The sequence below is a fragment of the Hyla sarda genome, chromosome 8, assembly GCF_029499605.1.
Source record: "Hyla sarda isolate aHylSar1 chromosome 8, aHylSar1.hap1, whole genome shotgun sequence".
NCBI classification, from domain to species: Eukaryota; Metazoa; Chordata; class Amphibia; order Anura; family Hylidae; genus Hyla; species Hyla sarda.
Genome location: NC_079196.1, coordinates 54,663,119 through 54,735,207, shown reverse-complemented (window position 1 = coordinate 54,735,207; position 72,089 = coordinate 54,663,119). Strand labels below are relative to the sequence as shown.

Genomic DNA, 72,089 nt, shown 5'->3' with positions numbered 1-72,089 from the left:
AAGGCTTCTGGGAATTCCATGTGTTGTCCATGTAAATTCTCATTGCTCAGGGAACAGCAAGATTTTTTTTTTTAGGCACAATGTCTAGTCCACAGCGGCCTGATGTGTGTTTTTTATGTGACCAGGTTCTGATGAAGAGTATTTTAGGGTACTTTCAGCTTGCAGCTGAAATTCCAATTGGCGCAATTTCCACTACGGAACTCTGCCGCAGAAAATACGCTAGGGGATTGTGTTGCTAGCTTTCGACTTCAATGGGTAGCAACATAATCCGTTTGCAGATCTTCCACTATGGAAATGTCACAGCAGATTTGTTACGTGTGAACTGTTGTATTCCATTTATTTTTGTATTTATTTATCTATTTTATGTATTTGTTTTATTTATGTATTTACGTATTTATTTATTTAATGTTATGTATTTATTTAATTTAATTTAGTTAATTTATTTAATGTATTTATTTAATTCATTTTAATATAAATAGATCAAACATTCCGAAGTGGTTGTAGCTCCATTCTTCTGATACAGGATACAGAGCTCAGAAACTTCTGATTTCCTCATCAGACTCAGTTTCCGCTCAGATTTCATTCTGTCGGCAGCAGATTCTGTGCAGTTTTGCAGCTTCCGTGTGGACTTTGTGCTGAATTAATGCAGAATTTCTTGCACTCGACACATAGATCCCGGACGGAATTCAGAGTCCCATTGACTTCTCTGGGACTCTGCCGCAGAATTCCACAAAAAGAATTGATATGTTTATTCTTTTTTTTGCGGAATCTGGAATGCAGAATTTCTGCAACGGCAAATCTGCCATGTGAATAGGAGGCAGAAATTCCATACACCACATCGGTAACTTCATGTAGCAGAATTTCCTAACTGAATTTTTCTTTTCTTTTTTTTTTGCTGCATTCCACTAGGACATTCTACTGTGTGAACATAGCCTTAAAGGGGTACTCTGCCCCTAGACATCTTATCCCCTATCCAAAGGATAGGAGATAAGATGTCAGATCGCCGGGGTCCCGCTGCTGGGGACCCCGGGGATCGCTGCTGCAGCACCCCTCTATCATTACTGTACAGAGCGAGATCGCTCTGCACGTAATGACGGGCAATACAGGGGCCGGAGCATCGTTACGTCACGGCTCCGCCCCTCGTGATGTCACGACCCGCCCCCGTCAATACAAGTCTGGGAGGGGGCGTGGCGGCCACCCCCTGCCATAGACTTGCATTAAGGGGGTTAGGGCGTGACGTCATGAGGGGGCGGGGCTATGACATCACAAGCTTCCAGCTCCAGCGTTCAGAACCGTTTTTCTTCCAAACGCTGAGCAGCGGAGTACCCCTTTAAGCCAAGCACCAATGTTTTCATTTGACCAGGAAGCAGCTGTATTTTACAGCAATACAATGCAGTCTGGCCCTTAATAACTCCCTAGTTTACCACAGCTCACTTCTCCTGTCTCTCTCCACTGACCTGCATAGAAAGTAGTCCTTTTTTTTTTCTTATTTTGTCCTGACATAGTGCCACTCCTCATACATGGTCTTTCTCAGGTACTGCAGCTCAGTCCCAGCGCCGTACATTCTTTTCAAGAAACTGTAGCCGTTTTATCAAGCCATGTATAGAGGTGTTCCAGATACTTCATATTATTCATGGTTTCTTTTACTTTTAAAGGCACTGGGTGTCTCGAGCCAGACAGACCGAGCCACGATCAAGAAGAAAATCAAGGAAATTAAAAAAGCACAAGAGAAACTGGAAAAACAAAAGGAAAAAGGTTCAAAGAAAGAAGGTCAGAGGAGGAGTGGTGGCAGCGGCGGCAGCGGCGGTAAAGTGGTCGCCACTGTAGAATCAAGCTGCTAAGATACTACAACGCAATTCTTTTTCAATCCACATGTTGTATATGTATATATCTGTACAATTAGCAGATCTTTAACATAAGTAGATCATCTAACTGCTCATAGGGTCGTCTTCTGGCGCGTCACCCGAGGATCGTGATTTTTATCTAGCATTTTTATTTAAAAAAAAGAAGAAAAAAAAAGAATAGATACTATATTTGTACTGATTTCTCGAACTTGTAATTTTTAAGTGTCTGAGGATGTGGATATTTTAGAGATAATCTTTATTTTCTCCTTTCCCTGAAACAACCACTTTAATTAATATATATATATATATATATATATATATATATATATATATATATATATATATATACACCTTGTATGTCAACCGGGACACAGACTTGTCTGCATTGCTGTCCATAATACATGTTCTTATATCTCCTGTGGTTACAAGACTGACTGGAATGTCTGTAGTTGGCGCCATGAATGTCATTGGAGTGTTCTTCAGCCATTGATGTTCAGTGATATGAGCCTTATTGTAATATACGTGACCAGGAAAGGCCTCAGTTAGCTGCAGGGGAGAGGGGGGCGGATCTGCTATATAGATGATGAGAGAATCTGAGGCGTACGACCACTGATAACCATGTAAACAAGGATCTCTTGTAAAATAATTTTTTGCTTCCTTTATAACCACTTGTGTATATTCTTCCTGGAATTTCTTAGAAATGATTTCCTTTTCTTCTTATCCTTTACGCACAAATTCTTCATATTTCCAATTATTCCCAAAAATGTCCCCTTCACGTTGGCCACTTTTTCCTTATTGGATGCCCAGCCTCGACCACCATTTTTTTTTCTTTTTTTTTCTTTTTTTTCTTTTCTTTATCTAAATAGATCTGGCACAGGAGACATTACAGCATGTTGGTTATACAGTGGTCCCTCAACATACGATGGTAATCCGTTCCAAACGGAGCATCATTTGTTGAAACCATTGTATGTTGAGGGATCTGTGCAATGTAAAGTATAGGACAGTGGTCTCCAACCTGCAGACCTCCAGATGTTGCAAAACTACAACATCCAGCATGCCCGGACAGCCAACGGCTGTCCGGGCATGCTGGGAGTTGTAGTTTTGCAACATCTTGAGGTCCGCAGGTTGAAGACCACTGGTATTGGAAGTTATACTCACCTGTCCCCGCCGCTCCGGACCGTCACCGCTGCCCTGGATGTCGCTGTCCATCGCTGTCCCCGAGGTGTCCCCCACGCTCCAGCAAGGCCTCTGCTCCCCCGGCATCCTCGCTCTCCGTCGCCGCCATCACGTTGCTACGCAAGCCGCTCCTATTGGATGACGGGACGGCGTGCGCAGCGACGTGATGACGACGATGGAGAGCGCCGACGATGCAGGGGATCACGAAGAGGATGTGCCGGAGCCCCGAGGACAGGTAAGTGATCGTCAGCGGACCACACAGGGCACCGTAAATTGCTATCCGATGGCAGCTGAAGCAGTCTGCGCTGCCCGATAGCCGTTTATGCGACGGCCCCGACATACAAAAGCATCGTATGTTGATGCTGCCTTCAACATGCGATGGTCTCTGAGAGGCCATCATATGTTGAAATGATCGTATGTCGGGGCCATCGTAGGTCGGAGGGGGGGGGTTACTGTACTTAAATTTTAGGGATAGAACAGTGTACAGTAAGCCCAACCCACCAGATAAAGGTAGGTAGAAGATAGTCAGAGCAGCTGACTGATACAATCCCATAGACTTACATTGTAAGTTCGTCTCACTTAGCACGCCCTTCTTCCAGCTAGTTCTGGCTATCGGTCGCGGTCTGAACACTCAGACCCTGGCTGATCAAAACTTTTGACATGTCTCTACAACATGTCAAGTTTTTTTTTTTTTTTTTAAAGTGACAGTGACCATTCACGGAGAGGTGAGTGAATTTTACAGTAAGGTCACATCAATCTGAACTTCTCAGATCAGCAATTGATTTGCTTTGTCTGGGGAAAAAAAAAAAAAAAAAGCAGTGCCGCCCTAAAAGTGTTCCGATTACACAGAAAAGTCTGAGATCCGATGGATACAGTCCTAGGAGACCTCAGTGTCCATACTGGACTTTTCCGTGCAATCGGAAGTATGATAACAGTCCTAGGAGACCTCAATGTCATACCGGACTTTACCATGCAAGCGGAACACCTTTTTTTTTTTTTTTTTTTTTTTTTAAATAGACAAAACAAATCCTTTACTGCCCAATGTGAACTTATTGTAAATTTGCTGATCTATAGTCAAGGACACAATGTTGAACCTAAAATGACTTGGTGGACATTCCCATGTTTGAAAGATGGATGCGCTGTATGTTGGGTGGAGAAATTGTGCACCTATCTACCTGAATGACACTTCTACAGATCACCGCTTTGTATTCTGCTGTCTTTGTGGGTCCATAGACAACTAAACACAGTACTTATTACCATCCCCTCCTGAGTGGTAGTTATCCACTATACGGCTCACTATATTGTATCGCATAGTAATTAATTCCTCTCACAGTTGATAGAAGCTCTGGATGTTAAAGGGGTACTCCGGTGGAAAACTTTATTAATTTATTTTTTTAAATCAACTGGTGCCAGAAAGTTAAACAGATTTGTAAATTACTACTATTAAAAAATATTTACACTTCCAATACCTATTAGCGGCTGTATGCTACAGAGGAAATTCAGATATTTTTGAATTTCTTATTCGTCTTGTCCACAGTGCTCTCTGCTGACACCTGATGCCCGTATCAGGAACTGTCCAGAGCAGGAGAAAATCCCCATAGCAAACCTCTCCTGCTCTGGACAGTTCCTGAGACGGACAGAGGTGTCAGCAGAGAGCACTGTGGACAAGACGAAAAAGAAATTTAAAAATAATTTCTTCTGTAGCATACAGCTGCTAATAAGTACTGGAAGGGAAAAGATTTTTTAATATAATTAATTTACAAATCTCTTTACCTTTCTGGCACCAGTTCATTTAAAAAAATAAATAAATAAATAAAGTTTTCCACCGGAGTACCCCTTTAACATCCAGAGCTTCTATCAACTGTGATAGGAATTAATTACTATGCGATACAATATAGTGAGCCGTATAGTGGATAACTACCACTCAGGAGGGGATGGTAATAAGTACTGTGTTTAGTTGTCTATGGACCCACAAAGACAGCAGAATACAAAGCGGTGATCTGTAGAAGTGTCATTCAGGTAGATAGGTGCACAATTTCTCCACCCAACCTACAGCGCATCCATCTTTCCACCGGAGTACCCCTTTAATGGATATGGCTGGCACGCTGTTGATCCAGTCACTACATATCAGTTAACATGTAATACAGCCATCCCAAACCTGTGGCTCTATAGCTGTTGCACAGTTACAATTCCCAGCATGCTGTCATGGCATACTGGGAGTTGTAGTTTTGCAACAACTGGAGAGCCTCAGGTTGGGGAACACTGTTGTAACGCATGATACAAGAGGCCTGTAGGGAATATGGATGCACCTTAACTGATACGGACCAGCACTACTGCTGCAGAATTTCTAAACCCATCCTTTTTCCATTCAGTATTTATCCACTTCTGTAAGTAGGGATTCTAAACGGCCCTAATACCAGGACAGGATCATACAGAGAACAGAATAAAACCTTACTTTACTAAAGTGTTTCCCAACCAGGGTGCCTCCAGCTGTTGCGAAACTATAACTCCCAGCATGCCCGGACAGCCGAAGGCTGTCCGGGCATGCTGGGAGTTGTAGTTTTGCAACAGCTGGAGGCACCCTGGTTGGAAAAACAGTGCTTTACTCATTCCCCATTACACCCAACTAACAGTGTGTCTGCGGCTTGAGAGACTGTATGAGTTCTGTGGTAGCGGTTTTATACTGGAGAACAGGTTTTGTATACTTTAATAAAAGCTTGATACACAAATATATTTTTGTACTGTCTAGTGAGAGTGGTAGTAAAATGCTGTATGTGAGGTTTAACTAATATGCAGTTGTTAGTGTAGGTTAAGAGGGTCTGCCATGTCCGCGGGATGATTCCACATTAAGGTTTATATGGGATGAAGGCCTCATACATACAAGCATATTATGGTACTACAGAATGTAACCTCCAAGTTGGATGGCGCTTTAGTATGGTTCCTGGGGGCCCAGCTGTACCGTCATATGCCTTATTTTCTTTTAGAGTCTGTTTGAATTCAACAGGAAAAAAAAAAATGGCTCCATAGTATGAAGACTCATATAAGCCTTAAAGGGGTTCTCCAGTAATCGAAAAACAGCTTGTTTCTTTCAAAAACCGCTCCCTGTCTGTCTCCAGGTTGGGTGTGCTTCTGCAGCTCAGTTCCATTTGAAGTGAATGGAGCCAAGTTGTAATACACACAACCTGGAGACAGACCGGGAGGGGTTTTTGAAACAAATATGCTATGTATTTCAATTCCTGGATAACACCTTTAAGGTGTAGCGGTCATGATGAGCCGTGGCAGGATATGTTTAAACTCCCCGTGCGATCTCGTAGCCCAAGACCTATACGATCAGGATTTGGAATGTATTGGACTTTCGGCATTTAGACTACTGATCGCGTCAGTCTTTGAGCAATTCTCAGGTTATGAGATTGCACGGGGCGTTTAAACTTGTCGTGCCACTACTTATTTTGGCAGTGCCCATTGAAGGATGTCAAAAAGTATAATAAAGCAACTTACTAATATAATTTTACTATCCATAGTGCAGAGATCTCACCATATCAGCTTTACTTTCCATTGTAGCTGTGACGTTCCAACACACTCTGAAAGCTCTTGTCCCCCCCTCCTCAGGACTAGACCGGTGCTGTGAAGAGGGGAGCTTATATTACTGCTGTTTAGATTTTAAGGCACCAGGAAGCCTGTTCTGAGGGGAACTATTGTGACTGAAAAAGGATTCCTACTTTATTAAAATCTAATTAGCAGTATTATGAGCTCCCCTCTTCACATCAATGTTCAGGTCCTCAAAAGACAGAAAGAGAGCCGGGACAGGATCTGTGCTTTCAGAAAGTGTGACGTTATGTCACAGCTACAAGCCAGATCATGGAAGATCTCCGCAGTATATTAGTAAGTTTCTTTACTATACTTTTTGACAGCCGGCACACAGGTTTTCTTTCATGGGACAACCCCTTTAATTGCAGTTAACCAGCATGGCCACTTAACAATAGACGGAGCGGTCATCTTCAGTCTGGCACTACATTGACAATACCTATTTGACCTTGTTGACTGGCCCATTAATTGCTATGTAGGCCAAAAGGGGGCAGCACAGCACCACTAATACTTGGCAACACAGCACCACTTAAACTGTGCCTCCCATCCCACCCATCAGATTATTTTTCACTGACCCTTTGGAAAATTGAAGCGGCGACCTGATGGTTGTTATGGTTCTTCCTTTTCTGTTTATCTTTGCAATGCTTTCGCTTCATCACTGCTGTTTTTTTTTTTCCTGTTTGTTTTTTAGTTAGCTGGAAACATCGATTTGAGTGTTTCCCAACCAGGGTGCCTCCAGCAGTGGCAAATCTACAACTCCCAGCATGCTCGGACAGCCAACGGCTGTCCGGGCATGCTGGGAGTTGTAGATTTGCAACCGCTGGAGGCACCCTGGTTGGGAAACGCTGGTCTATTTATTTGTCAGACAGACAATGAGTGACACGAACCTTTTTAAAGGGACAGTATGAAAAAAAAAATTTGAATCACTTGTATGTAAATGAATAAATTTTTTTTTTTTTTAGAGAATTTCTGAACTTTCTTCCAGTATAAATGATGTAGGCAGCGATGCATCCCTGTGTTCTCCTCTTCATTTGTTTAGACGATGTCCCTATATATATATTATTGTACAGTAGCTGCATTTTTATAAGTACAAATGGATTTTCCTCACCACTACATGACTGTACTGTTATTTCTGTGCTTTTTACACTTCTCTACTATATGTGGACCAACTTGTGCGCTAAACTTTCCACTAAACGTAGCTCTTTAATGAAAATCATGAGACACTAGAACATTTTTTGTAAAAAGAAAGTGTTTTATATAATAAAACTGCCCATTTTCTGCAATTTCGGGTTTGTGTCTGACTTCTGACGATGCCTTGTGACCTATGAAGTGAACATGTAGGGCCCATGCCACTCAAAATGATTCTAAAAGTAATTTATCTTAAAGGGGTACTCCAGTGGCAAACTTTTTTTATATTTTTTTTTTTAAATCAACTGATGCCAGAAAGTTACAGATTTGTAAATTACTTGTATTAAAAATCTTAATCCTTCCTGTACTTATTAGCGGCTGTATACTACAGAGGAAATTCTTTTCTTTTTGGATTTCTTTTCTGCCACGACCACAGTGCTCTCTGCTGACACCTCTGTTGATGTCAGGAACTATCCAGAGCAGGAGAAAATCCCCATAGAAAACATATGCTGCTCTGGATAGTTCCTGGCATGGACAGAGGTGTCAGCAGAGAGCACTGTGGTCGTGGCAGAAAAGAAATCCAAAAAAATAAAGAACTTCCTCTGTAGTATACAGACGCTAATAAGTACTGGAAGGATTAAGATTTTTTAATAGAAGTAATTTACAAATCTGGCACCAGTTGATTTAAAAAAAATAAGTTTTCCACCGGAGTACCCCATTTAATGGGATTCTGCTGCACAGTGCACACTACAGAAGTAGTGTTCTTTTAGCATAATTCCTCCCGCAACTGCTTTGCAGTCACTGAGATGGGCCTTAAAAGGGTTTATCTATCATAGGTGGCTTTAGTACTTACCTGCCAGACCCAGACAGTAATGGACATGCTTAGGAAGGATCAGTGTCTTGGGGCTAAATATTGTCCACCATAACTCTGTGTTTTTTTTTTTTTTTTTGTGAAATGGCCATTTCCTGTTGGAGTTCCCTCACTTCAACTACAAGTCCCAGAATACATTGTAAGTGTGAGGTCACTTTTCTCCCTCCTACACATCAGTCACTCCACCCATTAAAGCAAAGCTAGGCTCCCTTTTATGCGTGCTGTGCTTGAAACTACAATTCCCTGAAGCCCTGTGGAGAATGATCTTCCTTTCACCAAGCTGTCACTCCACACATTGAAATACAGACAGGCTCCCATTGAACACCTGACTAGTGATTATAATGTCTCGGGCCGCACTGCAACCTGGGAAAGACTTGAGACTACTCATTTTGAATGCTGCTAAAAATAAACCTTTGGGCAAAGAGCACATAGGAATTGTGAGACCACCATGAAACACTGATACAGACACTTTATCAATTCTGACAGTGGATGCTGCACAAAATTCAGTTCTGTATTTTTTTTCAACTGTAACTTATTAAAAAAATGTTCAGATATAAATCCAAATAAAAGAAAAAGAACATACAAATAACATCATAAAGGGTCGAGACCCAATAATAGCATGTTATGGAGAAGAAAATAAACAATAGGGATGATCACTGTAGCCAGATAACACCATATACATGAGAATAAAGGCCTCCGATACTGGGGTGCTAATAGAACAAAAGACCGTAACATTAACCGTAAAGATAAATGAAGAAGCATAAGTTCGTTTATCCACTTATACAAGCGGTGGACTCAGAGAGCCACAGACACTAAGGAGGGAGGGACAGGGGAACAAAAATGGACCACAAGACAAACTACGAGAAGAAGAGAGGAGGGGGGGGAGGGATGGAGGAAAAGAGAAAGAATGAGGCAGAGGCATCAAGGTGGTTGACTATGGGAGAAGCGGTCCCAAGGTTGCCAAACAGAGAGAAAGGAGGGGATAGAATTATTTAAAGAGGCCGTGAGGAATTCCAAGGAGCGGATCTCACTTATACGGGTTAATAGGTCACATTCAGAGGGAGGAAGGGTCCTCTTCCAACACTAAGCAACAAGAGTTTTAGCGGCCAAGGCTATATGCATGAAAAGCTTAAATGGCTTCTTAGAGTAGGAGGAGAGAGGTGGAGAAGGTAAATCAGGGGGTCCAGAGGGACCAAAATACCCAGGGCATCAGATATTAAACGCTGCACTATTTTCCAGTAATCTATTAGGAGAGGACAGGACCAGAAAATATGAAACACTGTACCCAGCCCCACCCCACAACGCCAGCATTGAGGAGGGATGTCAGGGGTCAGTCTATTCAATGACTCCGGAGTTTGATACCAGCCCATAATCAGTTTATACTGGGTTTCCTTATATGCAGTACAAATTGAAGATTTTGAAGCCCTCTCCCATATAACAGGCCACTGAGTTAAGGTAATGGTAGTATTCAGAACATCCTTCATAATGGCCCATATCACTGTGCGACGGAGGGTCGCCGTTAAGGGGTTGGAGAAGTAAGGAATAAATATCGGAGAGAAGGCCCCTCATCTGAGGCCCACCACGGCATAACCTTTCAAAGCCTGTAGGTAGAAAGACCACAGCGGAGCCAGTCGTGGAAGACATATAATGCTGCAATTGCAGATAGTGAAAGCGCTCAGACGAGGGGAGGTCCCAACGAGCTATCAACTGGTCAAAAGACAGGAGGGAACGGGATAAGGGGTCCACTACGTCAGCCCAGCAGAAAAGTCCCGAGATCCCCATTCCCACACTATAGCAGAAGACTGACCAGGGGGGGAAGTCTGACTGATAGAGGAAGGGGAAGCGGGAGGGAATTGAGAGAGGGAGAGAGAGTAGATGCCGGAGAGGACCAAAGAGTATTAGGGTCAATAGGAGCCAGCCAAAGCTTCTCCAGCTCCATCCAGCGGCTGTATGCATGGTACGAGGACCAGGTCGCTAGATGGCGTAGGTGAGCAGCCCAGTAGTATTTTGCTTTGTCAGGAACCGCCCGACTAGCCATCATAACGGACATTGGCAAACTATGTCTCTTATCGTCCCAGATGAAATGAAAAATAGCTGATTGAAAAGAGTGAAGGGCCGATAGTGGTACGGGGGTAGGCAAATTCTCGAAAAAATTGAGTAGTTTCGGAAGAATCGTCATTTTAACCACCGTAATACGACCAAAAAAGGAGATTTATTGTGACCGCCACTTCTCTAAAAGCGCACAAAGTTCCCGGAAAAGGGGAAGATAGTCAGTTCTGTATTTCTGTAGTGTGCATGAGGGGAAAAAAATGTGTGGTTGCAAGCCATTATTTGGCAACATTCCTGCATGAGGCTAATAACACATCTGAAAAATCTGATTTGTTTTCTCAGCTAATAAGTGGCCATAACAAAGTTTATGGTCTAGTCAGCCAATTATTGGTAAGACAAATGTTATAGGCCTTTGACTACACTTGTGGTTCCTGCTAGAGATGAGCGAACTTACAGTAAATTCAATTCGTCACGAACTTCTCGACTCAGCAGTTGATGACTTATCCTGCATAAATTAGTTCAGCTTTCAGGTGCTCCAGTGGGCTGGAAAAGGTGGATACAGTCCTAGGAAAGTCTCCTAGGACTGTATCCACCTTTTCCAGCCCACGGGAGCACTTGAAAGCTGAACTAATTTATGCAGGATAAGTTATCAACTGCCGAGCAGAGAAGTTCGTGACGAATCGAATTTACTGTAAGTTCGCTCATCTCTAGTTCCTGCACATACCCCCTTACACTGCCCCCCCCCCCCCAATAAAAATGAAAATACGTCAGTGTTTCCAAAACTGAGCCTCCAGCTGTTGCAAAACAACAACTCTCAGCATTTCCAGACAGCCACTGACTGTCCAGGCATGCTGGGAGTTTAGCAACAGCTGGAGGCACCCTGTTTAGGAATCACTGGCGTAGAATACCCCTATGTCCACCCCTATGCAATAAGTAATTTAGTCCTCAAATGCACATGGCGCTCTCACTTTGGAGCCCTTTCGTATTTCAAGGAAACAGTTTAGGGCCACATATGGGGTATCTCCATACTCGGGAGAAATTGCACTACAAATTTTGGGGGCTTTTTCTCTTTTTACCCCTTATGAAAAGGAAAAGTTAGTGTAAAAAATGTTTTTTAAAAATTTACACTAACATGCTGGTGTTGCCCCATACTCTTCATTTTCACAAGAGGTAAAAGGAAAAGACCCCCAAAATTTGTAACGCAATCTCTTCGAGTACGGAAATACCCCATATGTGGGCGTAAAATGTTCTGCGGGTGCACAACAAGGCTCAGGAGTGAGAGCGCACCATGTACATTTGAGGCCTAAATTGGTGATTTGCACAGGGGTGGCTGATTTTACAGCGGTTCTGACATAAACGCAAAAAAAAATAAAATACCCACATGTGACCCGATTTTGAAAAACTACACCCCTCATGGAACGTGACAAGGGGTATAGTGAGCCTTAACACCCCACAGGTGTTTGACAAATTTTCGTTAAAGTTGAATGGGAACAAAAAAAAATAAAATTAAACAAATGCTGGGGTTACCCAAAATTTTTCATTTTCTCAAGGGAAGTTAGGGGGGAAAAAGCCCCCCAAAATTTGCAACCCTTTTTCTTCTGAGTAAGAATATACCCCATTTGTGGATGTAAAGTGCTCTGCGAGCGAACTACAATGCTCAGAAGAGAAGGAGCAACATTGGGATTTTGGAGAGCGAATTTGTAAACACACGTGGCCTTCAATTTCGGACAAAGCCCCCATAGTGCCAGAACAATGGACCCCACCCACATGTGACCCCATTTTGGAAACTACATCCCTCATGTAATGTAATAATCGGTACAGTGAGCATTTACGCCCCACAGGTGTCTGACAGATTTTTGGAACAGTGGTCTGTGAAAATGAAAAATTAAATTTTTCATTTGATCAGCCCACTGTTCCAAAGATCTGTCAAATGCCAGTGGAATGTAAATGCTCACTGTACCCCTTAAGTTCTTTGAGGGGTGTAGTTTCCAAAATGGGGTCACATGTGGGGGGGGGGATCCACTGTTCTGGCACCACGGGGGGCTTTGTAAATGCACAAGGCCCCTGACTTGTATTCCAATCAAATTCTCTCTCCTAAAGCTCAATGGCGCTCCTTCTCTTCTGAGCATTGTAGTGCACCAGCAGAGCACTTGATGTCCACACATGGGGTATTTCCATACTCAGAAGAGATGAGGTTGCAAATTTTGGGGGACGTTTTCTCCTATTACCCCTTGTAAAAAATTTTACATTTTGGTAAATATCAGCATCTTAGTCAAATTCATTTACACATCCAACTTTAATGAAAAGTCGTCAAACCCCTGTGGGGTGTTAAGGCTCACTGTACCCCTTGTTACGTTCCCTGAGGGGTGAAGTTTCCAAAATAGTATGCTTTGTGTTTTTTTTTTTTTGCTTTTCTGGCACCATAGCGGCTTCCTAAATGTGACATGCCCCCCAAAAACCATTTCAGAAAAACTCATGCTCCAAAATCCCACTGTCGCTCCTTCCCTTCTGAGCCCTCTACTGCACCCACGGAGCACTTTACATACACATGTAAGGTATTTCCTTACTCAAGATAAATTGGGTTACAAATTTTAGGGTGATGTCTCTCTTTTTACCCCTTGTAAAAATTCAAAAACTGGGTCTACAAGAACATGCGAGTGTAAAAAATGAAGATTTAGAATTTTATCCATCACTTTGCTGCCATTCCTGTGAAACACCTAAAGGGTTAACACTTACTGAACATCATTTATGGGGTCATTTATGGGGTATTTCTAATATGAAGGCCCTTCAAATCCACTTCAAAACTGAACTGGTCCCTGAAAGATTCGGATTTTGTACATTTTGTGAAAAATTGGAAAATTCCTGCTGAACTCTGACGCCCTCTGGTGTCTTCCAAAAGTAAAAACATGTCAACTTTATGATGCAAACATAATATATTGTATATAATATAATAATATAAAGATATCTCCTGTATGATGCCAACATAAAGTAGACATATTGTATATGTGAATCAATATATAATTTATTTGGGATGTCTATTTTTTTTATAAGCAAAGAGTTTCTAAAGTAAAAAAAATAAAAAAAAAAACATTTTCAAATTTTTCATCAAATTTTGGAATTTGTCACCAAGAAATGATGCAAGTATCGACGAAATGTTACCACCAACATAAAGTAGAATGTGTCCCGAAAAAACAATCTCGGAATCAGAATGAAAAGTAAAAGCATTCCAGAGTTATTAATGCTTAAAGTGACAGTGGTCAGATGTGCAAAAAATGGCCGGGTCCTTAAGGTGAAAATGGGCTGGGTCCTTAAGGAGTTAAAGGGGTATTCCAGGCAAAAACTTGTTTTATATATATCAACTGGCTCTGGAAAGTTAAACAGATTTGTAAATTACTTCTATTAAAAAATCTTAATCCTTCCAATAGTTATTAGCTTCTGAAGTTTTCTCTCTAACTGCTCAATGATGATGTCACATCCCGGGAGCTGTGCATGATGGGAGAATATCCCGATAGGAGCTGGACAGCTCCCGGGACGTGAGTCATCAGAAAGCAGTTAGACAGAAAACAGCAACTCGACTTCAGAAGCTAATAACTATTGGAAGGCTTTCCGGAGCCAGTTGATATATAAAAAATTTTTTTTTCCTGGAATACCCCTTTAAGAGACATTTATCAAGGCTTGTACAGCACATAATTGTCGCATAGCATCTTACACCACAAACCTACACCAGCCCAGACCTGGCTTACAAAACTGGCTGTAGACAGAGGTTCCAAAAAAGTTGCAGAGAAGGGGGTCATTCATAGTAGTGTTCTGAAGAAAAATAAAAATAAAGTACACTAAGCCCATATTTATCACAAGCCCTCCACATCACTGAACCTACACTGACTTTGATAAATGTCCCTCATTGAGTTTGTCTGTACTCCCTGCTTTTTGTATGGGCTTCCTATAGAGCCTAGGTCTCCAAATGAACCTTCATGTGTTGCAAATCTACAACTCCCAGCCTGCCTGAACTAAAAAAAAACAAATGTCCCGGTATCTTCAACATCATCTTCTGAGGAGGAAGGCAATAAGGATTTTCTTTTATAATTCTACAATCTTCATCCATTGGCACTGGAGACGATAGTCTGTACCTTGAGGCTGGAAGAGGAGGTCACATGGAGCAATTATGGTGTAGAACAGTGTTTCCCAACCAGGCTGCCTCCAGGTGTTGCAAAACTACAACTCCCAGTATGCCTGGACAGCCGAAGGCTGTCCAGGCATGCTGGGAGTTGTAGTTTTGCAACACCTGGAGGCACCCTGGTTGGGAAACACTGGTGTAGAGCATGCCACTGCCAGACAGGATCCTGACAGTCCCATGGATGTCGACGTGAAAGACACAGGTAGGTTAGGGAATATACCTAGTCCTGCTCACAGGACAGGGAAAAAAAACCTCAAGGGGTTGGTGTTATTTGGGGGTGTTATTTGGGGGCCTTATATCCTCTTGGGGAGACTCTTGTCTTATGTTGATTGGTTAATCATTAAAATTATTCCTATGTCCTGCAAGTTAACAGAGATAAAGTTTACCCCATCGTTGTGCTGCTGACAGAACACTGGGGAAACTGCAACAGGACTCAGAAGGGGAAGGATCTCATTTTTAGTGCAGCTTGTTTATTTAAAAAAAAATCCTTTATTGTTGTGCTGTCACGTGCTGCCAGCCATTAAATGTTTTCCTTCAGTGAACAGAGCTGTTTGAGGGCTAGTTTTTTGCCCGATGAGCTACAGGTCATTAGAGAGAAGTATATCATATGTGTGTAGACAGACAAATATATTTACTGGAATAAAATTCAGACAAATACAACTGATCTCAGAATCCAAATTTAATGATAATTATTTTTAAGTTGCAATAATTCGTCATCTACAAATAAAGGTGGATGTGACAGGATGCAGATGTGAGCGGCCCTGAAATCACACACGGATCTGTGATACAATTCTATTCAAGAGTTCGTTCACACGAGCGGTTTTTCGCAGCATATTTCGCTACGGATCCGCTGGTGAAGGCCCCGCTCTATGCTGTCTTTACATGTGCCTGCTCATAGCACACTGACACTAGACACACTGCGAGTCGCCGTATACTCGCACATCGCGGGAGCTCTCTGCCTACCTCAGAGCAGGGAGAGTGGCCGCGATGTGCGAGTACGCCGCGCACATCTCTGCAGTGTGTCCGCTCGTCGCGGTGTATTGCCGCTACCAGCAGGTACATGTAAAGACAGCATAGAGCGGGGCCTTCACCAGCGGATCCGTAGCGTAAAATATGCTGTACATCCGCTCGTGTGAACGTACCCTAAAAGTGATAATAGAAACGACAATCAGCATCAAATCTTCACCAACATGTCTGATAGCAGTCTAGGTTACATGGACTAGCTGTGCAACAGACTGGTTAGGCCCAGTTCACACCAGCCCCTTATTGGGTCCTTAAAAGGGGTACTCTGGTGGAAAAAAAAATTTTTAATCAACTGGTGCCAGAAAGTTAACAGCAGACATGTAAATGATTTCTATTTAAAAATCTTAATCCTTCCAGTACTTATCAGTTGCTGTATACTACAGCGGAAGTTCTTTTCTTTTGAAAAAATAAAATTCAGTCTGACCACAGTGCTCTCTGCTGACACGTCTGTCCATGTCAGGAACCGTCCAGAGCAGGATAGGTTTGCTTTGGGGAATTATTCCTGCTCTGAACAGTTCTTGACATGGACAGAGGTGTCAGCAGAGAGCACTGTGGTCAGACAGAAAAGAGATTAAAAAAGAAAAGAACTTCCTCTGTAGTATACAGCAGGTGATAAGTACTGGAAGGATTAAGATTTTTAAATAAAAAGTAATTTACAAATTGGTTTCACTTTCTGGCACCAGTTGATTAAAAAAAATAATAATACATATGTATTTTTTTTTTTTATTCCTATAGGGCTCAGACAGACTGCCCTGTTCTTGCAGTGATAAGTAGCCATCACACAATTATCACCTACCCTATGATTTGAAGGGAACCTGTCATTGCTCCCATAGGTTGGTCACCTGTAGCTTCCCCGCACCCCACTAGTCTTGATAACTTTGTACCCAAACAAGAGGAGATCTATCAATCAAGGTTTCGGGGGGGTAAAGCCTCCAGGGACCATCCAGTGACTTGTGTTTTAAAGGGGTTATCCAGGAAAAAAAATTTTTTTATATATATCAACTGGCTCCAGAAAGTTAAACAGATTTGTAAATTACTTCTATTAAAAAATCTTAATCCTTTCAGTACTTATGAGCTTCTGAAGTTTAGGTTGTTCTTTTCTTTCTAAGTAATCTCTGATGACACGTGTCTCGGGAACCGCCCAGTTTAGAAGACGTTTGCTATGGGGATTTGCTTCTAAACTGGGCGTTTCCCGAGACACGTGTCATCAGAGAGCACATAGACAGAAAAGAACATAAGTACTGAAAGGATTAAGATTTTTTTAATAGAAGTAATTTACAAATCTGTTTAACTTTCTGGAATCAGTTGATATATAAAAAAAAAGTTTTTCCCTGTATGAAAGAGATGACATGTTCCCTTAGTTTAGAACCTATATAGTTAAAAACAAAACTGGACTCAATAGGGGGCAGTCACTTTAAACTGTTAGTGTGAACAGTGTCTTAATGGCGTTTCTTGCTGTTGCAGTATTTCAGTACAGCAATCAGAAGTGCATTGTATAAAATTGTACAATATTTTTGACATTGAATTGGGGAAAAATAAACAAAAAATTAAAAAGTGCATATATAACCCCCTATATGCAATACTGTACATATGCCATAGAACCAGCTCTAGGAGCGCACACTAATGCAACCAAACCCACAATATCAAACACTTTTTAAAAAAAATTTTTTACCTTCAATAGCAGTGTCTTTCAACCTGCGGACCTCCAGATGTTGCAAAACTACAACTCCCAGCATGCCCGGACAGCCAACGGCTGTCCGGGCATGCTGGGAGTTGTAGTTTTGCAACATCTGGAGGTCCGCAGGTTGAAGACCACTGTTCTATAGTGATTCAGTTCACTTCTATTTGCTCTTGTGTGAACAGGCTCAATACTACAGAGTAGCTGGTAAAATGTCACTTTCTTTTTTAAAAAGCCCCTTAAAACAGGTAAATCTATGGTCTACATAAGCCAGCAAAAGGCTCAAAAATAAAATAAAAAAGGCACAACCAAAAAGTGCTAGAATACAGATTAAAACAAGGCCGATTCTCACTGTCTGAATAACAAACCCAAAGAAAGGGCCAAATCAAAGTAAAAAGGCACAAAACGAAACCTCATAAAAAAGAAAATAAATCTGTATATGTTTAAAGGCAAAAGATTATAAACCCAACCTGCAGGGGAGTAAAGCAATACAGTGATTGTTCTCAAATTAACTAGAGATGAGCGAATTTACAGTAAATTCGATTCGTCACGAACTTCTCGGCTCGGCAGTTGATGACTTATCCTGCATAAATTAGTTCAGCTTTCAGGTGCTCCGGTGGGCTGGAAAAGGTGGATACAGTCTCCTAGGACTGTATCCACCTTTTCCAGCCCACGGGAGCACCGGAAAGCTGAACTAATTTATGCAGGATAAGACATCAACTGCCGAGCCGAGAAGTTCGTGACGAATCAAATTTACTGTAAATTCGCTCATCTCTAGAATTAACAAAAAAAAACTAAAATAGAAACGTTGGGCAATGGGGTATCCAATGTCCAATTTATTAAATAAAAGATATAAGTGCCCCCCAAACCATGAAGCAGCTCAGTCATGTGGACGCCTACATTTGATAGTTTATTGATTTCGACATCTACACTATGGAGCCGGAGCTTCAGCCTAAACTTTTGTTTACAAAGACAAAGTTAATGGGTTTATTAGTTCATTGTACGCAGTCCAATTCTAACAATCTGCCCCAGGGTTTAGGGCAGCGTTTCCCAATCAGGGTGCCTCCAGCTGTTGCAAAAACGACAACTCCCAGCATGCCCGGACAGCCAACGGCTGTCCGGGCATGCTGGGAGTTGTAGTTTTGCAACATCTGGAGGTCCGCAGGTTGAAGACCACTGATATATAGTGTTTCCCAACCAGGGGGCCTCCAGTGGTTGCAAAACGACAACTCCCAGCATGGCCTGGACAGCCAAACATACAAGACCAAAAGCGAACACAACCAGATACATCTAGTTGCGGGTTTATGTGATTTCACTTAATACGTTTTTTTTCATACGGTTACATACACAGTCTTCACATTGGAAACCGTATACGTAAAAAATGTGATGTGAATGCATCCTAAAAGGTCTATTCACACGGTGGAATTTCCCCTCAAATTAAAGCCCATCGACCTCTATGGGATCCCACACTCCCATTCATACTTCCCATTCCGCAAGCTGAAATTTTGAAATGTGAATGGGAGCGCGGAATCCCATAGAGGTCAATGGGCTTTAATTTGAGGCAGAAATTCCGCCATGTGAATATACGCAAACTCTAAGCACCCCTGTGCTACTCTTAAAGGGGTACTCCACTGACAAACATTTTTTTATTTATTTATTTTAAATCAACTGGTGCCAGAAAGTTAAAGGGGTACTCCGCCCCTGGCATCTTATCTCCTATCCAAAGGATAGGGGATAAGATGTTAGATCGCCGCGGTCCCGCTGCTGGGGACCCCAGGGATTGCCGCTGCGGCACCCCGCCATCATTACTGCACAGAGCGAGTTCGCTCTGTGCGTAATGACGGTGCGATACAGGGCCCGAAGCAGCGTGACGTCATTGCTCCGCCCTTCATGACATCACGGCCCGTCCCCTTAATGCAAGTCTATGGCAGGGGGCGTGATGACCGCCACGCCCCTTCCCATAAACTTGTATTGATGGGGGCGGGCAGTGACGTCACGAGGGGCGGAGCCGTGACGTAACGATGCTCCGGACCCTGTATTGCCCGTCATTACGTGCAGAGCGAACTCGCTCTGTGCAGTAATGATAGCGGGGTGCTGCAGCAGCGATCTCCGGGGTCCCCAGCAGCGGGACCCCGGCGATCTGACATCTTATCCCCTATCCTTTGGATACCCCTTTAAACAAATAATCCTTTCAGTACTTATCAGCTGCTGTATGCTCCACAGGAAGTTCTTTTCTTTGTGTATTTCCTTTCTGTCAGCAGAGAGCACTGTGGTCTGACACCTCTGTCCATGTCAGGAACTGTCCAGAGCAGGATAGGTTTGCTATGGGAATTTGCTCCTACTCTGGACAGTTCCTACAATGGACAGAGGTGTCAGCAGAGAGCACTGTGGTCAGACAGAATAAAAAATTTTAAATAGAAGTAATTTACAAATCTGTTTACTGTAAAATTCTGGCACCAGTTGATTTACAAAAAAAAACAGTGGAGTACCCCTTTAACAGTGTAAACCCTCGGGTTTTGACTTTTTAATAATTTTTTCTTGCTACACTGTGGAGCCAGTCTCACCTTGTCCAACACAAATATGGAGTTTTCCTTTGCTCAATAATAAATAATTCTTGTCTTGATACAAGCGTCTTGAAGTTTCATAAAATATATACAAAATTGCACAAACATCTTTTTTGAGGAAAAGTGGTCCATTCCAAAATCTTTTGATATTTAGGAAAACCTCTGACTGTCAAGAACAAGTCTAGAAGGTAAAACTATTGGGGGGGGGGGGGGGGGACTACATGACCCCTAAAATCCAGCATTGTCGCCCATAAAAAAGGTATTGCCAAGGATACGCTTAGCCTCACAGCACACAAAAATATACATAATAAAAAGGGGAAGAGAAATCGGAGGATTGGTTATACAGTATTAGCAAACTGCTTCCATCTGAAGTGCTGGTATTCATGAACGAGCATTTCACCTCAAATAAAATAACAAGTTAAAATATATAGGGTAACTCCTTGAAGGGATTAGAAAGAAAAACTATAGCAGCGCCACCTGAATACATAGTTTCTGTGTGGTATTGCAGCTCAGCTTCATTAAAGTGAAAGGAGCAGAGATGTAATACCACACACAACCTAAGGACAGGTGTGGCGCTGCTTTTGAAACAGCTATTCTTTCCTGAATCTGCTTTTTGTTAATAAATTATATTAGGAGAAATGCTCTTTAATATCAGTCACAGTCTGGCACTGCCTAACAATAATCAGCTTTTACCCTACTGATCAGCTTATGAGACATGAGATTGTGTGTGTGTATATTATATATATATATATATATATATATATATATATATATATATATATATATATATATATATATATATATATACACACATATATATACACACACACACATACACATATATACATACATACACACACACACACACATACCGTATTTTTTGTCATATATGACGCAATTTTTCTGGGGGGGAAAGTTGGTGCGTCTTATACGGCGAATACACCCCTATCACGGAGGTCCCTGTGGCCATCAACGGCCGGGACCAGCGGCTAATACAGGACATCACCGATCGCGGTGATGCCCTGCACTAACCCTTCAGACGCGGCGATCAAAGCTGACCGCCGCGTCTGAAGTGAAAGTGACAGTAACCCGGCTGCTCAGTCGGGCTGTTCGGGACCGCCGCAGTGAAATCGCGGCGTCCCGAACAGCTTACAGGACACCGGGAGGGACCTTACCTGCCTCCTCGGTGTCTGCTCCGTGCCGGGATCCCCTGCATGGCCGGCGCTCTCCTTTGACGTCATCACATCGCCGCGCACGCCGTCCCGTCATCCAATAGGAGCGGCGTGCTTAGCGATGTGATGACGGTGACGGCGAGCGTGGATCCCGGGGAAGAAGACGTCCGGAGCGTCGGGAACACCCCGGGGACGTGGCGACAGCGATGGAGCAACATCCAGGGCGGCGGTGACGGGTCCGGAGCGGCGGGGACAGGTGAGTATAACCTCCTATCCAGTGGTCTACAACCTGCAGACTTCCAGATGTTGCAAAACTACAACTCCCAGCATGCCCGGACAGCCGTTGGCTGTCCGGGCATGCTGGGAGTTGTAGTTTTGCAACATCTGGAGGTCTGCAAGTTGAAGATCACTGTTGGGTGAGTCTTATATGCCGCTGCGTCCTACATACATACACACACATTTTACCAAGTTACATTGTTCTACATGAAGTAATAGATTTCCCTGTTCCCTGAAGCGATAGTAATCTGCACAGTGTGACAGGCCTATGTGTTTTTCCTATGTATAACTGGCTATAGGAGGCAAGGGGTTAAGCTTGTACATTACATTTCATCACAGAATGCACAGTTTATACCCACTGAATTATATAGAAAAGGTGCAAACCGGACAATAAAACTGTGAGTGACAAGCCAGGGCCAGTATGTGCCGACACCTAAAGCTGTTCAGCTGCTGCGGAACGTGGTCATGTCCTTAGGCTCGCTGCTCGGCACACACCAATCGTCAGCTTCGTGGTTGGTTTTATAATGTTTCCATGCAGATTTATTATACACCGGGAGCCTCTCTATTGATTCGGAAGATAAAGCCTGGATAGAGAGAGGAAAATAGGTTATTTACAGCTGCAGACGGAAAAGAGAGGAGTTTGGGATATGAAACAGTCACTAACCTTCCACTAATTAATTAGTAAAAGCGAATACACAAAAATTGGTAATATATCTTACCAGAGAAAAATGCGTTTCCTCTTCTGTAACCCCATCCACACTCTCCCCAAATAAAACAGCTAAAGTGAGACAGATCAGTATCTGCAATCAGAAGCCAATGGAGAGGAAAGGAGGCCCTTCAAACAGCTAATAGGAAGGGGTGATGGCCTTTGATCCTGGCCGATCGAACATTCATCGCTTATCTGGAAGATAGGCCACTAACTAATAGCCTGGATGGCTCCTTAAATTTACAGCTTACACTCTTCAATAAGGTCGTACATGCATAGAGATTCAGGGGAGCATGGTCTCCTCGTGCGCAGTGTACGGGAGACATCATAGACTCTACCCAAAACACTACTCGAAAACAACCGAGTAGAACTGAGCTGCAATACCACACACAAAATGAGGATAAGAGTGGCGCTGTTTTTGGAAGAAAGCAGCTATGTTTTTTTTTTTTTTTTATCTCTGGATAAACTATTTGAACACACGTGCTTATGCTTAAATGTTACCTGAATATGCCCAGTTAAAATTTAAGGGTGGGGGCCCACATGTGCTGTACTTTGCTGCCCATTGACTTCAATGGGTAAGAAAATACGTAGCAGCAAATATGTCTTGATCAATTTCAATAGTCATCCCCTATTCCAAGGGGATAACTAATGGATCGGTGGGGATTCAACCACGGGGACCCCATGATCCCAAGAACGGGGGTACAAATGTACTCCATCATCCATGCTCAGCCAATCACTGAGCAAAGTGGGACGTCACTGGAAGAACAATGGAGTGGGTTAAAGGGGTACAGGGTTAAAGGGGTACTCGGGAACTCGTGACGTCGTAGCCCCGCCCCCTCAAAGTATATGGGAGGGGGTGTGATGGATGTCACACCCCCTCCCATAGACTTGCATTGAGGGGGCGGGATGTGACATCATGAGGGGGCGGGGCTATGGCGTCACGAGCTCCCGATGCCGGCTTGTTCCAAACGCTGAGCAGCGGAGTATCCCTTTAACCATTGGGCTTTCCTGAACAACCCCTTTAACTATTACATGACTTCCCATATTGGGACCTACATACTATGATGACAAATGAATAAAAACTATGAACAATTTTTAAAAAACTGCAAAATTAGCCAAAGGTCTATTGTTCCTTCCATGTGATCCAAATGTATTAACTTAAAAACCTTCATGTCTGGCCATACCTTGATATAAATGACCGCGTCCGTTCCATAGCCTTCCAAAGAATATAACTTCAGATCTCCTTGAAAGTACCGCGCGTAGAGTCTGGATATGGGCAAACCATAGCCGAACCCGGCCTGTTTACCCCACGGGAGAAGGAAGAAGATGATAAGTGTTAATTATTTAGTGTGCATCATATATATATATATATATATATATATATATATATATATATATACATACATACATATACATACACATACATACATATACACACACACGCACACAGGGTTAAAAGGGGCTGTCTGCCTATACAGGTATATTGTAAAAGTGGTTTTGTACCTTTGTGACACTTTCTTATAGATTTTGTTTTAAAAATACCGCTTCAGCACATAAATACACTTTTGTCAATGTTTTACTGTTCTAGTGATAAATGTATTTTTATGTTTCTGTTTTGTTAATTTAATAATGTCTGTCTCTGCCAAAAGGAGGTAGTCGTGGTGAATGAACTCTTAGGGTGCGTTCCCACACGGCGTATACGCAGCGTATTTCACGCTGCGCAAAATTTACGGCAGCAGCAGGAAATATGCTGCGTATTCCTCGCTCACTATACACACAGGGCTTTCCGGCGCTATGTGTGTAGTGAGTTTTGGAGGCGGGGCCATGTGCCGGTGTGACTGCGTGGCCCCGCCTCCAAAATTCACTACACAGGGCTGCCGCAAAGCCTTGTGTGTATAGTGAGCGAGGAATACGCAGCATATTAGCCGCTGCTGCCATAAATTTTGCGTAGCGTGAAATAAGCTGCGTATATGCCGTGCGGGAACGCACCCTTAAAAAAGGGGTCTGGATGCATTTTTGGAGAATAACAACATCACAGGTTATGGATTCTAGATCTATATCAACTCAGTAGGGACTCATTGGGGTTATAGGTTGAACTTGGACTTTTTTTTTTTCATCCTTATGAACTATGTTACTATATTGCAACAAATATTTATTGAAAACTTTATCGATAATGTTTATAGGGATATTTCAATTTGTAATATTTAAAAGGGGTGAACCAAGATTACTCCTGCTCGTGCATTTACATTGCTGTACATATGTACCAGTGCAGGAAGTGTTCTTATGTCTGCAAAGTAAATTATATCTAATATAGATTAGTGCAGGGCGGTATACCGGTATGAACCGGATACAGTTTTTTTTTTTTCTCCCACGGTATGGATTTTTGCCCATACCGCTATACCGGTCGGGCCCCTCCCCCACCCTCCGAGTCAATAAAAAAAATTAAACTTACCCGTAATGGGGGTGGTCCGGGCCATCCATCCTTCCTGTAGTGTCCGGCGGCATTCCGGGTGGAGGGTGAACCGGTCCGGGCTGTCCTTCTTCTCCGGGGGTCCTCTTCTCCACTCTGGGCAGGCTCCGGCCTAGTAATGCTGCATAGACGCCGCTACGCCGTGACGTCAGGTGCGTCGCTGCACAGTGGCGTCTATGCAGCATTACTAGGCCGGAGCCTGCCCAGAGTGGAGAAGAGGACCTCTGGAGAAGAAGGACAGCCCGGACCGGTTCACCCTCCACCCGGAATGCCGCCGGACACTACAGGAAGGATGGATGGCCCAGACCACCCTCCCCGGACGGTCCCTGCAGCAACTGGGAAGGTAAGTCAGGGTTCTGGGATGGACAGGGGTCTGTATAATATACTATACCTACAGTAGGCCCTCCAGCTGTTGCAAAACTAAAACTCCCAGCATGCCCGGACAGCCAACGGCTGTCCGGGCATGCTGGGAGTAGTAGTTTTGCAACAGCTGGAGGCACCCCTAGTTGGGAAACACTGACCTATACTATACACTACTATATAGTCCAACATGCTGGGAGTTGTAGTTTTGCAACAGCTGGAGGCTGTAGGGTTGTTTGTTACATCTATTTAAAAGGGTACTCCACTGCCCCAGTGTTCAGATCCCATTCCCATTTAGTTCCGCTACGCCACCTCAATGTAAAAAAAAAAAAAAAAAAAAAAAATACAGTGAAATACCGTGATACTTTAGAAAAATACCGTGATATCGCCCAGCACGAAAATACCGTGATATTGGTCATATCGCCCAGCACGAAGGGAGATTTATTAAAAACCTGTGCAGAGGAGCAGTGCAGCTGCCAATAGCAACCAGATTTTTTATTTATTTTTTATAAAGGCCTCTAAAAAGTAAAAGCAAGCTAAATGGTTGCTATGGGCAACTGGTTAACTTTTCCTCTGCACAGGTTTTGATCAATCTCCCCGTACTTGTGCCAAAAAGGGCTAAAAGAAGCAGGTCTAGGTAATTTAGGAAAGGCTTCTATGGGAAACTAAGAAGTGTATTTATTCCTTGTTCTTCCCTATGTGTTGCATTTATGCAGTATTTTCCCCAAACACCTCCTGCCCTGCTTCATACACAATCTACCCTAAAAAAAACTTTTTATTTTGGATTTTTTTTTTTTTTCCTTACTAAAATGTATTACCTGACCATGATGGTAAACTAGCAACATCAAAAATTAGCTTTTTTATTTTTATCATTACAGCATTGATGAAAATGACCATGACAATAACGCTTTGTTCACACAGCCGTTCCACATTTATAATGGAGGTTCCATCACTTCTAAAGGGGGTACTCCACTGGCCAGCGTTCAGAACATTTAGCTCCAAATGCTGTGTGCGCTCTGTGGGGGTCGGCCACACACCCTCGTGATGCCTGGCCACACCCCCTCAATGCAAGTCTATGGGAGGGGCGTGGTGGCCGTCACGCCCCCTCCCATAGACTTGCATTGAGGAGGCGTGACCTGATGTCACGAAGGGGCGTGGCCGACCCCTGCAGTGCGTGCACACAGCGTTCGGAGCTGAATGTTGGCCAGTGGATTACCCCTTTAATGGCAAGAAGTTCCTGGCATGCACCGCTATTCTTGCCATCAACTCAACAGACACCTTTGATAAGTCAATGGGGTCAATCAGTCGCAAATTGGAACCATAAGGGTTGAGCAAAAGCAAAATGGCTTCCATTATAAGCAGAAGCCATGACACTAGGTGAACATAGCCTAACAAGTTCATCCAGCTTCTAAAAACATCCGTCCTCTATTTTCTCGCCCAGATATGAAATGTTGGCACTTGTAAGTATGATGTGCCTAGGAGTGAAGTGGTGGGCTTACCAGTGGTACAGCACGAGACGTCTCCATTCTAGGAAGAGGTGCAGTAGAATACATGTAGTTGAAGAGTCTATCGATCTTCCTGAGGGGCACTCCACCCCCACGATCACTGAGCTGTGATAGAACAGGAATCATTGCTTATATTCACTATTACAGGATTGCATTGAGGGGGCGGGGAATGGTCACAAGGGGGCGGAGTTGTGACATCACAATACTCCGGCCCCATGTTCGTGAGTCTTCAGACAACGGAGCTATTGTCGCTCCATGCAGCTGAGACAGGTGGGGGCTGCATGAGAGATTGCGGGGTCCCCGCGATCAAAGGATAGGGGATAAGATGTCTTAGGGCCTGAGTACCCCTTTAACATTTTTTTTTATTAATAATGGAAGTTAAAGGGGTACTACGGTGGAAAACTTTTTTTTTTATATATCAACTGGCTCCAGAAAGTTAAACAGATTTGTAAATTACTTCTATTAAAAAATCTTAATCCTTTCAGTACTTATGAGCTTCTGAAGTTAAGGTTGTTCTTTTCTGTCTAAGTGCTCTCTGATGACACGTGCCTCGGGAACCGCCCAGTTTAGAAGAAGTTTGCTATGGGGATTTGCTTCTAAACTGGGCGGTTCCCGAGAGACGTGTCATCAGAGAGCACTTAGACAGAAAAGAACAACCTTAACTTCAGAAGCTCATAAGTACTGAAAGGATTAAGATTTTTTTAATAGAAGTAATTTACAAATCTGTTTAACTTTCTGGAGCCAGTTGATATATAAAAAGTTTTTTCCTGGATAACCCCTTTAATGTGCTTCTTCTTGAGTGACTCTTTTGTTGCCCTGGCCATGTGTTTTGGGCCACTCTCACGCTGAAATACCCACCCATGACCCATTTTTAATGCCCTGGCTGAGGGAGAGATGTTCTAATCCTAGATTTGACACTACTTGGTTCCATTTACCGTCCCTTTGATGCGGTAAAGTTGTCCTGTTCACTTAGCACAGTGGTCTCCAACCTGTGGACCTCCAGATGTTGCAAAACTACAACTCCCAGCATGCCCGGACAGCCTACGGCTGTCCGGGCATGCTGGGAGTTGTAGTTTTGCAACATCTGGAGGTCCGCAGGTTGGAGACCACTGCTGTACGCTGTATCCCTATGCCCGGGCTGCAAAGGATAAACAAAATAAACTTTAACCTACCTACGTCGGCCTCACGCTGTTCTTGGGGACTGGAACGTCGGACAGCCGTCAGCCTATCACTGGCCGCAGCGATGTCCCGCCCCGGCCAGTGATAGGCTGAGCCTACTGTCATGTAAGGAGCTCTGGCCGGCTTCTTACATGACAGTGCGTTTAACCTATCACTGGCCGGGGCTGCGGCCAGTGATAGGCGGACGACTGTCCGACGTTCCAGTCCCCAGGAACAGCGTGAGGCCGACGTAGGTAAGTTAAAGTTTATTTTATTTTTATGTTTTATCTTTTGCAGCCCGGGCATAGGGATACAGCGTACAGCAGTGGTCTCACACCTGCAGACCTCCAGCTGTTGCAAAACTACAACTCCCAGCATGCCCGGACAGCTGTTGGCTGTCCGGGCATGCTAGGAGTTGTAGTTTTGCAACAACTGGACGTCCACAGGTTGGAGACCACTGACTTAGCAGAATACAACCCCAAAGCATAATGTTTGCCCCGCCATTTTTGACAGTGGGGGGGGGGGATGGTATTTTTGGAGTCATAGGAAGCATTCCAGCAGTTGAATTGATGCTAAGGAGCTTGATATTAGTCTCATATGACCAAAACTATGTTACTCAGTTCTCTCCTAAATCATTCAGATGTTCATTGGCAGACTTCAGAAGGGCCTGTACATGAGCTTTCTTGAGGATGCAGATCTTGTGTGCGCTGCAGGATTTCAGTCCTTCACGTTGTAGTATGTTACCAATTGTTTTCTTGGCGACTGTGGTCCCAGCTGTCCTGAGATCATTGACCTCCCATGTAGTTCTGGGCCGATTCCTCATTGTTCTCCTGATAATTGTAACTCCACAAAGAGAGATTTTACATGGAGCCTCTGACCGAGGGAGATGGAGTTATTTTGTGTTTCTTCCATTTGTGAATAATCACACTGACTGTTGTAAACTTCTCACCAAGCTGCTTGGCGATGGTCTTGTAGCCCATTCCAGTCTCGGGTAGGTCTACAATCTTGTCCCTGACATCCTTGGACAGCTCTATGGTCTTGGCTAGAGATGAGCGAACTTACAGTAAATTCGATTCGTCACGAACTTCTCGGCTCGGCGGTTGATGACTTATCCTGCTTAAATTAGTTCAGCTTTCAGGTGCTCCCGTGGGCTGGAAAAGGTGGATACATTCCTAGGAGACTCTTTCCTAGGACTGTATCCACCTTTTCCAGCCGACCGGAGCACCCGAAGGCTGAACTAATTTACGCAGGAAAAGTCATCAACTGCCGAGCCGAGAAGTTCGTGACGAATCAAATTTACTGTAAGTTCGCTCATCTCTAGTCTTGGCCATGATGAAGAGTTTGAAATCTGATTGATTACTTCGGTGGACAGAGGGGAGTCTTTTATACAGGTAACAAGCTGAGATTAGGAGCACTCCTTTAACAGAGTGCTCCTAATCTCAGCTTGTTACCTGTATAAAAGACACCTGGGAGCCAGAAATCTTGGTGATTGATAGAGGATCAAATACATATTTTACTGAGTAAAATGCAAATCAATTCATAACTTATTTGAAATGCATTTTTCGGGATTTTTATTTATTTTTCTTTCTCTCATTTTTTAAATAAAGCTACTATTAAAATTATAGAGCAATCAGTAGGGGATCAAATACATTTTTCCTTCACTGTGTCTAATATACAGTACATGGTTTGCAAGATTTCTAGTAGTCATTGAATCAAAATCTTTACAGCTTGCTTTTCGAAGCCTGGGGGGGGGCGAACTTACAGTAAATTTGATTTGTCACGAACTTCTCGGCTCGGCAGTTGATGACTGATCCTGCATAAATTAGTTCAGCTTTCAGGTGCTCCGGTGGGCTGGAAAAGATGGATACAGTCCTAGGAAAGAGTCTCCTAGGACTGTATCCACCTTTTCCAGCCCACGGGAGCACCTGAAAGCTGAACTCATTTATGCAGGAAAAGTCATCAACTGCCGAGCCGAGAAGTTCGTGACAAATCGAATTTACTGTAAGTTCGCTCATCTCTAGTTTCAGTCCCAATTCAGCTAATGTATGTAAGAACCTGTAAATGGGCACGGTCATTAAAATATTTTTTTTGCATAGGATACAACAGGCAAAATAAATAAGATTTGTCATTTACTCCCTGTAAAAAAATTTTATGTCACTTTCTCTTTTTAGGTCACTTTCCTCCCTTCTGGTCCAGAATGTATTGAGTCTGCTCAAAAGCAAAGACTTTGGTCTCTTGCTGGACTGGCAGGAGACCAAACTCAGGAAGTGCAGTCTGGCCATAGGCAGTGAATAGTATTCGCTCTCTGACTGTGTATGTATGCCTATGGCCAGATCGCACTTCCTGAGTTTGGTCTCCTGCCAGTCCAGCAGGAGAAGAAATTATATATATTTATTTATTTATTTATTTTTAATACAGGGAGTGAATTATAAATCTTTATTTTACCAGCTGTATCAAATAGCAAAAATTATTTTAAATAACTGCCCATTTAGAGAGTTTTCCAGGAAAAAAATACAGTGACGACCTATCCACAGGATAAGCCATCATAAGCTTATCGGCAGGGTGCGGACATCCAGGACCCCCCAGCTTCTCTGTTATGCTTTCCAGGGAATCCCCTCCTGGTACATTACGGCAGAGGTTTTAAAAAAGTTACAGTGGGTTCTCTCATACAGTGATTTACTATTCTGGGGTCATACCCTCAAACTAGTTTTGCTGTATACAACTTATATTTCTGTATTGAGTTTCTAAGATAGTGGTCTCCAACCTGCGGACCTCCAGATGTTGCAAAACTACAACTCCCAGCATGCCCGGACAGCCAACGGCTGTCCGGGCATGCTGGGAGTTATAGTTTTGCAACATTTGGCGGTCCGCAGGTTGGAGACCACTGTTCTAGGAGATCTCCTACATTTCCAACAAGGTGCTTGTTATCAAAATGGAGAGGTCATGCATTCTAATAAATTGCACTGACATTAATGGGATACAGCAGTGATTAGTTCGTTGTTGGGTGGAATATTTTACGAGGCTATCCTGTTTGCCAAAATCAATGATAAACTGACAGATCAGATCCTGACTGAAGCCATCTTAAAGAAGCACTCCAAGTTTGTTTTTGCCCATATAATGCACACTCACCACCAGCATTTCAGTAGTGCCATCTGTTTCCTCCCAGCTCTGCTGCATCCATGCATTTCAGTGCTGTGGCTGGTCATGTGACCACCAGTCTAACAACCACTAAATTACAATGCTTAAGGTCACAGGCAGTGATGTGCCCTGTGTCACCTCACTTCCTATGAACCACGCGATAACTCTCCTGGCAGCTCAGATCTTTCCCCTATCAGTCTCACCCTCCTTTTCCATCTCCATATACCTCGCTTACGTCTGCCCTAAGAGGCGAGTCCATACACTGATCAAGTGATTGCACTGACTGTGGCTCTGGTGTCCAGTGAGACTCCATCCCCACTATCTGCAAACCCAGAGGCATCATAAGAAATGTAGGAATCATATCAGAGAGGATAAGGAATCAGAATGGCAGTAAATCTATGTATGTGTGGTAAGCCTTGGGGGGGTGTAGGCTAGTTGGGATGTTGTAGTAGATAAGGGGTTAATGTCAACCCTATAGTTCGTGACGCCAGGCTGAGGGGTGAGGTAATTCTCCGGCCTATCGCCGCCCTTCCCAGAAATGATAGGTGCATGTAATAAAGTGACTGAAGGTCCACAAGGTACTTGAACAAACTTTACTTAAGTGCTTGCAGTACATCCAATGAACAATGACAGTCTCAGGCAAACAGTCTCTATATATCTCAATGACTGACAATTGTTGTGGACCTTGAATGATATTAAAAGTCTCTGAATTTAGGGTAGTTATTGCAGATCCGCCCGGATTTAGGGGATAGATAAGGTCCGGTGATCCTGCAGAGTGCGTGGGGATCGATACACTCAGAATTTAGAAGTTATCGGCCATCGCCGCAAGGTTCAGGCCTAGACTCACTGATCTCAGCAGCGCAGATGCTTCTTGCTTGCTTGCACAGGAACAAGAGAGCGAGAACATGGCCGCCGCTCCCTTATATGGGCAGGGGGCGGGGCTAATCCGTTTGGTCCGAACATCAGTCATTCACTGTTACACCGTGTGATGGGATTAACTACGTCACAGGGACCTCCAAAGGTCCTCAAGCAGAAATACCATAGAGTTCACCTGACCATGTGACCCGCAGGTCCTGCTATGCTATGGGCAGGTAATTAACTATTTATTTACATTTATACAACCTTATACATCCAAATCCTAAGTGGTTACTGAACAATTACCAACTGGATGAGAGGTGACTAGGGGTGAACTAAACAATTGGGACCCCGACATCCTAGGGACTCTGGCTATGGGGACCCACAACAAAAGGTACCGGATACGGTACTGGGACACCACATATGCAATGTCAGCTAAACCAGGTTAACAACTAAGCATACACAACTGCCTCTATTTTATTATTTAAAGGGGTATTCCTGGAAAAAACTTTTTTTTATAGCAACTGGCTCCAGAAAGTTAAACAGATTTGTAAATCACTTCTATTAACAAATCTTAATCTTTCAATAATTATCAGCTGCTGAAGTTGAGTTGTTGTTTTCTGTCTGGCAACAGTGCTCTCTGCTGACATCTCTGCTTGTCTAGGGAACTGCACAGAGTAGAAGAGGTTTGCTATGGGGATTTTCTTCTAAACTGGGCGGTTCCCGAGACAGGTGTCATCAGAGAGCGCTTAGAACAACTCTACTTCAGCAGCTCATAAGTACTGAAAAGATTAAGATTTTTTAATAGAAGTAATTTACAAATCTGTTAAACTTTCTGGAGCCAGTTGATATATATAAAAAAAGTTTTTTCCTGGATAACCCCTTTAATATGCTGCACTAGATTGGCAAAACATTTTCTTGGACTGATTCTTTAATGTAATTGGCATTAGAAAAAAAATGCATTGAAATCAATAGAGCCACTAATAGAAATGTTTTCCACGTTTTCTTCTTTGTAGAAATGATGCATGAATAGAAGTGAATATGAATATACTAACCTTGACTGTTAAGTCTTCACTTCCCAGAGATACTCTTACTTTGATAGGAGGATATACACCTTTATCTGCTTGGAATTCCATGGTAGCACGCATTGCATTCTAAGCAGACAAAGAAAAAAAGCCTCAAAGTCACAGTCACCCATTAACCTACATAGGAATGAATATGTATCAGCAATAAACACCACATGACACATTTTATAGCTAGATCTAGTGTCTGACTCGACCTAAGCTCTACTTTCCTGAGCAAATCTAAATGCAAATAGTAAACTTAAACTTTTCAGATACAGTAAGATGAACATTTGAGTATAAAAACAATATACAGAAAGGGTTGTGGACTATGCATACACTTAATGGAGATAGAAAAGAAAAGATGGTCCAGCGCTGTCAAGTCGATGAATTACGAGGAATTTATTGGATAAAAACCACGCAGGTACAGGTAAGTGACGCGTTTCGGCTGCTAGTGTGCAGCCTTAGTCATAGTTAGTTATGACTAAGGCTGCACACTAGCATCCGAAAAGCGTCACTTACCTGTACCTGTGTGGTTTTTATCCAAAAAATTCCTTGTAATTCATCGACTTGACAGCGCTGGACCATCTTTTCTTTTCTATTTGTACATGAACTTGGTCTGTCTCGGTCCGAGACGCTGCGGGCTGCTAAAAAAAGCTGGATATCACTACACTTGGATCTTTACTTAATGGAGATTAAAATTATACTGGTCATATTTTTAGGATCTTCTTTAATATCTTACACAATTTCTACTCAGATTTTGTAGTTGCGGGGTTGTCATGCAGACAGTGTGAGGATTCAATCATCCAATACAAGAATGTCGACAACTTTCCTGGTGGTGGCTGTTATATGTGTGAAAAAGCCATTTATTTGTAGATTTGGTCTCCATGATAACACTGCCCCTGACAAAAACCTTAAAGGAAAGGTTAAAGGGAACCCTGTCATCACTCTCATGCTGCATGAACCACAAGTCTTTGGGGCAGTCCCTGGCAGCTCCTGCGTGCCCCATTGGACTTCATAGATTTTGCCCTATACCCAAATAGGAAACGCTCTATCAATCAGGGATGATGGGGCTGGAGAAGCCACTAGGATGGCCCTGATGACTCAGAGGCATGAAAATGATCCTTTAATTGATCTTGGAAGAATAGTTCATGCTTTGGGCCTTTAACATTAAGTGATTATATCTCAGTGCAAAATAAATATTTTTACTTATTCATGTACATTAAAAGGAAATCTGTCACCAGTGTCACCTGCACTAACCTGTTGGTACCGACAGATAGTGCCGGTGACATTGATGACAACGGTACTTACCTTGTCCAATTCCGTGGTGGGGATCTCCGGTAATCTTGGCAGTTAGCTCCAGCTCCGGGCGCCCGACTTGGAGCATGAACGTAGCTTATTGACGTCACCGCTGCTGCTCCCTGCTGGGTCCCGCTGCAGAGAACATCAGCGGTGACGTCTCTAAGCTCCACCCATGTCCTTAAGCCGGGCCCGGAGCTGAAGCTACCGGAGAAGATTACCGAAGATCCCCGGCACGGAATGGGACCAGGTGTGTAATCAGGGTCACCTGCACTATCTGTCGGTACGGACAGGTTAGTGCAGGTAACACTGGTGACAGATTTCTTTTAAGGGTGTATCTACATGAACAGTATCCTGGACATATTTGATGCACAGGATTTGAAGCTGCAGAGTTCAATTTGAATGAAATAATGGAGCACAGTATCAAATTTGCAGCTTCAAGTCCTGTGCACAAAATATGTCCAGGATACTGTACGTGTGTATACATTCCCCCTCCCCCCCCCCCCCATATCTAAAGCTGGGTTCACATTACAATTTGTGCCTCCACAGATATATTGGCAGAATCTCAAAAGTCGGCTGCCGATACGATCTGTGACTACGCTTGGGCTATTTTCCAAATGTATCAGCACTAAAAAGAGCTGCAAACCACGCTTGTCAGACAAACGTTCTCATACATTCAAAAAAAGAACCTGAACGTAGTCCCTAAGTGACTGTGCTCGGGCCATTAAACCGGAACAAAATATACACTGGACAGAAAGTTATTAAAAAGATGCTGAGGACAAATCACACACCTTGAAAAGCTCAAACACCATATGGTACAGATGTGAGGGGACATACACCACCTGAATCGGCTGTCCTGGGTTCTGTGCTGGGACACAAATAAAATGAGACAGTCAGGAATCAAGATATAGAATGCGGAGGAAAATGTTTAATTTTATATTATTTTGACATTTATAAAGGTAGGATTCTAGACAGCCTCATTTTGTTAGAAGGATCCCTTGACAGTTTAGTAGATCACAAGGTGTCCTAACTAAACTGATCCCCAATGATCCGCTGTATTCAGTTGGGAACCCTGTGGCAAATGTTCCGTTTGCGTGCAGCGATACCTCAGGGGAAATGAAGAATTACACAGTACACATTAAAGTCAATACTTTGTGTATTAGACAGGTGTACAGGGTCCTCCAAAGTGATGCTCTTTTGGCTGATCTCTACTCAGTCTATTAGATTGGGGAACTTTTATAACCTTAAAATTCTTTATTATGTATTAATAAACCACTTTAAAGGGGTACTCCTACAAACTGTTCCGAACGATTGAGTCAACGCCGGGAGCTTGTGATGTCATAACCCCACCCCCTCATTGTGTCATGCCCTGCCCCCTCAATGCAAGTCTATGGGAGGGGGCGTGACAGCTGTCACGCCCCCTCCCATAGACTTGCATTGAGGGGGCGGGATATCACGAGGGGGTGGGGCTATGACATCACAAGCTGCCAGCATCGGCTCCAGCATTCAGAACAGTTTGTTCCAAACGCTGAGCAGCGGAGTACCCCTTTAAAGAGAATATATTACATGCTACATACAATAAGGGGCTACTTGACAAATGTAATAAAACAAATATTGTGGCACTTGTGTAAAGACCCGGCTGTCTATATGAGGCGCGTGCTGTTCCCACCTCCATCCACCCCCATCACAGACATATATTCAGAGGCTGGCACCATTCCACAGGGAGGAGGGCAAGATTAAGATTTTGTCAAAGAAATGACTAAACACCTACAACACCATAACATTATAAATAAGAATAAAGACCGAGAGACAATAGATATACGCACCATTAAATTCTGCAAGTTCCAGTTCAGGAGAACTCATGTAATACAGGTCACACAGGTGCTTTGCATTCTCATACCCATCTATGGAACAAAGAGCAAACCAGTTATTTATAGACAGGGCTCCATTCTTTAAAAAAAAAAAAAAAATTAATATCTATCTATATAAAAAAGCTGCCACGTGTACATGAGAAGAATTATTCACAATTTCTGCCTATTATATAACATGTATATGACATTTTTCCGGTTTTTCCCTCTGCAGCCTCAATTTTTTTTTTAAATGGAGCCCTGTCTGTCCATCACACAGGCCAAGGGTGGGAATCATAGTAGAGAGGAATTGCAGCCCGAGTATACTGCAGACCTCTGGCCACGCCTCTGTGACACTTTAAAGGAGAACTGTTGCGTAAATTTTCCCCTGAGCGCATTGTCATGTAAGGAGCCCAGGCAGTAGGGAGAAGGCGGGGCGCAGGCTCCTTACATGCAGTGCGCCGAGCCTATCACTGATCGAGGCGGGACATCGGTGCGGCCGGCGATAGGCTGCCTGCACTGTGACATTTCGAGACTAAGAAGCCAGCAGCACCAGAGGAACGGGACGCAGATATCTCCGCAACGGGGAAAGTAGGAAGGGGAGTAAAAGTTTGTTTTTTTATGTTTTTTGCAACCCAGGTGCAGGGGGACTTAGAAAATTGCACTCTGCCTTAAAGGAGAACTGCGGCATGAATTTTTTAAGAATTAAAGACCAGGTCTTAATAGATAAAGACATGACCCGTATCCGTTCAGTGATCACTGTAAGACAGTGTCGCCGGTTTATTGGTGGCTTTCCAAGTGACTGATGCACTTGATAACTGTCTGAAATATTTACTTATTAGGTGGTCGATAAAACATTTCACAGCCATCAGTAGGAAAAGTTAGGAACTGAACTACACTGCCCAAAAAAATAAAGGGAACACTTAAACAACACAATGTAACTCCAAGTCAATGACACTTCTGTGAAATCACACTGTCCACTGAGGAAGCAACACTGATTGACAATCAATTTCACATGCTGTTGTGCAAATGGAACAGACAACAGGTGGAAATTAGAGGCAATTAGCAAGACACCCCTAATACAGGAGTGGTTCTGCAGGTGGTGACCACAGACCACTTCTCAGTTCCTATGCTTCCTGGCTGATGTTTTGGTCACTTTTGAATGCTGGCGGTGCTTTCACTCTAGTGGTAGCATGAGACGGAGTCTACAACCCACACAGGTGGCTCAGGTAGTGCAGCTCATCCAGGATGACACATCAATGCGAGCTGTAGCAAGAAGGTTTGCTGTGTCTGTCAGTGTAGTGTCCAGAGCATGGAGGTGCTACCAGGAGACAGGCCAGTACATCAGGAGACATGGAGGAGGGCAACAACCCAGCAGTAGGACCGCTACCTCCGCCTTTGTGCAAAGAGGAGCAGGAGGAGCACTGCCAGAGCCCTGCAAAATGACCTCCAGCAGTCCACAAATGTACATGTGTCCACTCAAACAGTCAGAAACCGACTCCATGAGGGTGGTATGAGGGCCCGACGTCCACAGGTGGGGGTGGGGGGGTTGTGCTTACAGCCCAACACCGTGCAGGACGTTTGCCATTTGCCAGAGAACACTAAGACTGGCAAATTCGCCACTGGCGCCCTGTGCTCTTCACAGATGAAACGTGGTTCACACTGAGCACATGTGACAGACGTGACAGGGTTTGGAGACGCCGTGGAGAATGATCTGCTACCTGAAACATCCTCCAGCATGACCGGTTTGGCGGAGAGTCAGTAATGGTGTGGGGTGGCATTTCTTTGGGGGGCTGCACAGCCTTCCATGTGCTTGCCAGAGGTAGCCTGACTGCAATTAGGTACCGAGATGAGATCCTCAGACCCCTTGTCCCCTTGAGACCATATGCTGGTGCGGTTGGCCCTGGATTCCTCCTAATGCAAACAAAGCTAGACCTCATGTGGCTGGAGTGTGTCAGCAGTTCCTCCAAGAGGCATTGATGCTATGGACTGGCCCGCCCGTTCCCCAGACCTGAATCCGATTGAGCACATCTGGGACATCATGTCTCGCTCCATCCACCAACACCACGTTGCACCACAGACTGTCCAGTACCGCCACCTCATCAAGAGCATGCCCAGGCATTGTAGGGAGGTCATACGGGCACGTGGAGGCCACACACTACTGAGCCTCATTGTGACTTGTTTTAAGGACATTACATAAAGTTGGATCAGCCTGTAGTGTGGTTTTCCACTTTTATTTTGAGTGTGACTCCATATCCAGACCTCCATGGGTTGATAAATTTGATTTCCATTGATAATTTTTGTGTGATTTTGTTGTCAGCACATTCAACTATGTAAAGACGAAAGTATTTCATACGATTAGTTCATTCATTCAGATCTAGGATGTGTTATCTCAGTGTTCCCTTTATTTTTTTGAACAGTGTATATATGAGGGACTTCAGCAAGGTGATGTAATTTACTCTCAAGCTTGGCAGGAGCTCCTGTCGGAAAATCTCAATAACCTTGGCCATGGTCTGAATTGTTTCCAGTACAGTAACCTAAGGTGACCTGTCTGCAAGTACTGAAGACGCAACACTTCGTGTGCAGCAGATGGACACAATTTCAAAAATTCATTTCTAGCAAGAATAAAAGAGTGAAAATATATACGTGATTCCAACCAGATCTCACTTAAAGAGGTCTTTGTGTAAGGAAGAGACCTGTCAATCAAGCTTAGTGGGGCAAGGAGGACACACTTGTACCACAGTGTTTGAACTCCTTCATATTAGGAAATCGACTGCACAGAATGACATAAAGGACATATAGTTCTGTTCAGCGTCTCTATCATTAGTTTATGCTGCACTCAGATAGGAAAGCATAAACCTGGTAAGAAATTACCTTTACCTAATCAAATTCCCTCTAAATTATTTGGGATTTATTTCATGCAATTTGTAGGAGCAGGGACCCCTGTATACTGTATGACTTGCCATGTGTCACTGCTTACTCTCCTTACTGCATTCGCTGAGACAGGCACTCTGCACCCAGCCGAGGGAAAAATAACCGTGTGGCAATTATACAGTGTACACTTTGCTGCCCTACAAACAGGGGAAGTGACTTCTGCCTTTGACAGGAGTTCCTGCTCCTCTACGTACTGTTGAATCCAAATTAGAATCCGATGGCGGACCAAAGCAAGTCAGACCTGAAACGGATTTTGTAAAATGCACTCATGTGAAATAATAACATTAAAGAGAATCTGACTGGCTGTTCACCCACACTAAACCCAATAAACTGGGTTACAGTGCTGGTGAACAGCTTTAAAAAAGTAATTACTTTAAATCTTTGCAGTGTTTGTAGCATTAGGACAGGTTAATCTTCTAGCTGCATTGCACAGCTGTGTGCAATGGAGGCAGGGATCCGGCATGCTGAGCTCCCCTGCCTCCTCCATAGTCCATCTGGCCCACCCCATTTATAAATATGCTAATGGCCATCGGGTGAGCACTCTGCCCAGAGAGCAGAGCGCCCACCCCCGGCATCCATTAGCATATTCAGCAAGGGGGCAGGAGGCATGGGGAATATGGAAAAGGCAGGGGAACTTGGCAGGCTGGCTCCCCGCTTTCATTGCGCACACCTGTGCAATACAGCTAGTAGATTGACCTGCCATAACGCTACGAATACTGCACAGATTGAAGTACTGACTTTTTAAAGCTGTTCATTCGCACTATAACTAAGTATATTGGGTTTAGTGTGGGTGAACAGCCTGTCAGATTCTCTTTAAAGGCAAAAAATGGTATCAGAGCAGCAGAGATCTTACCTCTAACAACATCAACCACATTGCATGTTGGGTCTATGCTGCCTATGTGTTTTGGATGAGCTGGGTTCACCGTTACTTTTCCACCAAAAAGAAGAGCTACAATATAAAGATAAAACAATTAAGAACAAATAATCAGTGTTTATGTAACAGTTGTTACGTGGTGTACACTTTACAGGGGTTTCCGGTATGGTATAGTGTGGGTAGCGAACCAGCTTGTCAGTACACTCACAGGGAAGTCTCCACTCTGCTCAGCACATACAATTAAGCCAGAAAAGCTGGTTCACTGCTATCCATGTTTATGCCACTGAAAAATTTCATTACTTGGGTTACTAAGCCCCAAGGGAAAAATAGGAATATTACTCATACAGCGGGCAAGCGATGCCACACCTAAAGGATTAAAGGAAAAAAAAAATCTGTAAACAGCAGGCACCTGTGTACATGCAAAGACAGGGAATGTGAAAGCTAACTCTTTGCATTTCCCCCGCCTGAGGAAGGGCTAGTTCTAACCCAGAAACACATTGCAGTAGTTTATTGGGATACTTAGTTTTTATAAACACTTCTCTGAGAGCCTTTCCATTACAAGTACACAGTTCGTAGAGAAAAAAAAGTCGGCAACTCACCGGTCTTCTGAACTTTTATTGATACAAACATAGTAGTTACAGGAGAGGGACAGTGTAGGGGGGTACAGCAGTCAACGGTAGCCGATTCGCACAGGTTATTGCTTCATCTGGCCTAGGAAGAACGGTGAGTTGCCAACTTTTGTTTCTCTACGAATCGTGTATTTGGAAGTACTGTATACCACTAAGCCAGAGCACCACCTACCTATCTTCACAAGCCTCGATTCTTCACTTTTTTCACTTGTCCATAGTGGGTTCTATCTAAACCCTGTAGTAGCCGGACTTTGCCTCTTTCTATTGTGTTACCTTTCCATTACAAGTCTTTAGCGCACTCTGAGGTAGATGAGATGCCATGATGTGTATTCAGTTGCTCACAACTCCTCTTTTTCACCCCAACGCCCTATCACCGTGGCACTGTAATCACTGGGGAGAGTTCAGGAAAGACTGTACCAGGGTATACACAGATTATTGATGGTCAAACCTACTGATTCTGAACAATCCAACCATCTAAATGTCTCTACAAATGACAGATGTAAGTGAGAGATGGATGGAGGGATTGAATTTCATCACACTCAATCCTAAATCTAGAGGTGTAAGGTTCCATTCAAAACACATGCATGCTCAGCTGTGTGGAGTGTACATGTGTATAAAACAATCAGGTAAGACTGGTGTTGGCTGACAGCTATCTAAGAAATAATAAGCAATGACTGTTGGAATGCAGGTAAGCGATAGAGCTGCTTGCAGGAGTGGTAGCCCATAGAAGTCGGCTCATGCAGGCCTTCTTACTTACTGTGCTGATTTAGAAGCATCCGAATCGATATGCGGCTCATAAAGAACCGATCCAAGAAATACTGCACATTCTGAGATGTTACTGGATCCACTCCAAAGCTGTCCTTGTACTCCACAACGCCCTGCGCCATGGTTGGGATGACATCATTGTGACGATTTCGGATGGTTATTACTGTATCTGTGAATCTTTAGACCGAAAATAAGTAACCGAGAAGCATATGACTTCTACCAATCATCAATGCTGTCATAATCTGCAGCCATCGAAACAAGGAAACAATCTGCAGCCATCGAACAAGGAAACAATCTGCAGCCATTGAAGAGGGAAATTTATAAAAATTTGTGTAGATGAAGAGTGGTGCAGCCGCCCATAGCAACCAGATCGCTTCTTTCATTTTTTAGAGGCCTTTTTAAAATGAAAAAATAAAAATGATCTGGATTGGTTGCAATGGGCAACTGCACCACTTATTGGGCAGACTAGATGGGCCAAATGGTTCTTATCTGCCGACACATTCTATGTTTCTATGTTTTTCTCTACATAGGCTTTATCTCTCACAATAAACATAATAAAGCACAGTGTATACATGTATACAATCTTACTTTTACTTCTACAGATATTATCACTCATACTTACATTCTAAAGCCTCAGGCTGTAAGACAACATTCCTGCTTCTGATCTGTCCTAGGGTTATTATGGGGATGCAGATCACCATTTATGCCCTAACTCGGTATCTCTAAACCTGTGGATCCCCAGCAGTTGCAAAACTATTATTCCCATTATGCCCAGACAGGCAATGCTGGAAAGGGAAGGAGATATTTTGGACAACCCCTTTATTCTCTGAGAAAGCACCTTGCTGTGGTTTTGAAAGCACAAAACTACATGTAGCTGTCACGATGCCGGCTGGCAGGTAGTGGATCCTCTGTGCCAGAGAGGGATTGGCGTGGACCGTGCTAGAGGATCGGTTCTAAGTCACTACTGGTTTTCACCAGAGCCCGCCGCAAAGCGGGATGGTCTTGCTGCGGCGGTAGTGACCAGGTCGTATCCCCTAGCAACGGCTCAACCTCTCTGGCTGCTGAAGATAGGCGCGGTACAAGGGAGTAGACAGAAGCAAGGTCGGACGTAGCAGAAGGTCGGGGCAGGCAGCAAGGATCGTAGTCAGGGGCAACGGCAGAAGGTCTGGAATCACAGGCAAGGAACACACAAGGAACGCTTTCACTGGCACTAGGGCAACAAGATCCGGCGAGGGAGTGAAGGGGAAGTGAGGTGATATAGGGAAGTGCACAGGTGTAAACACTAATTGGAACCACTGCACCAATCAGCGGTGCAGTGGCCCTTTAAATCGCAAAGACCCGGCGCGCGCGCGCCCTAGGGAGCGGGGCCGCGCGCGCCGGGACAGAACTGACGGGGAGCGAGTAAGGTACGGGAGCCGGGGTGCGCATCGCGAGCGGGCGCTACCCGCATCGCGAATCGCATCCCGGCCGGAGGTAGTAACGCAGCGCCCCGGGTCCGTGGAACCGACCGGGGCGCTGCAGTGAGGGAAGTGTAGCGAGCGCTCCGGGGAGGAGCGGGGACCCGGAGCGCTCGGCGTAACAGTACCCCCCCCCTTGGGTCTCCCCCTCTTCTTGGGGCCTGAGAACCTGAGGATCAGACTTTTGTCCAGGATATTGTCCTCAGGTTCCCAGGACCTCTCTTCTGGACCACAACCCTCCCAATCCACTAAAAAAAAAGTTCTTCCCCTGACCTTTTTAGAGGCCAAAATCTCTTTGACAGAGAAGATGTCCGAGGAGCCGGAAACAGGAGTGGGAGGAACAGATTTAGGAGAAAAACGGTTGAGGATGAGAGGTTTAAGAAGAGAGACGTGAAAGGCATTAGGGATACGAAGAGAAGGAGGAAGAAGAAGTTTGTAAGAGACAGGATTAATTTGACACAAAACTTTAAAAGGACCAAGATAGCGTGGTCCCAACTTATAGCTCGGGACACGGAAACGGACATATTTAGCGGAGAGCCATACCTTGTCTCCAGGGGAAAAAATGGGAGGAGCTCTTCTTTTCTTATCTGCGAATCTCTTCATGCGAGAAGAAGCCTGTAAGAGAGAATTTTGGGTCTCTTTCCATATGGTGGAAAGATCACGAGAAATTTCATCCACAGCGGGCAGACCAGAGGGCAAGGGGGTAGGGAGGGGGGGAAGAGGGTGACGGCCGTACACCACGAAAAACGGAGATTTGGAGGAAGATTCAGAGATTCTGAAATTATACGAGAATTCGGCCCAAGGTAGAAGATCTGCCCAGTCATCCTGGCGGGAGGAAACAAAATGTCGTAAATAGTCACCCAAGATCTGGTTAATTCTCTCTACTTGTCCATTGGATTGAGGATGGTATGCAGAAGAAAAATTTAATTTAATCTTGAGTTGTTTACAGAGAGCCCTCCAGAATTTAGACACAAATTGGACGCCTCTATCCGAGACGATCTGTGTAGGCAACCCGTGAAGACGAAAAATGTGTACAAAAAATTGTTTAGCCAACTGAGGCGCTGAAGGAAGACCAGGAAGAGGGATGAAATGTGCCATTTTGGAGAATCGATCAACGACCACCCAAATAACAGTGTTGCCATGGGATGGGGGTAAGTCAGTAATAAAATCCATACCAATCAGAGACCAAGGTTGTTCGGGGACAGGTAGAGGATGAAGAAAACCAGCGGGCTTCTGGCGAGGAGTCTTATCCCGGGCACAGATAGTGCAGGCTCGCACAAAGTCCACCACATCAGTCTCTAGAGTCGGCCACCAATAGAAGCGAGAGATGAGTTGCACAGATTTCTTGATGCCCGCATGACCTGCGAGATGGGAGGAGTGACCCCATTTGAGGATCCCAAGGCGTTGGCGTGGAGAAACAAAGGTCTTTCCTGGAGGAGTTTGCCTGATGGAGGCTGGAGAAGTGGAAATCAGGCAGTCAGGAGGAATGATGTGTTGAGGAGAGAGTTCAATTTCAGAGGCATCTGAGGAACGAGAGAGAGCATCGGCCCTAATGTTTTTATCAGCAGGCCGAAAGTGAATTTCAAAATTAAATCGGGCAAAGAACAGAGACCACCTGGCCTGACGAGGATTCAGCCGTTGGGCAGACTGGAGGTAGGAGAGGTTCTTGTGATCGGTGTAAATAATAACTGGAAATCTTGATCCCTCCAGCAGATGCCTCCATTCCTCAAGTGCTAATTTAATGGCTAGAAGCTCTCGATCCCCGATGGAGTAGTTCCTCTCCGCCGGAGAGAAGGTCCTGGAAAAAAAACCACAAGTAACAGCATGCCCGGAAGAGTTTTTTTGTAGAAGGACAGCTCCAGCTCCCACTGAGGAGGCATCAACCTCCAATAGGAAGGGTTTAGATGGGTCAGGTCTGGAGAGCACGGGAGCCGAAGAAAAGGCAGACTTGAGTCGTTTAAAGGCGTCTTCCGCTTGAGGAGGCCAAGACTTGGGATCGGCATTTTTTTTTGTTAAAGCCACAATAGGAGCCACAATGGTAGAAAAATGTGGAATAAATTGCCTGTAATAATTGGCGAACCCCAAAAAACGTTGGATGGCACGGAGTCCGGAGGGGCGTGGCCAATCTAAGACGGCAGAGAGTTTATCTGGGTCCATTTGTAGTCCCTGGCCAGAGACCAAGTATCCTAGAAAAGGAAGAGATTGGCATTCAAACAGACATTTCTCTATTTTGGCATAGAGTTGATTATCACGAAGTCTCTGAAGAACCATACGGACATGCTGGCGGTGTTCTTCAAGATTGGCAGAAAAAATCAGGATATCGTCCAGATATACAACAACACAGGAGTATAGTAGATCACGAAAAATTTCATTAACAAAGTCTTGGAAGACGGCAGGGGCGTTGCATAGACCAAAGGGCATGACCAGATACTCAAAGTGTCCATCTCTGGTGTTAAATGCCGTTTTCCATTCATCCCCCTCTCTGATGCGGATGAGATTATAAGCACCTCTTAAGTCCAGTTTGGTAAAAATATGGGCACCTTGGAGACGATCAAAGAGTTCAGAGATGAGGGGTAGGGGGTAGCGGTTCTTAACCGTGATTTTATTAAGACCGCGGTAGTCAATGCAAGGACGTAGAGAGCCATCTTTTTTGGACACAAAGAAAAATCCGGCTCCGGCAGGAGAGGAGGATTTACGGATAAAGCCCTTTTTTAAATTTTCTTGGACGTATTCAGACATGGCAAGAGTCTCTGGGACGGACAGAGGATAGATTCTGCCCCGGGGTGGAGTAGTGCCCGGGAGGAGGTCAATGGGACAATCATAAGGCCTGTGAGGAGGTAGAGTCTCAGCTTGTTTTTTGCAAAAAACGTCCGCAAAGTCCATATAGGCCTTAGGGAGACCGGTTACATGAGGAAGCACAGGGACACGGCAAGGTTTACTGGGAACCGGTTTTAAGCAGTCCTTGGAACAAGAGGGCCCCCAACTCTTAATCTCCCCAGTGGACCAATCCAGGATTGGGGAATGGAGTTGAAGCCAGGGAAGTCCAAGAAGGATTTCAGAAGTGCAATTGGGGAGGACCAACAGTTCAATCCTCTCGTGATGAGATCCGATGCACATTAGAAGGGGCTCCGTGCGGAAACGTATAGTACAGTCCAATCTTTCATTGTTTACACAATTGATGTAGAGGGGTCTGGCGAGACTGGTCACCGGGATGTTGAACCTGTTGACTAGAGAGGCTAAGATGAAATTTCCTGCAGATCCAGAGTCCAGGAAGGCCACAGCAGAGAAGGAGAAGGCAGAGGCAGACATCCGCACAGGCACAGTAAGACGTGGAGAAGCAGAGTAGACATCAAGGACTGTCTCACCTTTGTGCGGAGTCAGCGGACGTCTTTCCAGGCGGGGAGGACGGATAGGACAATCCTTCAGGAAGTGTTCGGTACTAGCACAGTACAGGCAGAGATTCTCCATGCGGCGTCGTGTCCTCTCTTGGGGTGTCAGGCGAGACCGGTCGACCTGCATAGCCTCCACGGCGGGAGGCACAGGAACAGATTGCAGGGGACCAGAGGAGAGAGGAGCCGGGGAGAAAAAACGCCTCGTGCGAACAGAGTCCATATCCTGGCGGAGCTCCTGACGCCGTTCGGAAAAACGCATGTCAATGCGAGTGGCAAGATGGATGAGTTCATGTAGGTTAGCAGGGATTTCTCGTGCGGCCAGAACATCTTTAATGTTGCTGGATAGGCCTTTTTTAAAGGTCGCGCAGAGTGCCTCATTATTCCAGGATAATTCTGAAGCAAGGGTACGGAACTGTACGGCATACTCGCCAACGGAAGAATTACCCTGGACCAGGTTCAACAGGGCAGTCTCAGCAGAAGAGGCTCGGGCAGGTTCCTCAAAGACACTTCGAATTTCCGAGAAGAAGGAGTGTACAGAGGCAGTGACGGGGTCATTGCGGTCCCAGAGCGGTGTGGCCCAAGCCAGGGCTTTTCCAGACAGCAGGCTGACTACGAAAGCCACCTTAGACCTTTCAGTGGGGAACTGGTCCGACATCATCTCCAAGTGTAATGAACATTGGGAAAGAAAGCCACGGCAAAACTTAGAGTCCCCATCAAATTTATCCGGCAAGGATAGTCGTATTCCAGAAGCGGCCACTCGCTGCGGAGGAGGTACAGGAGCTGGCGGAGGAGATGATTGCTGGAGCTGTGGTAGTAACTGTTGTAGCATAACAGTCAGTTGAGACAGCTGTTGGCCTTGTTGCGCAATCTGTTGTGACTGCTGGGCGACCACCGTGGTGAGGTCAGCGACAACTGGCAGAGGAACTTCAGCGGGATCCATGGCCGGATCTACTGTCACGATGCCGGCTGGCAGGTAGTGGATCCTCTGTGCCAGAGAGGGATTGGCGTGGACCGTGCTAGAGGATCGGTTCTAAGTCACTACTGGTTTTCACCAGAGCCCGCCGCAAAGCGGGATGGTCTTGCTGCGGCGGTAGTGACCAGGTCGTATCCCCTAGCAACGGCTCAACCTCTCTGGCTGCTGAAGATAGGCGCGGTACAAGGGAGTAGACAGAAGCAAGGTCGGACGTAGCAGAAGGTCGGGGCAGGCAGCAAGGATCGTAGTCAGGGGCAACGGCAGAAGGTCTGGAATCACAGGCAAGGAACACACAAGGAACGCTTTCACTGGCACTAGGGCAACAAGATCCGGCGAGGGAGTGAAGGGGAAGTGAGGTGATATAGGGAAGTGCACAGGTGTAAACACTAATTGGAACCACTGCACCAATCAGCGGTGCAGTGGCCCTTTAAATCGCAAAGACCCGGCGCGCGCGCGCCCTAGGGAGCGGGGCCGCGCGCGCCGGGACAGAACTGACGGGGAGCGAGTAAGGTACGGGAGCCGGGGTGCGCATCGCGAGCGGGCGCTACCCGCATCGCGAATCGCATCCCGGCCGGAGGTAGTAACGCAGCGCCCCGGGTCCGTGGAACCGACCGGGGCGCTGCAGTGAGGGAAGTGTAGCGAGCGCTCCGGGGAGGAGCGGGGACCCGGAGCGCTCGGCGTAACAGTAGCTTCTGCACCGAGAGATAAAGACGGATCACTAATATTGCAGAGCGCCGTATACTTACTTCCTGACTGTATCAGGATCATCTGTATTTCTGTCTTTAAAATCAATTATCTCCTGAAAGCTCTGGACGTACCTGCAGAGAAACAAACACGTCTGCTATATAAATGATCCGTGTGCTCGCTTCATAGGTCTAAGAAAAAACATCTTAAATGCGGAGAAATCTGCAAGACTATAACGAGAAAACTAAATATAGCCGGCTTCCCACTGTAGGAAGCCTATAATGCCTTGCAGGGACACATTAAGAAGGCACCTGAGGGCCTGCTCCAATTTACTGACGGTTACATTTATAAGCACAACACTTGTCATAGGTTATATTTATAAATACAAATGACATTGCGGGTCTGTAGGTTGTGCAAGTAAAATGGAGTCCTTCATAGCTCGCAAAAGGTTGCACACTTCTTTGGAAATAAGGGGTACACATGAACAATTTCGGCTGCTTAAGTAAAAGCAATTATGTGAGTCTTTGCCAATATTTAGTATAGAGCGGAGTTCCCCAACGAGTGTGCCTCAGGCTATATTCACATGCCAAAATTTCTGCATGAATTTATAGCCAATCCACTTTAAAGGGGTACTCCGCTGCTCAGCGTTTGGAACAAACTGTTCCGAACGCTGGAGCCGGGAGCTTGTGACGTCAAAGCCCACCCCCTCATGATGTCACGCCCCACCCCTTCAATGCAAGTCTATGGGAGGGGGCGTGGCGACTCATTGAGGGGGCAGGGCGTGACGTCACAAGCTCCCGGCTCCAGCATTCGGAACAGTTTGTTCCAAACGCTGAGCAGCGGAGTACCCCTTTAATGGGATTCTGCTGTCCCATTCACACAGTAGAATTTCTGCTGCAGAATTTCCACTGCATTAATTCCATTGAAGTGAATGGGCTATTAATTTCAGCGGAATTTACTGCAGAATTTTCATGCAGAACTCATGCATAAATTCTGCTGTGTGAACATAGCCTCACACTTGAGAACATAGCCTCACTTACATTGAGATGCCAGAGTAAGCTAGTGTCTCCAGTTGGCTCATTTTTCGACTGTATCTGGTTTTGAACTGGACTGAAAATCGTGCTGGTTTTTATTTACTCCAGTTCAAAAACCAGATACAGTCGGAAAATGAGCCGACTGGAGACACTAGCTGACTCTCAATGTAATGAAATGAGAACTCTGGTACATAACAGACACTAGCTGACTCAGGTTGGCTCATTGAAATCTGAGATATGGTAGGAGGTGATTTTGAAATTCTCCCACCATAGCAGGCTGCCTGATTCAAAAAACGAATACACCCTTACTGTGGAAAGGATCTGTTCACACCAGCATCACAATTGTGATGAATTTTTCCAAAGGATCTTACAATGGGTCCATCACATTTCCTTTTGTTTAACTGGATAGAACTGCCGCGCATTCTACTCTATTCTGGCCTTCAATAAGCAACAGAAACCTAACAGAAAGAAACCAATGGACATGTCAAGAACTATTGTACAACCAGATAATGGAAGTGCAGACCACCATAAACTCAATTGCAACTTCAGCAGTGGAAAGAATCGGGCCTAAAGTTCAGACCAGAAAATACCTGCTGGACCATAGGGGATATAAGCGAAGAAAATATATCACTTCATTTTGAAGATGTGTGCTCAAAAAGTAGTTGTTTTTTTTTATCCTTACTGTAAAATCTCTCTCTTGGAGGATTCATTGGCGGACATAGGAACTGTGGGTATATCTTGCTGCCACTAGGAGGCTGACACTAGGCATTAACAAAAAAGAAGTGGTCCCCTACTGTTAGATATACCCCATCCACTGACTCTGAGCTAACCAGTTTAGTCCCAAGAGCAGTAGGAGGAAACCGTCAAATGACTACAGAGAGTCCGAAGAAGACCCAGACAAAAAAATAAATAAAAATCAACCGAACAAACCCACAGACAGGAAATGAAATCGACTCTCAGGGCAACAAACTAATAAGCAAACGGGTGGGTGCTGTGTCCCCCAATGAATCCACCAAGAAGGAGATTTTACAGTAAGTATAAAAAAAAAAAAATCAATCAACTTTTCTCGTTCGGCTCCATTGGGGGACACAGGAACCGTGGGACGTACCAAAGCAGCCCCCGGGGTGGGAAAGCAGAACCCAGCCAGAGAGAATCAGGCGGAAGACAACGACACCGCCGCCTTCAACACTTTAAACCCAAAACCGGCATCAGCAGGTGTGGAAATGTGTACCTGATAGAACTTGGTGAACGTGTGCACAGACGACCAAACACGTTTCCAGACCTGAGTGCGGAAAGGAAAGCAGGTTTGGCAGGGAAAAGAGTACAGGAGACAGATCGGGCCTCGCACCACCGAAAGTAGGCATGCCAGGTCCTATGCTAAATCCTGGCAGAGGATGGTTTACGTGCCCAAAGCATGGTGCGAATGACCATGAAGGGAACCTGGCGTTCCGCCCAGACAAGAGTTGTGACACCTCCGCTATTGCCGCGAGGCTGCGAGTGCCGTGGCTTTGTCCGTTTGGACCCAAACCGGATGGCCCCGGAGTAACAACTTCCAGGGGAGGAGACAAAGAAAGATGGCCCGAAGATGCAGGATGTAGCTGGGGAGATGGGCTTCTTGGGGGGACCAACAGCCCTCAACCGTTCGGTCCTGAAAACTCCCCCCAGCCGAGGAGACTCGCTTCGGTCGTTAAGACCTGCCAACGTAGCGGGAGAAACAAGCGTCCTTTCCAGAGGATTGGAGAGCGGAGCCACCAAAAGGAGTGACTGATGAGTCATGGGGACAGACTGATCCAGCAGTGGAGTGACCAAGGAGACTTGTCCCACAGGGACAGAATGGCCCACTAAAGAGGGCGGCACCGAAACTGAGCAAAAAGGAACGGCTTCCATGGCCACCACCATACTGCCCAATACTTCCATAAACGAACGGATGGCCCCCGGTTTCAGGCGGCGCAATTGGCCGCTTGTCCGGTGGAAGCAGAACCCGAGTCTTCTTGGTGTGGGAGCGAAGCCCAAGGAAGAGACTGGGAGGGAGAGGGGATGGATTTCTCCCAGTTGATAACCCACCCGAAACTGGTCAGGGTCTGAAGAGTGATGTGGAGACTCCTGATTTTATTCAAGTTTGCTCAACAGGTCATCCAGATAAGGGAGCACCGACACCCCTCAAGAGGAGGATAGCAATCACCACCGCCAGGATTTTCCACCAAGACCCTGCCAGAAAAATGGGGATGTGGAGGTAGGCATCCCAGATGTCTACTGAAGACAGAAATTCGCCCTGGTCCATGGACGCAACAACAGAACTGAGAGATCCCATTTGGAAGTGCCGCAGGCGCAAGTGCCGATTGAGGAGCTTCACATCGAGAGGCGAACGGGCCATTCCCCCTTTTTTTGGGAACGACAAACAAATTTGAATAGAACCCCCCCCCCCCCCCCCCCCTGGGCGGAGCGCAGACTGAAAAGCCGCAGCCAGGGCCAGAAAGCGAGGAGGACAGGAACAGAAAAAACAATTTTGGGGAAAAGAACCAAACTCGATTTGGCAGCCGTTGGAAATGACCTCCCAAACCCAGGAATCCTGGACCTGCGCCAACCAAATGTCCCAAAAGAGGGACAGGCGACCACCCACCCGAGAGGAAGGCTCGGGGCTTTGCGAGTACCTGGCTTCAGGCTTTGCGAGTACCTGGCTTGGCGGGGAAGCGTCCAGTACGGCCGTCCTGCTTCCAGGAGGGGCGCACTTTGAAGGTAGGAGCCTTCCGAGACTGCAAAGCCGCTGGTTTGTCTTTGCGGCCTAAGGCAAAGAGCCAAAAATGCCAAAACGAAGAGGACTTGCGTCGAGAATCGGTGCGACGCACCTTATTCTGAGGGAGCAGAGAGCTCTTACCGCCTTAGAAATAATTTAATATACTCTTTTTCCAAAAAGACAGCCAACAGCAAAAGGCATCTCTGTGAGGAATTTCTGGGAGGCCACATCGGCATTCTAGGCCTTCAGCCACATAAAGCCGCGGTTAGCAACCAAATTGCCCGAAGCAAAGGCCACACAGTGTGCGGATTCTAGAGATGCCGAGCTCAGATAATCACCCATGTTGGAGATCTGGAGAACCAGGTCACCCAGAACATCTGGAGGAGCCCCGTATAAAATGCCTTGGCAAAGTTGGGAAGGAAGGCCGACAACGCCTTGGACACCCAGGTTGCAGCAAAGGTTCTCAATCAGTTTGTCCAAGGGATCCTTGAAAGAAGCCGCATCAGCTAGAGGAAGAGTGGTGGACTTGGATAGGCGAGAGACCGGAGGGTCCACTGTAGGCGGGGCGGTCCATTTGGAGACCAAGTCCTGGGCAAATGAAAACATAGCCCACAGCTGTTTCGATCCCTGAAAGAGTTTTTTCAGGAAGCTTCAAAGCTGCATCCAGCAGGTCATCAAACTCTGCACGAGTACTGAAGACCTTGGGAGTGCGCCGAGTGCAGGGGAAGGAAACTTCAGGAGTAGGGTCCAAAGTTCCAGGGTCCTGGAGGTGAATGGTGTCCCAGATGGCTGACACCAGACTGTCCACCATGTCCGACATGGATGACAGCTCATCGGCCTCCGAGTGCGGGTCCAAGTCAGAGTCCACCAGTTCCCCAGGAGACTGGGAACAAGCAGTGGAGGCTCTAGATTCAGGCGTAATAGACCTGGAATGGCGAGCCGGGGATCGGGAGCGGCCTCCAGGAGAGCAACCGCGAGAGCACCACCTGGAAGATGGGGAGAGGGAGCGAAAGCGGCAGGAAGACGTCCTCTCTTGAGAGGAGTCAGAGTATATTACGAGAGAGAGACATACAGAGACAGACAGACAAACAGAGACAGACAGACAGACAGAGAGACAGACAGAGAGAGAGAGACAGACAGAGAGACAGACAGAGACAGACAGACAGACAGAGACAGACAGACAGACACCAAACCGGGGGAGGGTCAGGGACCGCACGAGGGATTGGGCCGTGAAGCGGAGCAGGCAGAAAAGGTGGACTTAGCCAAACCACCTGGCATTTTACAGGAATAGTATGTGACTAAGGCGGCGCCTGTCTGAGGGGGGGGGGGGGTTCGGGTCTGGGGTCGGACATGGAAAAGAACCCAATAGATAAGTCAGTCAAACCCAGAGAAAAAAAAGGAACGAGCTCACCCAGGTTCCTGTGTCCTGATGGAGGTCCTCTGCAGAGGTGGAGGCGCAGACAGTGGTAGTAGGGGTATAATTACCTCAAAAGGATCCGTATCACCAAAGTGGGGCGAGCAGGGGCAAGAGGGGGCCCAAACCCAAGGCACATCCCCAATGATGGTCAGTGGCGAGAAGGGGTTAACGTTGCATACTTTATGTACCGTGCCCCTTCCTCGCAAGTGGGGGATCAGGCAGTACCACACTCCTGTCGTTCCCCAACCTAAGGAAAATAAAAAAGGAGAGAAAATCTAAACTCTAGACAAACTAGAAAATAGTAAAAAAAGAAGAAGACCAGGTCTGGAGAACTGTGTCTGCCTCCTACTGACACTAAGCTACAACCAAATAGCTTAAAGTCAGTCGGCGGGGTATAGCCTGCCAGGAGGGGCAGACTTCTTTTTTGTTAATGCCTAGTGTCAGCAAGATATACCCATGGTTTCTGTGTCCCCCAATGGAGCTGAACGAGAAATTTCAGATATCAAGTAAAGATTTTTTTTTACATTTCTACAGCTTAGACACCTTTTAAACTCTCTACACTGGCAAGAAGTTAAAACTTTCACTCAATATGAACCTTTTTTTCAAGACCGGAGTAAGTTGAGGAAGGGAATTTCTGTGGCCTATAAGTATCTAATAGCGTTGGATGTGCAAGAAAAATACTCCTTTCAAGAGTGTTGGGAAAGAGATTTAGGACTTGTATTTAGTGTAAAACAATGGAAAATTTGTCTTTGAGATACCAACTAGAGTTTCCTATTGTGCGAGTCATTTGGAGATGTCGAGGAGCCCATGTCGCATGAATCTAATCTCTCCTCAATTGCCAACTTATTGTTGGAGGTGTGGATCAGAAGAGGGAACAATGTATCATATCTGGTGGGAATGCCGCATCATTTTGGAAGGGAATTTATGAGGTGCTGAAACATATAATGGGTTGTTCATTGTCCTGGGGTCCGGAGGTTGCATTATCATCATCATTGAATTTAGAGGCTTTGCTGACCCCAGTACTTATAATTAGGTCTCATATTCTCTTTGTAAAGCGGTTAGCTATAGCTATAAGGTGGAAGACCTCCCAAATCCCGACCAGTAAAGAATTATTAGCTACAGTAAATCATAATTATGAAATAGAATACATAATTGCAAGTAGACAAACTTCATCACTGTCTGTATTTAAGCAGAATAGGCATCTGTGGCCCAAGTTCAGGGGAGTCAGTTAAAGGGTTACTCCACTGCCCCAGTCACCGGAACATTTACCTTATATACTTGAGTATAAGCCGAGTTTTTCAGCACGATTTTTCGTGCTGAAAACACCCCCCTTGGCTTATACTCGAGTGAACTCTCCGCCCTCAGTGGTCTTCACCCTGCGGACCTCCAGATGTTTCAAAACTACAACTCCCAGAAAGCCCGGGCAGCCATCGGCTGTCCGGGCTTGCTGGGAGTTGTAGTTTTGAAACCTCTGGAGGTCCACAGGTTGAAGACCACTGCAGCCTTCGACATCATCCAGCCCCCCTCACCCCCTTTAGTTTTGTACTCACCTCCGCTCGGCGGGACGTTAGGGTGCGCTGGTCCGGTGCTGCAGGACTGTCCGGTGGGGAGGTCGTCCGGTGGGATAGTAGTTCCGGGCTGCCATCTTCATCCCTCTGCGTCGTCGTCAAGGCCTCTTCTCCGCGCTTCGGGCCCGGCCCCAGAATAGTCACGTTGCCTTGATGATGACGCAGAGGGACGTTCATTACCAACATCCCTCTGCGTCGTCGTCAAGGCAACGCCTCTATTCCGGGCCAGAAGCGCGGAGAAGAGGCCTCCCCGGTGAAGATGGCAGCCCGGAACCACTATCCCACTGGACGACCTCCCCACCGGACAGTCCTGCAGCACCGGACCAGCGCACCCTAACGTCCCGCTGAGCGGAGGTGAGTACAGAACTAAAGGGGGTGAGAGGGGGGGGGGCTGGATGTTTGCATCATAAAATTGATGAGTTTTTACTTTTGGAAGACACCAGAGAGCTTCAAAGTTCAGCAGCAATTTTCAAATTTTTCACAAAATTTTCAAACTCACTATTTTTCATGGACTAGTTCAGGTTTGAAGTGGATTTGAAGGGTCTTCATATTAGAAATACCCCATAAATGACCCCATTATAAAAACTACACCCCCCAAAGTATTCAAAATGACATTCAGTAAGTGTTTTAACCCATTAGGTGTTTCACAGGAATAGCAGCAAAGTGAAGGAGAAAATTCAAAATCTTCATTTTTTACACTCGCATGTTCTTGTAGACCCAATTTATGAATTTTTGCAAGGGGTAAAAGGAGAAATTTTTTACTGGTATTTGTAGCCCAATTTCTCTCGAGTAAGGACATACCTCATATGTCTATGTAAATTGTTCGGCGGGTGCAGTAGAGGGCTCAGAAGGGAAGGAGCGACAAGGGGATTTTGGAGAGAACATTTTTTCTGAAATGGTTTTTGGGGGAATGTCACCTTTAGGAAGCCCCTAGGGTGCTAAAACAGCACACACAAAAAAAAAAAAAAAAAAAAAAAACACATGGCATACCATTTTGGAAACTAGACCCCTCGGGGAACGTAACAAGGAATTAAGTGAGCCTTAATACTAGAGATGAGCGAACTTACAGTAAATTCGATTCGTCACGAACTTTTCGGCTCGGCAGTTGATGACTTATCCTGCATAAATTAGTTCAGCTTTCAGGAGTTCCGGTGGGCTGGAAAAGATGGATACAGTCCTAGGAAAGAGTCTCCTAGGACTGTACCAACCTTTTCCAGCCCATGGGAGCACCTGAAAGCTGAACTCATTTATGCAGGATAAGTCATCAACTGCCGAAACGAGAAGTTAGTGACCAATCAAATTTACTGTAAGTTCGCTCATCTCTACTTACTACCCCACAGGTGCTTCATGACTTTTACAAATGTAAAAAAAAATTAAAAATTTTTTTTTTTTTTTACATAAAATGCTTGTTTTCCCAAGAATTTTACATTTTTAAAAAAGGGTAATAGCAGAAAATACACTCCAAAATTTGAAGCCCAATTTCTCCCGATTCAGAAAACACCCCATATGGGGGTGAAAAGTGCTCTGCTGGCGCACTACAGGTCTCAGAAGAGAAGGAGTCACATTTGGCTTTTTGGAAGCAAATTTTGCTCTGGGGGCATGCCGCATTTATGGTGCCAGGACAGCAAAAAAAAAAAAAAAAACACATGGCATTATTTTTGGAAACTAGACCCCTTGGGGAACGTAACAAGGGGTAAAGTGAACCTTAATACCCCACAGGGATTTCACGACTTTTGCATATGTAAAAAAATATATATAATTTTCCCCACAAATTTCACATTTTTGCAAGGGTTAATAGTAGAAAAGACCCCCCAAAACCCCATCTCTTCTGAGTATGGAGGTACCCCATAAGTGGATGTCAAATGCACTACGGGCAAACTACAATGCTCAGAAGAGAAGGAGTCACATTTGCAAACTTTGCTGAAATGGGGGGGGGGGGGGGGGGCGACATATCGCATTTAGGAAGCCCCTATGGTGCCAGGACAGCAAAATACCCCCCACATGGCATACCATTTTGGAAACTAGACCCCCTTACAACTTTTGCATATGTAAAAAAAAATTATTTTTTTTCACTAAAATGTGTGTTTCCCCCAAAATTTTTAATTTTTACAAGGGTTAATAGCAGAAAAGACCCCACAAAATTTGTAAATACATTTCTTTGGAGTAAGAATTCAGGTAGAAAAACAGACATGGTGCACATCTACAATCTTGTATAATGATCTGATTGCTTCTCAGCAGAATATCAAAAACTAACAGGTTGTCAGTATACATTTTTGATCAAAAAGTACAAGCCCACTCGCCACGTCAAGGCCACCTATTTAGAGTGGGTCCCTAACGTCCCTAGCATAAAATGGTGCAGCACCGGGCGGCGACCACCACCGCCGCGACACCAATGCCCACAGGGGGGGGGGGGGGGAACGACCCACCGGCAGAGCGGCCCCAATGCCACTCAAACCAGTCTATGGGCCGCACTAAACCTGTTAGTTTTTGATATTATGCTGAGAAGCAATCAGATCATTATACAAGATTGTAGATGTGCGACCATGTCTGTTTTCTACCCGAATTCACACTGTGATTTCTATCCCCTCCTTTTTTTGTTTGTTTGAACATGTGTCTGCACTCTTCCCCACCCCCTCAGCCCAAACCTATATAAGTAGTAGTTAGCTGCATATGGGCCATTCTTTCCTAGCAGCCTCCCAGTCTGACTGGGAGAGCATGGTAAGTGAGCCATTACATCTTGTTCGCACTGGTGTGGTGCTGTGCGGTGTCCGTTGCTGCCGTGGCGCCGTGTCTGCGGGGGGGTGCGGCCCATAGACTGGTTTGAGTGGCATTGGGGCCGCTCTGGCGGTGGGTCGTTCCCCCCTGTGGGCATTGGTGTCGCGGCGGTGGTGGTCGCCGCCCGCTTCTGCGCCATTTTATGCTAGGGACGTTAGGGACCCACTCTGGATAGGTGGCCTTGACGTGGCGAGTGGGCTTGTACTTTTTGATCAAAAATGTATACTAACAACCTGTTAGTTTTTGATATTATGCTGAGAAGCAATCAGATCATTATACAAGATTGTAGATGTGCACCATGTCTGTTTTTCTACCCGAATTCACACTGTCTTTCTTTGGAGTAAAGACATACCTTATTTTTTGATGATTTAGACTTGGCGGGTGCATAGCAGGTCTTGCTTGAGTGGGAGCGCAGTCAGGGACCTTGAGTTTGATATGGAGCCAGGATGTGGGACCCCCCCTCAAGGAGCGTTAATGGGGGGAGCACTGAGCCCTAAAATAGGGGAACACTATGGGGGACAATGGGTCGTAACTGGGGTAGACAGGTGGGGTACAGAGGCCCGTAATATGGGGTACAGTGGGCCGGAAAATTATAAAACAGGATATGTTCCCAGAATGATGACCCAGAGCATAGCCAAAACTAAAAAATATGCCCACCCCAAACCCTATGCTCTGAGTCATCATTCTGGGAATGTGATGTGTGTGGCCGTCCCTAACCTGTTGCCTCAAATGCGCACCCGCTCAGGTGGAGAGAGAGCGCTGCACATTTGAGGCAACATAAAAAAGTCCCCGATTATAGTGACCCAGTGACCTATGACCCATTTTTGACAAAACACCCCCAGAGGTTTTATCAGGTTATTGTTTTTTAAGGTTTTTTGGGGAAATTTAGTGATTTATGGGGGTTACATTTTGGAATGTACTCTGGACTTGGTACATTGGTCAAAATATGGAAAATTCAAATAAAAAGGGAAAATTTAGGGCTAAATGGAAGTGTGATACTCCCTGAAGCAGCCTATGCAGAGGCCCAGATTATCTGGGCAAGTGTCGCATTGATATGTGATGTCCTTCCGAATCCCCTTCCTGTAACACATGCATCTTTTCTGGGATCGTCCCTTCTTTTTTTCCACTGTGGGGGATCACACCTGGAAAGTGCTGGCCTGGGACGATCCTGGCGCCTATAACTCCAGACCCTTGGGAAGTCCGGCCTGCTCTTTCCCGGTCAGCAAAGATCAGGAACCTTAGGACTTCTTCTTGGTACTGGAGGAATGTCCCTGTGTTGCCAGCGTACTGGGACAGTACAAAAGCATTGTACATGGCAACCTGTACCAAGTAGACCGCAACTATTTTGTACCATGCCCATGTTTTCCGCATGTGGTTATATGGCTTAAGGACTTGATCTGAGAGATCAACTCCCCCCATATACCGATTGTAGTCCAGAATACAATTGGCTTGAGGACCGGTCCCACGGTACCTCGCACAGGGACAGGGGTGCTGCCGTTCCCATGAATAGTGGTCAGCATAAGGACATCCCTCTTATCCTTATACTTCACCAACAACAGGTTATCATGGGTTAGGGCACGGGACTCACCCTTGGGGATAGGCATCTTAGCAAAATTTAGAGGGAGGCCACTCTGGTTCTTCCGCACGGTCCCACAAGCGGACGTGGATCTGGCGGAAAGGGATTTGAACAGAGGGATGCTGGTATAAAAGTTATTCACGTACACGTGGAAACCCTTATCCAGCAATGGGTGAACAAGGTCCCAAACGAGTTTCCCACTAACACCCAGAGTGGGGGGACATTCTGGGGGTTCAATACGGGAATCTCGTCCCTCATACACTCTAAACTTGCAAGTGTACCCAGAGGTACTCTCGCAAAGTTTGTAGAGTTTCACGCCATACCGCGCCCGCTTCGAGGGAATATACTGGCGGAAGATGAGTCTCCCCTTAAAACTGATGAGACTCATCTACCGAGAGGTCCCTGAGCGGTACGTAGGCCTCCAAAAATTTGGCCCCAAAGTGATCGATGACCGGCCTCACTTTGTAAAGCCGGTCATGGGCAGGATCACCTCGGGGCGGACATGCCGCATTATCTGCATAATGCAGGCATTTCCGAATGGCCTCGAACCGCCTCCGTGTCATCGCCATATTGTAAAGCGGGGTCTGATAGAGGACGTCCCCACTCCAGTAATGACGAGCACTTGTTTTTTGTCCAGGCCCATATGCAGCGTGAGGCCCCAAAATGTCCTAATTTCCGCTGCATCAATGGCGCGCCATTCATTGGGCTTGGCCAAAAGCGGGTTTATTAAAAGAAAAAAAAGCTGCGGCCAAAAAAAAAAAAAAAGAGGATGGTGCACGCAGCTCCCTGAACCCCTAATAGGACCCGGGGTCAGGGATCAGACCCTAATAGGACCCTTGGGGACCTATTAGGGGTCGGGGGGGACTTTTATTTTATTTTATTTTTACTTTTTTTACTTTATCAAAATCCTACCTGTCCCTGCAATCCGCTGTCCCTATTCTAAGGCTCCTGAGGGGGCTCCGGAGCTCTGAGGTGGGATCCACGGTCTTCTCCTCCCTGCTGCACCCGCTGACTGAACACAGAGAGCAGGTGCAGCAGCGGGAAGGGACCGTTAACCCCTCCTCTGCCGCACTGCTATTGGCTGGACGATCGCCGGCCAATATCACCGTTGCTGGGGCGGTGACAGTATTGTCACCGCTCCCCAGCAACGGCAGGTGATTGGCGGTGAATTGTACACCGCCGATCACCATTTATTACCGGGTCATCGGGTCACAAGTGACCCGAATTGCCAAAGATCGCTTGCGTGATTTTGCAAGCGATCTCCCGCGATCGGCGACATGCGGGGGTCCCGGGACCCCCCTATGCATTTGCACGGCATGCCTGCTGAACGATTACAGCAGACATGCCGTTTCGATCTCTGTCCGGCGCGCGGCAGAGACCGGAGAAACACCAGGACGTTCTGGAACGTCCTTGGTCCTTAAAGCCCAGGGTGCGGGGACGTTCCAGAACGTCCTTTGTCCTTAAGGGGTTAAGGGCATGTGGGACAGATTGAGACTGCCTTAGAGCAAGTGTTGGCCACAATTTCAAATTGAAGCTTAACATCACAGGTCACATTGACTATAGAGAAGTTCTTGCTGCCTCGCCGCACAGTAGGGATCCTCTTACCAGCTCTGCACCAGTTTGATAGAAGGCATCTTCAGGAGGTTGTCAGGAAGCAAATTAATTTCTTTCATTATATTTGCCAACCGTACGGGAAGTTCTTGCCGGAGAAATATAAAGGACGTCTTTTCACAGGCGTTCACTGATCCTGAAGAGAAAAATTTAATATTCATGATGTGAACCACAAATCAAACAAGACCGACGATACTTGGATGCAAACCACACTACAAGAATTCATCTTTTCCCAACTCTGAGCTATAGGAATGCATTCTGGTTGTTTTATGTAACATATAATAGGGGGTGTTATAAGGAAAACTACTGTTTCCTCTATGCACATGATAGAGGGGTGGTCTCATAAGTGGGACCCCCTACTCTATAGCCACAACAAAAACAGGACTCAATATAACCATATTCTGCATTACCACTATAAAGGGTTCAGTGCCTCATGTAATACTGTATGTGCAGATGATAAATCCCATATGTGGGCGTCCCCATACAGCCTCTAAAGGAGCCACATAAACAAAGCATGGAGCTAATGTGACCAATGAATTCGCCCTACACAGAGTCTCACCCCACAACACATACAGCCATGACTGCAACTTTTCCAACTTATCCCAGTGAACACATCTCGAAGACTACAACCACCATTTTGCCATGCTAAGGAAACGCAAAAACCTATGGATTTTTTAAGCTTAAAACACTTGCACCTACAGGTCTCAATGAATACATAGAGAAGGTAACCTAGTTATTCCTTACCATTTCACAGTATTCTTCTCAAGTCATTCACATTTATTTTATACTAGCTGAGTACTCGGCGTTGCCCGGTTTTTCCTTCCTAATCCTTGTTGGGGAGGAAAATAAAGGAGGAAGCTTTTGACTTCATATGGAGTCCTCATATATTGTTGTCATATCCCAACCCCATATCCCGTCCTCCTATCCCCTCCTCCTATCTCGACCTCCTATCCAGTCCTCCTATCCCGTCCTCCTACCTGACCTCCCATCCCGACCTCCCATCCCGACATATGTGTACCAAGCATTGAAATAGCTACAGCCGTACGGAAATTATATGGGAAAATACATTTCCCATTGATTTGCATGGAACTTTAAACAAAAGCCCCGACCCTCACAAATGGGGGTAGTTAAGGGTTAAATTAACTATCCTATATTTTTAGTGGACATATAAGTAACATGTGACCAAGTATTATCGAAATATCTCCAGCCGTTTGGAAGTTATCCAGTAACATATTTCCCATTGACTTGCATGGGACTTTAAACATAAGCCCTGCCCCAGGCAAATTGGGGTGAGTAAGGGTTAAATCACCTATCCTATGTTTGTTGTTGACATATAAGTAACATGTGTGCCAAGTTTCATGTTAATATCTTTAGCCGTTTGAAAGTTTTTGTGGAACATATACACATACATACGATTTTCCATCATATCTGATCAAATAATACTTTCCCTACCTACAGTGATATATGGTGGAGGTTCAATAATGTTTTGGGGTTGTTTTGCTGCCTCTAACACTGGGTGCCTTGAATGTGTGCAAGGCATCATAAAATCTGAGGATTACCAAGAGATCTTGGGTCTTCCAGCAGAACAATGACCCCAAACATATGTAAAAAAAAAAAAAAAAGCCCCCAGAAATGGATGGCAACAAAGTGCTGGAGAGTTCTGAAGTGGCAGCAATGAGTCCAGATCTAAATCCCATTGAACACCTGTGGAGAGACCTTAAAATTGTTGTTGGGAAAAGGCGCCTTCCAATAAGAGAGACCTGGAGCAGAAAGGAAGAGTGGTCCAACATTCCGGCTGAGAGGTGTAAGAAGCTTATTGATGGTTATAGGAAGCTGATTTCAGTTATATTTTCCAAAGGGTGTGCAACCAAATATTAAGGTAAAGGTGCCAATATTTTATCCAGCCCATTTTTGGAGTTTGGTGACATTATGTCCTATTTACTTTTTTTCCTCCATTTTTTGGTTTAGTTCCAATACACACAAAGGGAATAAACATGTGTATAGCAAAACATGTGTTACTGCAATCCTTTTCTGTGAGAAATACTTATTTTTCTAGAAAAATGTCAGGGGTGCCAACATTTACGGCCATGACTGTATATATATGTGTGTGTGCCGTTTGCTCATATATATATATAAAATTGCCCCACCAATATATGCAACACTATCCCCAAATTCTCCTGGTGCAATTTTTCTTTTTGTGTATTTAAAAGTCATTCCACTGTACTGTAACATGCAATTTAAAGAAGGGAAATTAGATTCCAGAAACGCTTTGCTGCTTATATGGAAACTTTTGTTGCTTTTACATGTTTTTGTATTACTGGGTCAATAAAACATTGATCCTGCCCAATGGCTGTCCGGGTCGGCTGGGAGTTGTAGTTTTGCAACAGCTGGAGGCACCCTGGTTGGGAAACACCACTCTATGAAGGAGTGTATGCCTGGCTTCTTCTTGCCCCTTTCCTTTACCTCTCACCTAACCACACCTTACTCTTTTTATTTGGATCATGTAAGAAAAGGAGCGTCTCATATCACACCTCCGGGATTACCTTCCGCTGCTGTATACACACTGAAATTTGAGAATATAATCTTTATACTTACTGGATTTACTAATCAATCTGAACACAGTTAATGAATAGAATCTATGTAAAAAGTTTTGTAACTTTGTATCAACTCTAGGTTATAAGCTTTATAAGAATCCAAAGTTTTAGTCACAATTATTATAGTTGTTACTAGAAATGGTTAACAAGCTGGATGGTAGAGACACCCCTCACCAGTTGGGCGCTGTTTGCATTACGTTTGGGTGACCACATACAGCACATTCCCAAACAGTGTTTCTCCAGCTGTTGCAAAATGACAAATCCCTTCGGCTAGGAGCAGTAGTTTTGCAATAGCTGGAGGCACACTGGTTGGGAAACACTGCTCTATTGTATGTCACTGCACAACCATACAGTAAAGTATGTCAGCAATAGCGGTAGACATAAAAGGCAATGTGTCATCATAAAATTACGTATTTATATTTTTAAATAATTCTGAAATCCTGCCATTTCCATTCTGGACACTAGGCTTAAAGGGGTATTCCGCCCCTAGACATTTTATCCCCTATCCAAAGGATAGGGTATAAGATGTTAGATCGCCACGGTCCCGCTGCTGGGGACCCCCGGGATCCCCGCTGCGGCACCGCGCTATCATTACTGCACAGAGAGAGTTCGCTCTGTGCGTAATGACGGGCGATACAGGGGATGGAGCCGCGTGACGTCATGGCGCCGCCCCTCGTGACATCACGGCCCGTCCCCTTAATGCAAGTCTATGGGAGGGGGCGTGACGACCGCCACGCCCCCTCCCATAGACTTGTATTGAAAGGGGCGGGCCGTGACATCACGAGGGGCGGAGCCGTGATGTAACTATGCTCCGGCCCCTGTACCGCCCATCATTACGTGCAGAGCGAACTCGCTCTGTGCTGTAATGATAGCGCGGTGCCGCAGCGGGGATCCCAGGGGTCCCCAGCAGCGGGACTGCGGTGATCTGACATCTTATCCCCTATCCTTTGGATAGGGGATAAAATGTCTAGGGGCGGAATACCCCTTTAAAACTAATCTGAGACTTTCTGTTCTGTACAGATCATTCCCAGCAGTGTCCTCTTTATCATCCCAGACAGGATTACACACAATAGCTGCTGCTCACAGATAAGCCTCCCCCTCCCTGTAGAAAGGCCTTGGAAAAGGTAACAGAGGACACCCAGTCTATGGTCTCTCTAAATGCTTATAAAAACAGCTCAGGCATAATGTAGAAAAATAATAACTTACAAGCAGAAAATAGAAAAAAAATTTTTTTTAGGATATACATTTCCTTCAAAGGCATAGGTTTGAAAATACTCCTGACTTTAAAGGGGTACTCAGGGGGAATTTTTTTTTTGGGGGGGTTTTTCATATTAACTGGTTTCAGAAAGTTAAACAGATCTGTAAATTATTCCTTTTAAAAATCTTAACCCTTCCAGTACTTATCGGCTGCTGTATACTACAGAGGAAGTTGAGTTGTTCTTTTCTATCTGACCACAGTGCTCTCTGCTAACACCTCTATCCATGTCAGGAGCTGTCCAGAGCAGGAGAAAATCCCCATAGCAAACCTCTCCTGCTCTGGACAGTTCCTGACATTGACAGAGGTGTCAGCAGAGAGCAGTGTGGTCAGACAGAAAATAATGATACAACTTCCTCTGTAGTATACAGCAGCTGATAAGTACTGGAAGGATTAGGATTTTTAAATAGAAGTAATTTACAAATCTGTTTAAAGGGTACCTTTCATCAAAAAACTTTTGATATACTATAGATGAATGTATGCAGAATAACTTTCCAATAGCATGTTATTAAATTTATGCTCCTTTTTATAAAATTTTCCACTTTGAAAAAATGACCACTATGGAGGGGTCTCCTTACCAGTCCTGGCATCAAGACTTTTTTTTATTTTTTTATTATAGATTTCAGACTCATGCTGGAGTCCTAAATCTCAGACTGCAGCCAGGACACAGGGAGGGAGCAGTGCTGAGCTTGTCTGTGTCCCGGCTGCAGTCTGAGATTTAGGACTTCAGCATGAGTCTGAAATCTATAAAAAAAAAAATAAAAAAAAAGACTTGCGGCCAGGACTGGTAGGGAGACCCCTAGTGGTCATTTTTTCAAAGTGGAAAATTAAATAGAAAGAAGCATATTTGTTAATAACATGGAGTTGGAAAGTTATTCTGCATACATTGATCTATAATATATCAAAAGTTTTTTAATGAAAGGTACCCTTTAACTTTCTGCCACCAGTTGCTTTGAAAATCTTTTTTCCCCACCTGAGTAACTCTTTAATGTATATAAGAAATTTAGTTTCTGCATAGCCTGAGCCAACATTTACATCATCATAGTACAATGTCAAATGGCACCTTAGATTTAGAATGCAGAACACCAGAAACTTTTTTACAGCAGAAAAACATAGAGCTGAAGCCTAAAACCTACAAAAAAAAACTGCACCACACCTTCTCATGGGTTATGTCTTTTATTGCAGTTCAGCTCCACTGAAGTGATTAGGACTGAGCTGCAATACCAGGTAACACAGTAGTTGTGCGGTTTTAAGAAGCAAGCAGCCATGTGTTTTTTTTTTTAAGTGTTAGTGTCATTTATATAAACGTTCGACATGTCCACCAGACATGTCAAAAGTTTAGATCGTGTCGAGTCTCAAGATGCAATGCAATGGCGAGTTATAACCTGGTGAAGTGCGCAGCACAAGCCTCACTCCCCAGCTGTCAGTCAAATCTGACTCATTCACTATAGACTTTTATGGAGTGAGTCATATCCGGGAGTGACGAGTGCTGCCACGCGTTTCACTGGGTTATAACTCTCAATCACATCAGGTTTAAAGGGGTACTCCGGTGCTTAGACATCTTATCCCCTATCCAAAGGGTAGGGATAAGATGCCTGATCGCGGGAGTCCCGCAACTGGGGATGCCCGTGATCATGCACGCGGCACCCCGTTAGTAATCAGTCCCCGGAGCGTGTTCGATATCACGCCCCCTGCGGCCCTGCGGTCGAGCATAATCAGTCCCGGAGAGAACACGCTCCGAGGACTGATTACTAACGGGGTGCCACGTGCATGATCACGGGCGTCCCCAGTTGCGGGACTCCCGCGATCAGGCATCTTATCCCTATCCTTTGGATAGGGGATAAGATGTCTAAGCACTGGAATACCCCTTTAAAAAGGGGTTATCCAGGAAAAAAAGGTTTATTTATAAAATCAACTGGCTCCAGAAATTAAACAGATTTGTAAATTACTTCTATTAAAAAAAATCTTAATCCTTTCAGTACATATGAGCTGCTGAAGTTGAGTTGTTCTTTTCTGTCTAAGTGCTCTCTGATGACACATGTCTCGGGAACTGTCCAGAGTAGAATCAAATCCCCATAGCAAACCTCTTCTACTCTGTGCAGTTCCCGAGACAAGCAGAGATGTCAGCAGAGAGCACTGTTGCCAGACAGAAAAGAACAACTCAACTTCAGTAGCTGATAATTATTGGAAGGATTAAGATGTTTTAATAGAAGTAATTTACAGATCTGTTTACCTTTCTGGAGCCAGTTGATCTAAAAACAGTTTTTTTCCTGGAATTCCCCTGGTCTGAGACCCAGAGAGATCTAAACTTTTGACATGCTTGGAAGATAAGTCAAAAGTTTATAAAAATGACACAAATGCTTTAATCCTGGACAACTGGAGCAAAATAAGTAAACCAACGTATAATGATGCTGCATGAAACATTGCCTTTTCAGCGCACCCTTAAAGTCTGCATAATCTTCCCTAGTTGTGGATAACTTGGATCAATAAGGCTGCAAAAAGGTGAGTATTTGTAGAGTTAAAGGGGTACTCCAGTGGAAAACATTTTTTTTAATTTATTTATTTTTTAAATGAACTGGTGTCAGAAAGTTAAACAGATTTGTAAATGACTTCTGTTAAAAAAAAATCTTAACCCTTCTAGTACTTAGCTGCTGTATACTACAGAGGAAATTCTTTTCTGTTCGAATTTCTTTTTCTGTCTGACCACAGCGCTCTCTGTTGACACCTCTGTCCATGTCAGGAACTGTCCAGAGCAGGATATGTTTGCTATGGGAATTTTCTCCTGCTCTGGACAGCTCCTGTGGACAGGCAGAAAAGAAATCCAAAAAGAAAAGAATTTCCTCTGTAGTATACAGCCACTAATAAGTACTGGAAGGATTAAGATTTTTTAATAGAAGTAATTTACAATTATGTTTAACTTTCTGGAGCCAGTTGACTTAAAAAAAAAATAAAATAAAAATGTAAAAACATTCCACCGGAGTACCCCTTTAACAATAAATATTTATTTACTCAACTTCTTGTGTCATTAGATTGTATCCTCTTCAGGGCAAAGAGAAATGTCAATATTCATATTAATAGCTTTCCCTCTGTCACGTCATACTAATATTTTAGGCTACCAAGTCCCAGCACCTATTAGATATGAAGTAGACACAGTTTGCTCCTTGCCCTTGGAGTGTAAGATCAAGGTAATGGCAGCTATTTATAAGCCCATGACCTAGTGCACATGTATATGCTGCTTTATTCTGAACAACACAGAAGCCATTCATCATCTCGCAGGAGACCTACACAACATTAGGGGATCAGATTGCAGCTTATTGTGTTACTTCTGCAATGATTCAGCACAACAATACAGGACCGACAGGGGAGAAAGGCCTGACAGACACCAGGACGAGGTTAAAGAGACACTCTGCCCCAAGAGCTGCTGGCGCGTATATTAGGGATGGACCGATTATCGGTTTGGCCGATATTATCGGCCGATATTCACGATTTTGGAAGTTTTTGGTATCGGTTCCCCTCTTCCTCAGGTCCAATCATTGGACCTGAGGAAGAGGGGAGCGTGTCCCCTCGCAACGCGTAGTCCCTGCTTTATCCAAAATAAAGTGCATCTTTTACCTAATTACGGCTCCTGACATAATTTCCTCAGCTGCCGCACGGGTGAGCGCCAGGATCGGATTCCTTTTTCACCGCTACCACTCAAAGGCTACCATCAGTAACACACTATCCCGGCAGGGACTCAAATCATGCAGTGCCAGAAGTATCCCACTGCTTAAGCCAGTACATGTCCAGGCCCGTCTGAAGTTTTCTAGAGAACATTTGGATGATCCAGAAGAGGATTGGGAGAATGTCATATGGTCAGATGAAACCAAAGTAAAACTTTTTGGTAAAAGCTCAACTCGTGTTTGGAGGAGAAAGAATGCTGAGTTGCATTCAAAGAACACCAAACCTACTGTGAAGTATGGGGGTGGAAACATCATGCTTTGGAGCTATTTCTCTGCTAAGGGACCAGGACGACTGATCCGTGTAAAGGAAAGAATGAATGGGGCCATGTATCGTGAGATTTTGAGTTAAAACCTTCTTCCATCAGCAAGGGCATTGAAGATGAAACATGGCTGGGTCTTTCAGCATGACAGTGATCCCAAACAAGCAGCCCGGGAAACGAAGGAGTGGCTTCATAAGAAGCATTTCAAGGTCCTGGAGAGGCCTAGCAAGTCTCCAGATCTCAACCCCATGGAAAACCTTTGGAGGGAGTTGCCCAGCGACAGCCCCAAAACATCACTGCTCTAGAGGAGATCTGCATGGAGGAATGGTCCAAAATACCAGCAACAGTGTGTGAAAACCTTGTGAAGACTCACAGAAAATGTTTGTTATATACCCTTTGTTGGCAATGACAGAGGTCAAAGTATTGAGATGAACTTTTGTTATTGACCAAATGCTTATTTTCCACCATAATTTGCAAATAAATTCTTTAAAAATCAGACAGGGTGATTTTATGGATTTTTTTTCTCATTCTGTCTCTCATAGTTGAGGTATACATATGATGAAAATTACAGGTGCCTCTCATCTTTTTAAGTGGGAGAACTTGCTCAATTAGTGGCTAAATACTTATTTGCCCCACTGTACCTGCTCTCATGAGAAGAATACATGTCATTTATATCCCCATTACTTTCTAAAGGAAAAATACTCTCTATATACTACTGACTGCACTGTATTTAATTCCTCTATTTAAAGGGGTTACTCCAGCCCTAAGACATCTTATCCCCTATCCAAAGGATAGGGGATAAGATGTCTGATCCCGGGGGTCCAACTGCTGGGGACCCCCGCAATGTTGCATGCAGCACTCACCTGCGGGAGCTGCATGCAACGCTGCAACCTCCAAGTCTGCCGGGTCACGACTACGGGGCCGGAGTATTGTAAGGTCACGACTCTGCCCCCGTGTTACATCATGCCCCGCCCCCGCAATGCAAGTCTATGGAAGGGGGCGTCCCCTCACATAGACTTGCATTGCGGGGGCGTGACGTCACGATACTCCGGCCCCGTAGTCGTGACTCGGAGGCTGCAGTGCTGCGTGCAGTTCCCTCAGGTAGGTGCTGCATGCAACTTATCCTCTATCCGGATGGCAGATCTAGTTGGGGGGGGGGGGGGGGGGGGAACAGTTCAGTGCTAATGTAACCCTTTCCTTGCTATGATGTTGCTGTGTTTTATTTCTGCTTGCATAGTACCTTGCAAAGTCAGTGCATCAGTAAGGATAGGGGATAGGTTTCAGATCGCAGGTGGTCCAACCGCAATTTGAAACTTATACCCTATTCTTAGGATAGGGGATAATTTTTTATGTCCCAGAGTACTCCTTTAATAAACAGACAACTCTCTAATACCCTTCCCCTGTGTGTTACTAGACCAGTGGATACCCATACTTACTACCATGGTAGTAAGTCTCAAAATGGTTTCCTCTCTCCAGGGAACCCGTATTCCTGTTCCATAGAAGCTGGGTACAGGGGCAGGTAAAGTATTCTAAAATTCTATATTCTGGCTAAAATGGGATGACTCGTTTGCTTGTCCCTTTCCAGACTTTTACCATACATCTGTATTACCTACTGTAGTATCCGAGATATGTGGAAACAAAAGCAGACAGGAGAGGCGCCGCCTAGTGCTGTTACTGGTTGTAGGAAAGGGTTAAATTACTGCTGGTTTCCTACCTACCTGGTGATGTTGGGCTCAGAGCTCAACATCTATCATGGCATAAAGTACATGTGCAGGGCTGCCTCCGGGTCCGGATCCACCTGTGAAGGGTGGCTAGAAGATGCTCGTATTCTTGCCGGTGGTGGCCGGGCAACGAGAAGAAAAAAAATGGAGGACTTGAAAAAGAGAGCGGAGCGCTCTCGAAACGCGTTGTCAATGCTAAATAAAAGCATCCTATTTGATCCACAATAACCCGTGGCGTGCGCCCCTTGAATTATCCGGGTTTTTTTTCTTCTCCTTGCCACCAGCGGCAAAAATACGAGCTACTGTAGTATCCGTAACGTTCCCCAACACGCAGCTCTGCAGCTTTTCCAAAACTACAACTCGTTGGCTGTCTGGGCAGGCTGGGAGTTGTAGTTTCACAGCTTGGGGAACACTGCCCCACTATAATAGTGTCTTCTGAGAACCTTGACAAGATTCAGAGGAATCCGAATGCAAGACTGCGGAAAAGTCTGAGGCTGTCAGCACTAGGGATCGACCGATTATCACGATTTTGGACGTTATCGGCAATTACCTTGCCGATAATGCCCCGCCCCCACCGCACTGCGCTGTACCCACCACCACTGCACCGAACCGCCCCGGTCAGAGACCACCGCCGCTGCCCCATTGCCTCCCCCATCCCCGGTTTTATAATTACCTGTTCCCGGGGTCGGCACTATTTCTGGCTCCTGCGGCATCCTGTGTTACGCTGTGCGCTGCGCAGCGCAATGACGAGTGACGGCCTCAACGCGACATCACCGTCAGTGCGCACAATGACAGCTCAGGAGGACGGCGCTGGAGCCAGAAGTAGCGCGGACCCGGACCCCGGGAACAGGTAATTATAAAAACGGGGATGGGGGAGGCAATGGGTCAGCAGCGGCAGTCTCTGGCCGGGGCGGTGCGGTAGGGGGTGAGGAGCGGTGCGGTGGTGGTGGGGGGCGGTCGCGGTGATAGGACTCAGGACCCCAGGACAGGCAGGGGGAGAGAAGCGGGTGGCGGCGGTCTCTGGCACTGCAAAAGCCGCTACAGTTCATTGATTTAAAGCGCCCGCTTTAAATCAATGATCTGCAGCAGTGTCGCCGGGGGGATAAATAGCCATTAACTTATACCGGAATATCGTATCGGTATTGGCCTTAAGAAAAACAATATCGGTCGATCCCTAGTCAGCACGCAATATCATAGTTTATCCCAGTGTTTCCAAACCAGGGTGTCTCCAGCTGTTGCAAAACTACAACTCCCAGCATGCCCGGACAGCCGTTGGCTGTCCGGGCATTCTGGGAGTTGTAGTTTTGCAACAGCTGGAGGCACCATGGTTGGGAAACACTGGTTTATCTGGTGCAGTCCATAGCAACCAGATTGTATTTAAAAAAAAAAATGAAAGCAGCACTCTAATATGTTGCTATGAGCAACTGCACCGCTCTAACCTACTATAACACTGCCCTCTATGGACAGGATGAAGGAATTGAAAGAGGTTGCAGAATTTGCCCCCTAGGAGAGAAGTTGTGCAATGAATGGATTGTTATGCAGGTTGGCAACAACTCACCAAAATCCAAGAACTGCTTCATGGAGAGGGGGGATGGGGAGAACTTGGAGTAGTAGTCCACCAGGGTGGGGGTGCTGCTGCTGGTCAGGGGGGCACTTCTCATCAGGGCCCGGAGGAGCCGCATTTTGTGACAGGTGTGATGTCGGGGGCCACCGCTAGAGGGCGCTGTTAAACCAAATGTCACCTCCTTTTATAGTGACATTAATGAAACCCGTCTTCTCCCGTACACTGCATACACCGGGGACTGTACTCTCCCTGCACCCACTGTGTCCTCTCCGGTTCAAGGATGCGGGTTGTCCACTCACACGCGTTTCTCCCGTTCCGACCAATCAGAAGCCTAGATGGCCAGCAGAAGGCGTGGCCTCCCGGATAAACAACCAGTTCCATCTTAGTCCTCTCAACCAGTCACAGCCATCAACATATACCACGTGATACGGCCGGCAGCCAATCAAAACCAAGCACCGCGCACCTCCTACTGGCCAATAGGACGGTGAGGAAGGGGGGGTCGCTGACCAATCAGCGAGGGCGTAATGTTTTTCTATGGCACGTCGTGCACTTGGGGAAAGGTTTAGAGCGACATCTGCTGTACGGGGGTGGGAATGGGATGTTGGATGTCCTTG

General features: G+C 45.2%; 2 protein-coding genes and 1 long non-coding RNA gene across 11 annotated transcripts in view; 1 reads left to right on the top strand and 2 right to left on the bottom strand.

Moving 5' to 3' along the window:
* LOC130285091 (neurabin-1-like) overlaps positions 1-2,142 on the top strand; it is a 151,828-nt gene extending 149,686 nt beyond the window's left edge. For all 9 annotated transcript variants that reach the window (XM_056536279.1, XM_056536282.1, XM_056536278.1 and 6 more), the window contains one exon: positions 1,656-2,142. In XM_056536279.1, coding sequence (XP_056392254.1) covers positions 1,656-1,841 — 186 coding nt within the window. In that variant the 3' untranslated portion in view covers positions 1,842-2,142. The remainder of the gene's footprint in view (positions 1-1,655) is intronic.
* Positions 2,143-15,488: 13,346 nt separating this feature from the next.
* On the bottom strand, positions 15,489-18,100 carry LOC130285090 (uncharacterized). The gene is made up of 2 exons (XR_008847245.1): positions 17,664-18,100; positions 15,489-17,553 (listed from the first exon to the last, which is right to left on the bottom strand). It is a non-coding gene; the product is annotated as an uncharacterized LOC130285090 (long non-coding RNA).
* Positions 18,101-20,929: 2,829 nt separating this feature from the next.
* Positions 20,930-71,837, bottom strand: PDK1 (pyruvate dehydrogenase kinase 1). Its single transcript, XM_056536276.1, has 11 exons — positions 71,470-71,837; positions 60,357-60,498; positions 47,710-47,781; positions 41,134-41,318; positions 39,727-39,822; positions 35,919-35,996; positions 34,884-34,960; positions 32,788-32,886; positions 26,576-26,686; positions 23,431-23,544; positions 20,930-22,124 (listed from the first exon to the last, which is right to left on the bottom strand). The coding sequence occupies exons 1-11, from the start codon at positions 71,591-71,593 to the stop codon at positions 21,984-21,986; spliced, it is 1,239 nt and encodes a 412-aa protein (XP_056392251.1). The 5' UTR covers positions 71,594-71,837; the 3' UTR covers positions 20,930-21,983.
* Positions 71,838-72,089: the final 252 nt, after the last annotated feature.

Bases quoted from the DNA above. Each gene is read 5' to 3' on its own strand.
- PDK1 (XM_056536276.1), bottom strand. From the start codon at position 71,593: ATGCGGCTCCTCCGGGCCCTGATGAGAAGTGCCCCCCTGACCAGCAGC. The intron at 41,319-47,709 runs GTAAGTATACGG...TTCGGTCTAAAG, and splicing joins GATCCTGATACAGTCAGGAA to ATTCACAGATACAGTAATAA. The intron at 34,961-35,918 runs GTGCGTATATCT...TTTGTGTCCCAG, and splicing joins GGAACTTGCAGAATTTAATG to CACAGAACCCAGGACAGCCG.